The sequence below is a fragment of the Neophocaena asiaeorientalis genome, unplaced genomic scaffold (genome assembly GCF_003031525.2).
Source record: "Neophocaena asiaeorientalis asiaeorientalis breed wild unplaced genomic scaffold, Neophocaena_asiaeorientalis_V1.1 scaffold77, whole genome shotgun sequence".
NCBI classification, from domain to species: Eukaryota; Metazoa; Chordata; class Mammalia; order Artiodactyla; family Phocoenidae; genus Neophocaena; species Neophocaena asiaeorientalis.
The window spans coordinates 7,194,849-7,266,937 of NW_020174645.1; the positions used below are offsets into that span (position 1 = coordinate 7,194,849).

At 40.3% G+C, this 72,089-nt stretch overlaps 2 protein-coding genes, 1 long non-coding RNA gene and 1 pseudogene across 4 annotated transcripts in view; 2 read left to right on the forward strand and 2 right to left on the reverse strand.

Moving 5' to 3' along the window:
• The window catches only part of RAD9B (RAD9 checkpoint clamp component B), a 30,386-nt gene extending 18,916 nt beyond the window's left edge, over positions 1 to 11,470 (forward strand). The window contains exons 7-11 of one of the 2 annotated variants that reach the window (XM_024758457.1): positions 1,051 to 1,157; positions 1,243 to 1,307; positions 1,857 to 1,979; positions 3,148 to 3,385; positions 10,457 to 10,625. In XM_024758457.1, coding sequence (XP_024614225.1) covers positions 1,051 to 1,157; positions 1,243 to 1,307; positions 1,857 to 1,979; positions 3,148 to 3,385; positions 10,457 to 10,585 — 662 coding nt within the window. In that variant the 3' untranslated portion in view covers positions 10,586 to 10,625. Of the gene's footprint in view, positions 1 to 1,050; positions 1,158 to 1,242; positions 1,308 to 1,856; positions 1,980 to 3,147; positions 3,386 to 10,456; positions 10,626 to 11,449 lie in introns of those variants that run through there. The other variant, XM_024758456.1, reaches the window with a different exon arrangement.
• Positions 11,471 to 12,661: 1,191 nt separating this feature from the next.
• PPTC7 (protein phosphatase targeting COQ7) lies at positions 12,662 to 51,695 on the reverse strand. The gene is made up of 6 exons (XM_024758463.1): positions 50,359 to 51,695; positions 27,966 to 28,145; positions 22,730 to 22,928; positions 19,253 to 19,376; positions 17,587 to 17,716; positions 12,662 to 16,491 (listed from the first exon to the last, which is right to left on the reverse strand). The coding sequence occupies exons 1-6, from the start codon at positions 50,579 to 50,581 to the stop codon at positions 16,433 to 16,435; spliced, it is 915 nt and encodes a 304-aa protein (XP_024614231.1). The 5' UTR covers positions 50,582 to 51,695; the 3' UTR covers positions 12,662 to 16,432.
• An 8,066-nt stretch (positions 51,696 to 59,761) lies between these two features.
• Positions 59,762 to 61,192, reverse strand: LOC112408720 (uncharacterized). Its single transcript, XR_003004994.1, has 2 exons — positions 61,044 to 61,192; positions 59,762 to 60,116 (listed from the first exon to the last, which is right to left on the reverse strand). It is a non-coding gene; the product is annotated as an uncharacterized LOC112408720 (long non-coding RNA).
• Positions 61,193 to 69,869: 8,677 nt separating this feature from the next.
• On the forward strand, positions 69,870 to 70,232 carry LOC112408832 (60S acidic ribosomal protein P1 pseudogene; annotated as a pseudogene).
• Positions 70,233 to 72,089: the final 1,857 nt, after the last annotated feature.

The window sequence follows — 72,089 nt, forward strand, 5'->3', positions numbered from 1 at the left end:
ATATACCTTAGATCTGACAACAGGAGATTGGTCTAGTGAAATACTATGAAGCTATTAAAAGTAGTCTTGGGAGTTCCCCGGTGGCCTAATGGTTAGGACCCGGTGCTTTCGCTGCTGTCGCCTGGGTCCAAGCCCTGGTCGGGAAACTGAGATCCTGCAAGCCATGTGGCATGGCCAAAAAAAAAAAAAAGAAGTCTTGTGTGTGTGTATATATACATTTCTTTCTCTCTGGGTGTGTATGTCAAAGATGTTTATTGAAGTTAATTTTGTAGTGGAAAACACAAAACACCAACACACATAAATAATTAGGAAAATGTACTTATTGACATGGAAAAATAGGATACATTATTGAATAGATTATAAAATGGTATGCGTAGTATCATCATATTTTCATTTTAAAAAATGCACATAAAAGTTTAATAAAATATTAGAGAACAAAATTCAACACCTCTGGGGGAAAAAAAATTCAACACCTCTGTTATTGTCTGTCTTTTGGACAATAGCCATCCTAGTGGGTGTGAAGTGTTGTCTTATTGTGGTTTTGATTTTCATTTCTCTAGCAACTAATGATGTTGAGTATCTTTTTTTGTGTTCTTATTGCTTATTTGTATATCTTCTTTGGAGAAATGTCTGTTCACATCCCTTATTTTTCACTTGAGTTATTTGTCTTTTTATTTTTCTCCCCTGTTCATATATATGATTTCAAATATTTTCTCCCATTCTAAGTTGATTTTTACCTTTTTTTTTTGGCTGCCCTGTGTGGCTTGTGGGATTGAAGAAGTGGAGGTTGCCAGTCTCTTAAGGCCTGGGCCCAGACCAGAAACTAGCACCAGGTCACTCCACCATATCCTATTGGTGAGAGCAGACGAAGAGCCCACTCACCCGATTCAAGGGGAGGGGACATAGACATAGACCCCACCTCTCAATGAAGGAATGTCAGAGAATTTGTGGCTATTTTTAACTTATCACTTATGCTTTATTTTCTTATCAAAATTTAACAAATACCACTGGAACTAATTTTATTCTTTACTTTCCTATAACATTGAGCAGATTTGACCAATTCTGTATACAGTGAGATGTTTGTTGGGCCAGATGAGTTTGACTTCTATCAAATTGGAGTCAACACTGAAATAACATTTTGCTTCAAAGAACTGAAGGTAAACCAAAATTTGTGTCCAATTAGAATTATCAATGGCAATTTTTAATAAAGATTTCACATTTTCCCCCTCTTTTTCCTTTCAGGGAATGCTGACATTTTCAGAAGCTACACATGCTCCTATAGCCATTCATTTTGATTTTCCTGGGAAGTAGGTCCTTGGGAAATTTCTGAGTTTGTTTCTTTTTCTTTTGTCATACATTAATAATAAAACCCTTTGGTTCACTTTGAAATTAATTCACACCTCAGGAATTCCTTAACTTTACTAGCAACACTTATCAAACTAAAATTTTGAAAGATGTCATAACCTAGAGTTCTTTTTATTGGTAACTTGATTTAGAAAGATATATTATTCTGAAGAGTAAAAACATTTATAAACTTGACATACTGAATAAATTGCCAAATTAGAAAATTATACATGGCTTAAACAAGTTAAATCTCTATGAAACTATGGTACTTTATATGATATTTCAGAACTAAAATGTCAGAGAGATTGGGCTAGGATGAATGTGTTTTATGAAATTGGATGTGATGATTTCTAAGGACCCTTTTAGTTCTTAGGACTGTCTCGATTTGTGAAAAGACAAGACTTACTGTTTCTTTTTACTCCAAAATTATCATTTTTTAATGTTTTCCCAATGTCCATCAGAAGATGAGTGTGTGATTAGTGTGATGTTTGCTCTGACTTTGCCTTTTTTAGACCCATGGCTTTAAGTATTCACGATATGTTATTGGAAGCCAACTTTATTTTGGCTACATTAGCTGATGAGCCAAGTAGAGCATCTTCTCCACAATCACTGTGTCTTTCACAAAAACGAAAAAGGTAAGGCCATGTTTTAATGTCTTTATTGGTTGGGATAAAGCCATTGCAGTCTTATTCTGAAATAATTAAATGGCATTCATTTAGGAAACAATTGAGGATGAAAACATTAGAAGATCAGAAATTTTAACTGAATCAGGAAAGCTCCAGGAAGACCTAACTGTAACAGAGAAATATCACCCATCTTTCACTAGATATTTGCTTTTTCTCTTATGATCACAGTTTAACAGGACTGCCTGGTTTATCTTTGTCGTTACCTAAAACTCATTTCCATTTTCAGTAGTTGTTTTTTAGGAGTGATATAGTGTTAAGGTTCACAGGAAAGTTTGTATTCACTACCCAGAACTCTCTTTCTTAGAGGGAAAAACAGCCATTGCTTTCTCTTCTTTTTCTTCCCTTTTGTCTCTCTCTTTTTTTTTTTTTTTCTTTTTTAATTTTGGCTGCACTGCGCGGCTTGAGGGATCTCAGTTCCCCGACCAGGGACTGAACCTGGGCCACGGCAGTGAAAGCACCGGATCCTAACTGCTGGACCACCAGGGAGTTCCCCCTTTTGTCTCTTAATAACTTTTTTTTTGGTGGAAGGTGCTTCATTGTAAAAGTAACATAAACTTACTATGGGAAATTTGGAAAATGTAGGAAAGTACAAAGAATAAGTTGTTAACTGACAATTTTACCATCTAGTGATAGCCACTGTTAATATTTGGCACACTGTGTTTTCTTTCAGACTTTTAATTTTGCATACAGTTGCATTTTAAAACAAGATTGGGTCATATAGCATATGTAGTTTTGTATTCTGTTTTTTTCCCACAAAATATTATATTGTGAACATTTTCCAGTATTGTTGATAATAACTTGGAAACATGATTTTTAATGACTCTATACAATTTTATCATACTGTAATTTATTTGACTTTTTTTCTAACTTCGCCCTATTACCGTGTCACAAGATTGTCTCATATACATTGGGTTGTTTTACTGAAAAATCTGAATCTGTCAAGAGACTTTCCAGATAATCATGTATGTAAATCTTAACTTTCAACAATTAGTTCAATGTTATTTCAGTATATTCCCTAAACCAGTGTTATTGTCATCCCATATTTATCCATTAGTTATATAAAAATATATCTTTCAAAGTAAACAGTTCATTCATTTAATCTCTATTAATACCTCAGGTCAGAGCTGATACATTCAAATTCAGAGGCTGGTAAAAATGTAACCAGCAAGGACGCAGAGTATATCTCGAGAAAAGCAGTACCCAAAAGGCTTTATTCTGAGACTCGCATGAAAGTCTCTTCATTGGAAAACCGTGGCAGCCCATTAAAGGAAAGAGCGAACAGAGACATTAGTGAAGTACCAGAAAGCAGTGTCAGTGACACGGAGGAAGTGCCAGGATCTTCACATCTCAGGAAGGTAAAAGAAAAACACTGAGACACAACTGCATCTCAGTCAAGAACTCTCGTCATCCGTCTCCCTTTGCAATCTCCCTGCCTCAGCCCACCCCCAATATCCGGGAAATTAATTTTATTATTTTTTGCTAGGGGAGAGGTGAAACCAGTTTGACATGGAGAAAAGGCTGATTTACAGAATGTCAATACAAAATAGTTAAATTGCTCATTGAGTAATTCTAACAAAGTATATTCAAATAGAAATTTGAGTCACTTGTTTTAAAGAATAAATTATGATTTCTTATAGCATACTTATCTTTGAATACAAATAATATGCTAAAGTCATATACTTTGCTTTCTAAAATACATGTCCTTCTAATTTTATTTTTCAAGTTTGGTTGGGAAATCCTTTATTCATGGTAGTACAAATGTAAACTTCATCACAACAAACATCACAAATTCCTTCATAGTGGTGTCCCAGTTAAGAACATTATTATGTTACCAACATTTTACTAGATGGATGATAAACTTCACAAAATGCTATAGTGTTAAACCTTAAGAAATCCACTGAACTGAAGATAAACATAATTTATTAGAAGTATCAAATAATGATAGTCCCTGTTTTACATGTTTATATTGATGTTTTATTCAAGCTTGTTTTGCTGTTGTTATTATTGGTTTGGAAATATGAGTTTCTTAGAGTTAGAAATAACTCTAAGGAGAAATAATATTACTAAAAGTCACTACTTACACTGTATGAAGACTTTTAGGGTAGTAAAATTGGATAGTAAACTCCACTTATTATTCAGTTTGATGCCACAGTGTTTATTGAATACCTGATATGCCTGGCACTTATGGCAATTTTCTCTTCTCGTGAATTACTAGCTTGGCCATAAAGTGAAAACTGAAATCTGTCTTTTCATTATACAGAAACATTTTCCTCATCCTGTTTTTTGGTCACACATATTGTGCTTACTTTTTTGCAGGCAGCAACAGGAATACATTTTCCTGCTGCTTCACTTCCCTGAAATTCACTAAGATTGCCAATTTCCTCACTAGGGAAAGTGACATTTAGAGCTGTAAGCTCCATGAGTACCATTACAGCACTCTTTTCTTCAAATTTCCTATCATGTCACTTAAATTCTAAAAAGAAAGTTCTATTTTTAAAGGGAATTATTTGCCTTAACTCCTGCAAAAATGATATTACATTATGGGTAAATAATTTAGACCATTATCACCTTCTATATGAACTATGGTGGGCCTTCTGATTGACCTCCATGCCTCCATTCTCCTTCACTCTGGTTTCCTTCACAGTGTACCAGAAGATTCTTTTGAGACCTTATATTTACAATGAGGTATAGGACTCCAGAGCACTGGCTCTAGAGTTTCTGGGTTGGAATCTCTGTCTTGCCACTTATTAGCTGTGTAACTTGGATAAGTTACTTATCTTTGCTTCAGTTTTCTTTCTGTTAGTAAAATGGGAATAATAATGCTGCTACCCAATTGAATTGTTATGAAAATTAATTGGGCTAATACATGGAGCTGGCACATGGTCAGTGCTCATTAAATGTTAGTTATTGTTATACATCACTCTCCTGCTTTTATTGTCTCTTGGATCATTCTGCTTCGCCCATAGGATTTCACCTAAAACCCTTGGAATGGCATTCAGGGACTTTCCCTAGGGTATTTAATAAAATCTTCTCATTTCCTCCCCTGAGGTCCAGTTCCACCCCTTCAGAGTATGTTTTAATGTCTGGTAGAGTTAGTATCCCTTTGTAGATTTAGTCAGTTTTTCCTGGCTATTCTGAATGTGTATTTTTTACTTGAACTTTAATATCAACTTATCTAGCTCCAGAAAAAGTCTGTTGGTATTTTTTTAATTGGGATTTCCTTAAATTTCTGTTAACTTGGGGATGTTAAGAGACACCTTTATGATGCTGAGTCATTCTATCCAAACACAGGCAATATATTTCCACTTGTTAGGTCTACTTTTGTGTCTCTCAGGAGTGTCTTAAAATGTTTCTCATATACATTTACACATTTAAGTTTATTCCTAAGTAATTTAACCGTTTATATTGCTATTGTAAATAGTTTTCTCTACCATTATGTTTTCTGACTGCCTATTGTTTGCGTATATGAAGGCTACTGTTTTTTTGTGTGTTAATTTTATATCCTACTACCCTGCTGAATTATTTTATTGTTTCCATTAGTTTTATCATTGATTCTCTCAGGGTTTCCAGACATGCTATACGTCATTTTTATATAGAGATAGTTTCATTTCTTCTTTAATCTCTCCAACTGACTCTTTTGTTCAGTTGTATTAGCACGTAATCTCTAGTACAACATTAACAGTGGAGAGAGTGGGCATGCTTGCTTAGTTCCTGATCTTAGTGGAAACATTCAGCAAATGCTTTTGTGTCCTACTTTTGTTCATACTATTGCTCCTACAGTCTGGGGTGATAGTATTCCTTTTTTCACCGTTCAAACCCCTACCCACCCTTCAAAGCCCAGCTCAAGTGATATGTCTCTTTTTGAAGTCTTCTCATTCTAATCAAATCATTTTGTTTGTTTTATTCATTTTTAATGTCATGTAATAATTTAATATATATGCTTGTTACTCCACTAGGTAGATTGTGAGCTCATCAAGGGCAGGCCTGAGTCTTACTCATCTCTGTATTCCTAGTGCATAGCCAGTGGTTGGCAAACCTTCAGCCCTGGTTTGGGATAGCCTAAGAAAGTTTTTAAAATCCCTCAAGTAGTATCACAAAATTCCAAAATGAAATCAATTTTAATTCACCTTATTTAAAAAGATAAATAATATGGTAGTATTCTACTTTGGGAAAGGGGATTTTCAAAATTAAACTGTTGTAGAGGAGTATTACTATATTCTAATATTCAAATGACCAATATATTTTTCCATTGTTGATTTTCAGTAAGTTATACACAGCTCTCAGGGGCACCAAAATGGGGGAAATATCTATATTATTATATTTTTAATTGAAGTATTATTGACCTACAACACTATGTTAGTTCTAGATACAGAACATAATGATTTGATATTTCTATACATTACAAAATGATCACAATAAGTCAATAGCAAATTTAGGGCAGTTTTCAAAGACCAAAGTCACCATACAAAGTTATTATAATATTGTTGACTGTATTCCCCATGCTGTACATTTCATCCCCATCACTCATTTATTTTGTAACTGGAAGCTTGTACCTCTTAATCTCCCTCACCTATTTCACTCATCCCCCCACACCCCTCCCCTCTGGCAACCACCTGTTTGCTTTTTGTATCTATGAGTCTGTTTCTGTTTTGTTACGTTCGTTCATTTGTTTTGCTTTTTAGATTCCGTATATAAGTGAAATCACACTGTATTTGTCTTTCTCTGACTTATTTCACTGAACATAATACCTTCTAGGTCCATTGACGTTGTTGCAAATGGCAAGATTTTATTCTTTTTTGTGGCTGAGTGATATTCCACTGTGTACACACACCACATCTTCTTTATCCATTCCTCTGTCGGTGGACACTTAGGTTGCTTCTGTATCTTGGCTATTATAAAGCTGCAATGAACATAGGGGTGCAGATATCTTTTTGAATTAGCATTTTTGTTTTTTTTCTGAAAAATAGCCAGGAGAGGAATTGCTGGATTGTATGATAGTTCTATTTTTAAGAGAATATGAGTATTATTTAAAAATTTTTATAATAATTTATCTTCTTACCCAATTCGTATAGGATTTGGACTAATTCCAAGTTGTATGGCCATTCATAAACTTTCTCCATTAGAAGACTGTTATATACCAGGGAAAGGCTTGATCATCCAGCCATGAAAGATTTAAAGGCCAAAGAGTAGGTAGGGAAAAGAGGGGGTAACAAATGACATTTACCTTAAGTCAGTGGCAAATTCAGGGCAGCTCTCAAAGTCCAAAGTAAACTAGTAGGTTTTTAGTTTAATATAGCACAGTAAGCATCATGAAGAGCTATTTGCACATGATATTATACATTGAACAGACACAGATGCTATCATTAGGTCAATTCCAGCCTTTGGATCTTGACCTTGGTTAACACTAGACTCTTCAGAAGCAACTGAGACTATGCCTCCAATTAAAATCAAAGCCAGTGTATTAGTTTCCTATTGCTGCTATAAAAAATTACCACAAATTCAGTGGCTTAAGACAACACAAATTATCTTAGAGCTAAAATCAAGGTGTTGGCAAGGCTGCGTTCCTTTGCGGAGACTCTAGGGAAGAATCTGCTTTCTTGCCTTTCCTATCTTCTTGAGATCACCTGCATTCTTTGACTGTGGTTTCCTTCCAGCTTTAAAACCAGCAACGGCCAATCAAGTCCTTTTCACATTGCTTCACTCTGATGCTGACTCTTCTCTGCTTTTCACATTTTTTTTTTTTCGGTATGTGGGCCTCTCACTGTTGTGGCCTCTCCCATTGCGGAGCACAGGCTCCGGACGCGCAGGCTCAACGGCCATGGCTCACAGGCCCAGCCGCTCCGCGGCACGTGGGATCCTCCCGGTCCGGGGCACGAACCCGTGTCCCCTGCATCGGCAGGCAGACTCTCAACCACTGTGCCAACCAGGGAAGCCCTGCTTTTCACATTTAAGCATCCTTGTGAGTCCACTGGGCCCACCTGGATAGTCCAGGTCACTGATTAGCAACTTTATTCCATTTGCTACCTTAATTCCCTTTTGCCATGTAATATAACATATTCACAGGCTCCTGGGATTAAGACGTGGACATCTTTGGGGGTGCGGGCAGGCCATCATTCTGCCTACCACAGGCTATATCACAGCTAATTTGGGGTGTTTCATCTGGAGCAAGGGTTCAACAGCTGCTGTCAGAACTGCCCCATGCAGAGGGCATCTTCACCTTCTGATGTGTGAGGATGAGCCAAGAACAGGGATCATTCACTTATTCATTCTTGTTACCTACCATGCAACTCCCACAGGTATTTGTTGAAGGTCTTGTGTTGTAGATGTGGGGTATACAATGGTATGCAAAATAAACAAGAAACGTTCCTAAACTTGCGTATAGACTAGGAGGGAGACAGACATTAAACAAATAGTCACATACTAAATATTTGATAATTTTTAAAAACCTGTGGTAAGTTCAATAAAGGAAAAGTTTAAGGTGCTTTGAGAGGATTTAAGGTATGAACTGACCTAATCTAGGAGGTCAGAACGTCTTCTTTGAAATTGGTGTTTGAGCTGAACTGGAAAGGATAAGGTAGTAGGGGGGAGTTGAGTGGATGTGTGGCATGTGCAAAAGCCCCTGTGATGGAGGGAGTGTGCTGGTTTTAAGGAACTGGAGGATGACCAGTGTGGTTAGCAGGCAGATAGCCAGGGTGAAACAATGGCACAGGGTGAATGAAACTAGAGTAATTGCTGAGTGCCGATTCATGCCAGATGTAAACAGCCATGTAAACAGCCATATAAAGTACTGTGGCATTTAAAGTATTTGAAGGATTTTAACAGGGAGGGCTGCCAGAGTTGAATTTTTGAAAGATAACTTTAGTTGCAGCTATTATGTGCAGAATGGGATGCAGTGAGGCAAGAATGGAAGTTCAGTTGTGGCATCTGAGAGATGGTGATTCAGTAGCAATGGAGAGAAGTGGCCAAAGTAGACAGCTAATTGAGGAGGTAGAAGTAGCAGGACTCTGTGATGGATTGGTTATGGGGCTTAAGGGAAAAGGAGGTATCAAGGTCTGGAGCAACAGGTTCAATGCTCACTAAGATCATGAATTCTATTTTGGACATGTTAAGTGGCAGAAATCAAATAGGTAGTAGGATATACGAAGTTCAAATTCTGTGAGACTCCCTGGCATATACATACGTAGTAATTTCTGCCAGCAGTGTGAAAGAAAGTTCCTAGGGAGAGGGTGCAGGGGAGAGTACTGCCATCATTTAAAGCAGGGGTTCTTAACCAGGGCCAGGGGACGTTGGGCAATGTCTGGAGACAATTCTGGATGTCACAATTCAGGAAGGAGGGTGCTACTGGCATCTAGTGGGCAGAGGCAAGGGATGCTGCTCAACACCCTCCCATGAGCAGGACAGCCCTCACAACAAAGAAGCACCAGGCCTCAAATGTCAGTAGTGTTAAGGCTGAGAAACCCTGATTCAAAGGCTGGGTAGACGAGGGCAAGCCAGCTGAAAAGTCTAAGAGCAACCAGGAGAATGCAGCATGAGGAAGGTTTGAGAAGAAAGTGTCAGAGTGACTATCAAGTGGGGTGGAGACTGAAAATGGTCATTGGCTTAAGGATCTGGCAATTTTTGGTGACCATCTTGAGAAGTGCTTCTGTGTGAGGGTCAGGAGCTTTTTTAGATAGGACGGAAGAATACGAGAATGAGAAAATGGAGAAAGCAAGTGTAGACAACTCTACAGCAGAGGTAAGGATGGAGGGAGGAAGGGAATGAGGCTATTTATATATTTTAATGAGAGACATTTGATTATTTTAAAATGCTGACATTCTTATCCAGTAGAGGAGAGGCATGGGAGGGGCTGGGAGTCAGAGACAGGGAGAGGACTGGCTCTAGTCAGGAGTAGCTGCTTCTGTCGCAGCAGGAGGGAAAGGGGAGAAGATGGATGGAGTCGAGCAGGATGGCCTACAGTGTCTCCCTTTATCTCTGTCTCCCACAGCCTTAGTGTTAGTTTCTTTCTTTCTTTTTAAAATTAATTAATTAATTTGGCTGTGCTGGGTCTTAGTTGCGGGATGCGAGATCTTTAGTTGCATTTGCTGCATGTAGGACCCAGTTCCCCGACCAGGGATTGAACCTGGGCCTCCTACACTGGGAGCGTGGAGTCCTAGCCACTGGACCACCAGGGAAGTCCCTGGTGTTAGTTTCAATGGCTCGGGCAGGGTAGTCAGAAGCAGACCACTGATTCCACACTGTGTGCCTTTGGAGTCCAGGGAAGGGTTTTATTTTAGGATGTTTTGGGCCACTCAAGAAGGTTTTGGGTATTTCATGAACCATCACTATTAAAGTTAGGGAGACCACCTTGGCTGAGCTTCTGAAAAGGGGTATTTGATGAGCGCTAACTTGCTTTGAATAAACAGTACAGTTACTTTTTTCCCCTCCAGTTTTCTTGCATGTTCTTTGGAGCAGTTTCTTCTGACCAACAAGAACACTTCAACCACCCTTTCCACAGTCTGGCACCAGCAAGTGACAGTGAAGAGGACGTGAATAATAGCAGTTTTTCCACATTCTAACACTTAATGATGGCTGAGCTGGCCCCCTACCCATTTACTGGCTCACTTGCACCTCAAACACATTTTCACACTTAAGCCTATGAAGATATTGTCTTGGACTTCCTTGAAATGGATAATGGGCTGCTAGTTTTCTAAACATCTTCTTATACAACAACCATATATAGAAATAGCTGCTTGTCAAGTAAATGTAATTTGCTTTAAATCCATTATGCTTCTTGGGAGGGAGAAGAGTTTTCTGTGCAGGGAAAAAGCTCATTAGAATTCTTCAATTCAGGGACTTCCCTGGTGGTGCAGTGGTTGAGAGTCCGCCTGCCAATGCAGGGGACATGGGTTCAAACCCTGGTCTGGGAAGATCCCACATGCTGTGGAGCAACTAAGCCCGTGTGCCACAACTACTGAGCCTGCACTCTAGAGCCCATGAGTCACAACTACTGAAGCCTGCGTGCCATGCTCCGCAACAAGAGAAGCCACCGCAATGGGAAGCCCGTGCACCACAACGAAGAGTAGCCCCTGCTCACCGCAACTAGAGAAAGCATGCGTGGAGCAATGAAAACCCAACACAGCCAAATAAATAAAATTAAAAAAAATAAATCTTCAATTCAGTACACATTCACACTAGAGTTTTTAGCATTTTCTTTACCAGTTTTATAAAGGTATTTAAACTTTCTTTAGCAGCCATTTTGAGTGCATCAATATGGCTTGTAGAGTTCAGGTATCTTCTGTGTTTGATTGCAAACATTTGAGTTTTGGTGCTTTCAGACATAGTAAAAAGTTATGCATGTAATGCCACAACATTTTTGGTCTATTGCTTGCTATATTTTTTTAATATTTTAAGTAAAAATATGAGACTTTAAAATTTTGCAGTGTGATGCAGAAAAGAAGTGATGCCAAAAAATTATTTCTGTATTATCTGATATAGAACAGCAGCCTCCACTGCCAAGAAAGCCTGGGTTTGGAGGGGAATGAGATGGAAGATGAATGTCTCTGTTCTTTGCCTCTTTAAGAATTAGCTTCTTACCTGCACAGAATAAAAAATCTGGCACAGAAATATTGTTATATAACATCTTATGATGTGTGCCTCTCCCTCTCCCAAACCTGTTTAGAGTCAATTATAACCTGACAAACTAGACTTTTGTAACACCTTAATTGTTAAGCCTGTGAAACCATCAAATCACAAGGAAATGTTAATTGGCAAGCAATTGTGCTTTAGATTTTGTGAGGAATTAATAAGACAAAGGTGGCTGAGTGGATTAGTAAACTTTATAACTGTGAACAGAGTTCAAACTAAAACCAGAATGAGTTTGGCTCTTGTAGCTTGGTAATGAGCCATAGCTACCCACAATAACCTAATAAAAACTCAAGTTCATCCCAAAATGTTCCTCAGTGAATGAAACTGGGCTTTCATCAAGCTTTTTTTGGAAACTGGCAATGCCCACATAATTTCACATCGTAGGCTAAAGATTTATGTATCTTTTGCTTACACTGATGACTAACACTGAATTTCACATATTCCTAATAAATGCAGATGACTACACGGAGAACATTTATACCCAAGAGTAACTGTAGGTCTCCTTGCTGAGGATGAAGTTTCTGGTTCGCTCACTGAAATGGGCCAGGGCAGTTTCGGCTGTGAAGGCATCATGATCATCAGTAGTCACCTAGATGCAGCACTGGTCTGTAAAAGACAGTTACACTGTCAAATTGTATATAGTTTGGATTTTAGAATTTGGATACAGAATGCTAAATTTAAATGACACCAGATTTTTGTTTGACTTCACATATCATTTAGAAGATGCAAAAGGCTTCTCAGCTGGGAAACCATCTATATGTTACATTCAATTATTAATCCAGTTTGATGAATTTTTGAGGAAGCTAAACTGATGTAGTAAATGAGCTGGTGAAAAAGAACCTTAGTGAATAAACTAGTAAAAGACAGAAATGATAGCTACAAAGTATGGAGTCACTGCTAGACTGACTAAGAGGCTTGGAAATGAGGACCTGATAGGGACCAACAAAATCAATGTCAAGGGCCAGTGTCTTATTTTGTTACTACTCAAATTAAAAGGAGTACACAGATTAGTATAAATACTATATTTATTAAATATCTTTACAGTTTATTTAAATGTATTTACAGAACTATTCCTGCATAAGTTATACTTCAGACATCCAATTCAGGTCACTGCCTCTTGGGTAAGACAAATGATAGTCTCAACAGAAAAAAGCAGCTCATTAGTATACACAAATTCAGACTTGCTTCATTATTTAGCCATCTTTGCCACAAACTACCTGCTTACAGTTAAAATTTTGACATGGACACTGTCGATTTTTAGTTGAAATTCAATTTTGCAAATAATTTAATTTTTTTAAACAATAGAATCCAAATGTTTTCTGTTTCACATTTTGTTTTATAAGCAGATTTTGGTTTTTTGATGTTGTAAAATTTGTTAAATGCAAAAATGTGATAGTTTCCAGGAAAATTGGATGCTGTAGCTTCTACCAAAGATAGCTGGTATAAGGTGACAAGGAACCATGAACTTAATCAGAAGTACAAACATTTACAGTTCTAGCCTATCTTGTTTACAATCTCCAAAACGCTCAAAACTGACTCAGTGAATTCCCACAATTACTGCCTTGTTACATGATGTGGTATGTTGGTGGTACTGAAGGCTACTATTCTATCCAGAACGAATGCAACCGATGTGATAAGACACTCGCCCATCATGCAAAGCTCGAAATCTAGTTTCTAATCTAGTTACAGCCCAACTCCCAGACATGCACACCTGGAATGGATTCTTTTGTGATTTAGTACCCATCAACCATGTCAAGCCAGTACAGTAATTCAGGACAAGTAACTTGTTTTCCCCACCTCATTTCTTCTTTCAGTTTTTAGGAGCCTATGGACTCTACTGTGTGTCCATTCGGTGAATTCTTTTTTGTGCGCAGGCAGCTTAAGTTCACAGGAAGAAATAAGGTTCTGATATGTTTAGAGTGCACACTTTAAAACAGAACAAAATAAAAATTTCAAGCATGTGATAAAAATATTGATTTTTATAATACAGTATTGCTTTATAAATATAGATGGAAAAGCTATAAACTTTACTGGTCTTTGGTGCATCCAGAGAGGGATAAATAATTTGCCATTTGTAAATTAGAAATCCAAATTCTCTTTTGTTATAAAAGTCCACTACGTGAGGCAAATGTATCAATATGTGTGTTTATATGCTTGATTTAAAATACAATTAACACATCAAGTTCAGAATTAGACCCACCAAGTGGTATATCTCAGGCACACCCCACAAAGACTTGGGTCCTGTGACATGGAAAATTCCAGTATGGGTACTACACAGCCTCTGACCACTGACAGTGGAAGGAAAGTTACTTGTTAAGCAGCACTCCAACAGACCCCCACAGTCATAAAATTAAGTGCATAACACAAAAAGGGCAGGGGAAAAAAAGAGAAAATATTTTGTGTCCCAAATCTACAGGCCAGGTCCAAAGTCAGTTCCCCTGTGAAACACAATTCTTGTCCCACCATTTTCAACATCCCTGGAACAAACACATTGTCAATTCCTAACGCTCATTTCTCAAAAAAGACTAAGTTGATTAAATGAGTTGTGTAAAACACCATCAATCTACCTTTATGAAGACTGTGTTTGATGGGTTTAGATGAGTGCAGAGAAAGCCAGTGACGTGACCAGCACTGCTCTTACCTGGAATTAAATGTATGCACTGGAAAATTAATACAAAATATATCCAGATCATAAGGCTCCATACCTCTGACCAGAAATGATTAAAAACCCAACAAAAGAACTGAAGTTGTCAGCCCAAGTGTAAATGTATTCCTTCCAACAAAACCCTTCTGGATGCAACTTTCTTTACTTTTTAAATACACAGAGACTGCAAATAGTTTGTGCAAAATAAATACCCCGCCACTTGCCACTCACGCTTCTGTGTTTTATCACAGCACAATGGATTCTCATTATTTAAACAGAGTCTCTCTCCACCCCCCACCCCACCCCCCATCTCCTCTACCAAAGAATTGTTTTGTCAAGTTAGGGTAGTTAAGGCATTCTGACATGTAATTAAAGGTGATTCAAAATAGATATCTAACATTATGCCAATTTAGGAATAGTAGATAAATTACTGAACGGCTTACAAATGAATAACTCATTCTTATTATAAATGAAATGCCTGTTACAAGCATGATGCATTGAAATATAGTAATGACATGTACATGGTACATGTTAAACATTTTTAAATAAAACAAAAGCTTGACAGTTACTCAAATATACAGTACAAATTCACAAAACAAAATCTTTTAAAACAAGTTGAGGTAACCTCAAACATAAGTTTTAATGCAATAAACCAGGGAGTAAGTATCTCCTTTAGAGAAAGAGACTTTCTATATTCTCAAGTAGATTCTCATTAGGTTTAATTGCATTCTCATCTATACACCAATGTTACCTGACATATATAAAACATGGCTTTAATTTAAGGATTTCTAAGTATATATATTTTTCTACCACGAAGTTAATGAAGGAAAAAAACTGACCCAAAAATATATATCTTTACAGCAGTCGACTTGTACACAAACCTTAAAAATAAGTTTGAATTTGCAGATAATGGAAAAACTGAATGTGGGGTAATTTTATAAGGAAACTATACACTGCAAGATGGCTATTCGGAAACTGTAAACATTAAGCTTGATTCAGAAACCCCTAAATTTCTGTGTAGGGCAAATGCAAATGTCATATCATCACTAGGAGTTTTCCTCGTGGACTCTTGTGCCACTGCCCACAGTGTTCTTTCCACATGGACTCCCTGAATTTGGTACATGCTCTATAGAAAGCAAGGCTATTAACAACAGGTCTGAGAGTGAGAAAAGGGGTATAGCGTGACCATCAAAGGCCAACAAAATTCAAAGTTAGAGCTGTTCCATTCTCAACCCATCAGGCCTATGGGCCTAAAGCTCCCACACAGGGGCATCATATCAGACAGCTGGGAGGAATTTCAGCTGTAACATTAAATTTGTAGGCTTTGAGGAATTTATAACCTTGAATAATATTTCCATTAAAAATTTTTGGTAAGGAGTCTCCCCAAACCCCCCTGCAGATCAGGCCACCAGCCTGTGATATGCAGTAACCAATAAACTGCTGAAACTTTCATCACAGGAGCACAATTAATCATCTTTTAAAAACCATGAAACATTTGCATACATAGAACTAAACTGAATTTTTCTTCCAACTTGTAACCAAAAAAAAAGCTCCCCGGATCAAGATTTTGTAATCCAGAACAATGTTTTAGAGCAAGATTATAAGCCCCTGAAAAATAGGAGTTTATAATGAAAACATAAAGCCACACCCAATCATAACAGACTGTATAGTACACGTGTAACATATCTTTTGATAATATATAACGTATGTTTCTAGTAGATGTACCATAACATACAATTTGTGTTAGACTTTTAAAATCCCTTTAACACATTCTAATTTTGAATTCACTTTACCAATATCACTCATTTTCAATACTTCAACTGTTTTTGAAAAGTAATAGACATTTTGGCTTTGAAAACCTCCATCCCATCATGGAAAGGACAATGTGAAGTGAAGACCAATCTTCAAATCTTGATTCTCTTCAAATGTTGCTGGCAGATATGAGCTAGTGAATGACAGTAGTGGTTCTCAACAAAGATCTCAATGGGGTCTCAAAAAGACAGGCAAAAGGCTTACATCACTGGCCACTGAGATCAGTAGCAAAGAAACATGGTCCTGCCAGCAGGATCAGCACACACGGTAGGGGAGAATTTGGGATGATGAAAGGAGAGGCAGGAGTTGACACCTAGGTGAGTCAGTCTGTATACTCAGCCACTATTGAGAGAAGGACAGTGATGTCATCTGGCTTTCCACCTAAAATGAAAATGAAAACATATTTATATATTTTAAAAGGAAAAGTCAATACAAAATGTAAGCCTAAATAAATAAGTACTAGGAAACAAATACTGGTATTTCAGGCAGGTTTGGTTTGTCAATATACTCTGGCAGAAAAAAGGAAACAAACCATTTGATAAATAGTTAAAACGCACCAAGAAATTACATGTAATTTCATTGAAACTTTTAAAAAAAAACCTTCCCTGCTCCTTTACAACAGCTCTGTTAAAATGGCCACCACCACATCCTCTGTTTATAGCAATCATAATAAAGACAAAATGTGGCTAAGATTAATTCTGCCTGACAAGAAAGTTACATGTTATACCCACAATCCTAATTTCGACAAACATATCCAATGTTTTGAAACTAGTAATAGTCTTGTATTCTAATCTGGCAATCAGCTATGGCATGTGCTTTTTTCTATTTGAATATTTCCTGGACAGCTAAGAAATGCTTTACATATCCTAAGATTCTACCAGCAAGAAACTGACCAACTCTGCTAGTTCTGATATGCTAGTACCAACATGTCATCTGAGCTCCAAGACTGAGCTACTTGGCCTGCTCCCAAAGCTACATATCGCTCAGTAGATAGGAGGACTCTTTAGGCAAGGACAGTCTAACATTACTTCCATCTTCAAAACCTGCCATGGCAATTTGGCAGGCAAATACTGTCAATGAGTCCCACAAAGCCAGAGGAAGGGAGAAGTGAAATGTCAGACTCATGAAGGGCAGAATGTTTAAGCTGTTAGGAATGTCCAGGCAGAGCTCGGAGGCTTTTGGGGCTCAGGTCCAAGCAGTGCAGTGGCAGCAATAAAGGGCTTCAGGTTCCACCTGCCTCTGCAGCCAATTAAATTCAGTTCTGAAGGGCACCTCTGTGGGGAACACATGATGACATGCACTTGCTCTGTCCTTCAGTGTTACAGCCTGCTGACCTTGCTCCCACGGGCTCACAGCTGGGAGAGGGCACCTCAGCAGTCTCACCCCAGTGCTGTAGTTTGCCTCACCCACAGCCCAGAATGCTCCCATCCTCTATGTCCCCAGTTAGTCCCTATGACCTTCCTAAAGAATGCTTACCTCTCACATTCAATCCATTGTCACATGCAAACTGTGCAAAAGGTGACATATAATTTGGGTCATAGGCCAGCTCATGAGCTTGCTCAGCAATGCTTCTTGCCGTCTGTTGTATACTCTCATAATTTGAATTCTAATATGAAAACATGAGGGAGTTATTTTTACCATAATGCCTCACATGATTTCTGCACACAGTAAACATCACTTGCAAGCATCGCTTTTTAAGACAGTAACATTTATCTAATCATAGTTTCCACCATTTAAGTTTTATTCCAGTTAGAGAAGACAATGAAACATTATACCTCAACTAAAATGAATGAGATCACCAGTGCTGCCTGCATAAGATGTCAATTAGAAAGTCCTTTGCATGGACTTGGGTCCTGAAGTTTGAATTTTCTTTCTTTTTTTTTTGGCCGCGCCATGCGGCATGTGGGATCTTGGTTCCCTGACTAGGGATCAAACCCACACCCCGTGCAGTGGAAGCGTGGAGTCTTAACCACTGGACCACCAGGGAAGTCCCTTGAATTTTCATATTTGTTTTTTTTTCCCACTTGAAATTCTTAAGGCATTCTTGCTAAAATGGGATGGGGTTGAAAGGGCGGATTTTGATAGCACTTCGGGATGACCTCAAAAGCTTCCTTGCTTGGGAATGCCCCCCTGGCCAAGCACAGTGTGCTCTCCAAGTAAGGGCTGCCAGTTGCCCTACTGAAAATCCCTCCCTATTCTGTATTCCTTCACCTTGCTTTATTTTTCTTCTTCTTATTTACCACCACCATTATAGCTATTCTTTCTTTCTCTGTATTATCTGTCTTCCTCCACTAGAATGTAAGCTCCATAAGGGCAGGGAATGTGTCATTTCTGCTTGTCATTCTGTTACCACACAGAGCACAGTGCCAGCACGTGTAAGCACCTGACCTTTACTAGGCCCCACAGACAAGGTATAGTGCTAAGGGTTTCTAATGCATGGTCTTGGTTTATCCTTACCAAAACCCTACAAAACAGGCCTTTTGTACCACGCCACCATTTTACAGGTGAGGAAAATACTGCTTAAAAAGTTTAGAAACTTACTCAAAGTCATACTGGTTAGTGGTAAAAACATGAGAAAAGACTAATTTTCCCCAGAGTCAGTACTTTACAAAGCCAGGAGAATATGCAGACTGGTTTTCACTTCCTTCCACTCTCTGTATGGGCCAAATCTGAACAGTTTCTTTACTGATGACAGCTCAGATCACATCAAGGCCCCTGGCTGCCTGCTGCCCTTGGCTGCTGCCTTGGCTGGCTCTGGTATGATGATTTCCTATCTTTCCCAGCCTGAACACCTGCTGAGTTTGCTAGGAGAATAAAAAGTGAAAAAGACAACCAGCAACTAACACCATTAAATACCATTAAAATACCATTAAAAACACAAACAAGAAATCGCCCATCTGGACTTTTCCTACCTTTACCACCCTACTAAATAAAGGCTTGGATGAGAAGCCTCTTTTCCCCTCAAGTTCTCCAACTGTGAATATTTCTATCTACAACTGTTTCAAAGATTAGAACCATTTTTATTTTCCTAAATTCACAAAATAGTCCTTTCCAAAACTACAAAAAGAGATAATGCAATTGAATTAATAAAAATCAGCTGCCCAGAGAGGGTCACTGTTTCCAAAGGCCAACCTTTAATTACCTTTAACTTTTTTAGTTCCTGAAGGATCATATAATCAGGCATGTTGTCAAAGAGTCCATCTGTCGCCGTCAGAATAATGTCTCCTAACTGGACATCAAAAGATGTGCTATCAGCGGCATCCGGGCTGTGACAAGGACAGCGTAGGGACAAAGTTAACAGAGCCTTTTAGAGATAACTGTTAAAAGTTTCCAATGGGAATGATGCTACAATGTAATGAGGCTTTAAGGAAAACTAATATATAGTAGCAGTCAATAATAAAAACCACCATTCTGAAATTTCTAACCTTGAAAAAAATTAACTGAAAACTCTGATACAAATATTTCAAAAGCTTAACTAAAACTCTCAAGTAAAACTGAGTTTGATGATTAGTCTCATGTGGTTTAAAAGGCGGAAGGGTTCTTTTCTGAGTCAGACACTAAAATGCCTCTAAAATCCTGGTGGAAGTGAGTCTTTGTTTCCTAATTCTTTAGAGCCAAATTCCATCCTCTCTTATTCACTTTCCACTCATCAGTTTCCCTGCAGGCTTGAATTTGGCTCTCAGGAGGCTGTGTTATAGTGGAATAACTGAGCACTATGGAGGAGAGCATGCAAATCCTATAAGAATTAATTCATATGAAATACCTGCAATGGTATTTCTTACTATAATACTAGTAATTACTAGTATATTACTAGTAATACCAAATTAGTATTACTAAGTCATACTTACTCTGGTAGAGTAAGGACTGTGTGTCTCCCAGGGTTTACAAAGTGCTCATCATGTACAGGTTACTTATTTAGTAGTGTGCCTGGCACACAGTAGGTCTTCAAGTAATATCTAATGAATAGAAGAAACAAAGTAACTGACCCTCCAAATTGGGGAAAAACTCATTACTATATTGTTAATGAAGAGAAGAAGGTACTTTGTGTGTGTGTGTGTGTGTGTGTGTGTGAGAGAGAGAGAGAGAGAGAGAGAGAGAGAGAGAGGAGGGAGAGAGAGAGAGAGACAGAGAGACAGAGAGACAGAGAGACAGAGAGACGCTTCTATATGCAGAGAATAAATCTGGCAGTGGCTGCCTCTGAGGACAGAATGTGTGGATGGGGTAGGGACAGAAGCTTGATTTTTCACTACATCTTTTTGTGTACAACTTTTAAAAAGATATAAGAAAACAGATATAAGAATGGGGGGTGGGGGGAACCACAGGTGGGGAGAAGAGAAAATATATTCAAAGAGTTAATGGTCCCCTCAGAGGCTGGTTCTCAGCCATTTCCAAAGGCCAGCTCCACTGCTTCCAAGCCTCCAAGGTGAGGAAAAGGTGAGATATCTGATAATCTACCTTCACTTGTAATTAGGGAACAAGAGCCAGGAAAAAATTCATACACTGACCCAGAATATGAAGACAGAATCAAAGCACCCTAAGCTTGAGTAAAAAAAAAAAAAAAAAAAAAAAAAAAAAATTGTGGGAAATTTTTAAAAATTTGCAAAAAAAAAAAAAAAAAAAAAAAAACGAAGAAAAAACTTGTGTGACATGTTATAAAATTTGCAAAAAGAAAACATAAAAACAAACAGCCCACCCATGCCTGCTGGGGATTTACGCAAAGCGCATTGAGGAAATTTCTAGTTTGTCTTCTCTTGACTGAGGAAAGCAGCAGCACATCTAGAAGTTCTGTGACAGGCTTTTGGCAAGGAACAAATTAGCTTTCGCTTACACAGTTATACAGTAAACATTTTGTAAGAACAGCTACTAAAGGAAATCTGTAAGTTAAGCTTAAAATAATATTTTATAGATAAGAGGGACTAATAACTAAGGAGATAACATGCAGCTGGGAAACAAAAAAGACCAAAAAATAAGAAAATTTTAAAAAGACTGTAAAACTGGTAGAAACCAGGTCGATTTCTTCCGTGGAATAAAGAGAAACAATACAAGACATTTCACATTTGCTCAGTCTTTGGAAACTAATCAGATTCTAGAAGTTTAGATTAATGACCAGGTTGGCACGGAAGTTCTATTTTATGCTGAGGTTTTTCTTTCCCCAGGAGTGTCCTTTGCTATTCTGTCTGTGAGAGACTCGCTGCCATTGGACAGATCGTCCTCTTCTCCCAACACTCCCACCCATGAGCTTGGTGTTCCGCCAGCTGCAGTTTTGCCCATTTTGATTGAACATACTGTGCTGCTGGAAACTTTTGACTGCACTGAAACACGAGCTGAAATCACATGCTAGCATGCTGCCTCTGGGCTCCAGGGGAAGCAACCTCCACCTCACTGGCAGGCCAGGCCAAGTGCTGTCCTGACCAGACTGTCCCAAAGATAGCGTGTGAGGTACAGCAGGGCCGCTCTAGCACTCAGAAGCCAAAACAACAAGGATCAAGTAAAGGAAAATTAAAGCACTGTTCTCCAAAAACTGTTAGCTGAACTTGACATCTACGAACGCCTTGGGGTTCTGAGTTCTCCCCACTCCAACAGGGCTAATATTGATGTGCATTACAGCCAACTGAAGAAGGGCCTATAATCAAATTTTCTTCCAATTATGGTAATCTGCCTTAATCTGAAAGTAAAAAACTGCTTCCCTCTCTCTAGGAGTCAGCAATAGACTTCAGATGGGTAATACTGTACTTAATTATACAGTATGCTCATTCCAGTTTAAAAGATGGCAGTAATCATCATTTTATCTTAGTTTGGACTTAAGATTTGGCCCAATAAGAACTATTAAGTAGAGACAATAGGCACTTGCTAGAATGCTTCTACTTTTACAAAAGGTTCATTACCCATTTAACCACATTTATGAATTGCCAACAATGTTTGTGTCAAGCCCTGTAAGGCTGTTAAAGGCAGTGAAATCTGAGACTGTTTTAGTGTTACTCTGTACTCTGATCTTAGAAAAGATAAACTGTAAAAGTTGATTCAAAAAAGTCCTGATTTTCCTGGAAAGTTCTTGGCAATTTAAAAATGAACTGAGAGAAGGTATCAGAAGAAAAAAAGAACAGAACACATCAAGAGCACCATCAGACCACCTCTGAGTCCATTTCCTGAAAGTTAACTTTACCTGACAAGTTTTGCAGGGACTGCAAGTTCTATTTGATGCATATTATAGGAGGCCCCGAGAATCAGGAAGTTATTCTGATAAATAAAGCAGATGTCTGTTTGCATTTTTCCCTAATAACGTATGCAAAATCTTGTATAGGCAATGGCACAGACAAACAATGACTCATTTCTCCAGCACAATTTAACAAATACAACTGTATGTACCATGTGGTCTTGGTATGAAAAACTGATATTCTGTAAGCCTGAAATAGTATTTTCATAGTCTTGTCAAATTATCAGGTGTTTATCAGAATTCAACTTGGCTGAAATATCAAGTTCAAGCGCAGTATCTTTCGATGTCAGACTAAAAGGTCCTCAGTGTGCCTTCTTTTCTCACATGAGAATGGAAAATGCCTATCTCCAACACTGTAGTTAAGGGGAATAGGAAGGAACCTGTTGGTGAGAATGGGGAGATTACCTGTCACTCAAGACGACTCCCTCGGCTTCAGGGGGTGCGATTGAGAGCTGGAACGGAGTGTTGAAGTAATGCTGCTGTTCATCTGATCGGTGCACAACTTCACCACCTCTGACAACCAGAAAGCCTGAGTCGCCCAGGTTTGCTGTGTGCAAGCGGTGGCTAGTTCTGTCCAGCACCACGATGCAGGCAGTACTGCTACCTAGAAACAAAAATGATCTCCATTTATTTTCTCTTTCTAGGCTGTCTCTGCATACACATTTTTATCATATCACCCCAAAGAGCAACATGCCATAATTTGAATCTCCTTTGCCTAAATGGGACCTTTCTTAGTTATGGCTCCATATCAATGTCCGTAGTAACCTGATGAGGATCAACGTGACGGGGAAAGAAAACAGGATTTATACTATGCATAGTTACGTGGGCCAGTGATGACTTGGATTCTTCCACTTGCAGAGACAGGAAACAATAAAAATGGCTGGTATTTAACCACATTATTTCAATAGTGCTATAATCTATCTCAAATCTATCTCAAAAGGATGTTGTTGAGATATTTAGTTTTAATACTTAAAATGCCAGAAGGAGCATGTTACGTTTCCATGACATTTCTCATTAGTCATAGGCAGAAAGCCTTCTCTGTGAAATTCACTAACATTTAAGACAAGGCACATAATTACAATTTTAAACAGAATTTCCATCTGCTGACGTCATGAAGAACTTTTACTGAAGACTGACTCACTATGAAGTAACAAGACCAATTTTCCCAGGTAGCTTGTGGAATCAACCTGTTCACTTTACAGAGACTACCTGTTCAGAGAGAAGAGACCACATTCCAAGCAGAAGCTTCTGTGTACCTTTGCAGCACACAGCTCACATGACCTTCCCCACATTGAGGCTGATAGTACAATTAGTGAAAGTGCTTTCAAGTGCTAAAATTTCAACCTATGCCCTGAAATATGTGCATATCCTTTGATCTAGCAATTCTACTGTGAGGATTTATCATAACAAAATAATGTGTTAGCTATTTGATAGCCACTAAAATTGTGTGAGAGAAATATATCTGAAAATGAAAGATAATTTAAGTGAAACAAGTGACTATTTTGCCAGAAAAATGGCAAAATAGAAAAATGAGCAGTTTACCAAGAAATAAATGTAAATGGTCTGTAAATATATTTCTAAAAAATGATCACTGCACTAGTGTAGGAAACATGGTCACTCTCATTTCACAGTTGTAAGAGAGTAGAACTAAATAACCTTTCTAAAGGACAATATTGCCCTGAAATATGTGCATATCCTTTGATCTAGCAATTCTACTGTGAGGATTTATCATAAGAAAATAATTAGAGATGCAAACAAGACTTAAGTACAAAAACACTGCATAAGATCACAAAGAACTGGTAACAACCTCAACATCTAAAATTAAGGGACTGGGGACCTCCCTGGTGGCACGGTGGTTAAGAATCCGCCTGCCAATGCAGGGGACACGGGTTAAAGCCCTGGTCCGGGAAGATCCCACATGCCGCGGAGTAACTAAGCCTGTGCACCACAACTACTGAGCCTGCGCTCTACAGCCCGTGAGCCACAATTACTGAGCCTGCCTGCCACAACTACTGAAACCCACGTGCCTAGAGCCCACGCTCCACAACGAGAAGCCCGCACACCACAATGAAGAGTAGCCCCCGCTCGCTGCAACTAGAGAAAGCCCGTGTGCAGCAACGAAGACCCAATGCAGCCAAAAATAAATTAATTAAATAAATAAATTTAAAATAATAAAATTGGGCTTCCCTGGTGGCGCAGTGGTTGAGAGTCCACTTGCCGATGCAGGGGACATGGGTTCGTGCCCCGGTCTGGGAAGATTCCCACGTGCCGTGGGAATCTCAGCTCAGCGGCCATAGGCCCATGAGCCATGGCCGCTGAGCCTGCACGTCCGGAGCCTGTGCTCTGCAATGGGAGAGGCCACAACAGTGAGAGGCCCGTGTACCGCATAAAAAAAAAAAAAAAAAGGCAAAAAGAAACAAAATAAACAGGTTGTGGAACCAGCTGTGTTAAATCCCAGTGCTCTATGATTTTCTAGCCACATGACATGACCGTGGGCAAACCACTTATTCTCTCTAGGCCTCAGTTTCTTCCTAACAAAATGAGGAACAAAAATGCCTACAAATCTACCTCACTGGAGCTATTGTGAGCACACAGTAGATTCAATTCCTGTTGTTATTATTCTATGGGCAAAGAAAAAAAGTCAGGGAGTATAATCACTAAAAAATTAACAGCTTTCTTAGTGGATTATAGGTAATTTAATTTTTGTTATTAATTTTTCCTTAGTGAAAATGTGTAACTTAATTTAAAAACACTTAAATATAATCATTTGTGTCACTGTAATGTTCAGAAATTGTTTCCTTGTTATCTACAGTATATGCATAAACTTGACACTTTAATGCTAAGCTATCTAGTCCCTACCCATTAATTGTCAAAGAAAAGAAAAACATGGGTAATGTAACTAACTGGCCATGCTGTCAGAGAACCTACTCCATAGCTTATATTAGAGCTAAAATCACCAATTACCCTTCCCTCCTAACTCAATGCACAGAAACTCCAATCATTTACGTCATTAATAGAATCACTACACAAAAGATCTTCTGAAAGCTGATGGAATTAATTTAACTGAGAACAAAAAAATGACAGATGAGTAGCACAGCCTTGAAAACTGTGCTGCAGGAAGGACTCACATTGACTCATTATTACTCACTGACAAATCCAGGCTATCATTTTGCTACCCTTGTGGCAGTAACCCACTGCGTTAGAATCAAAATGGTCTTCATGAGTGATAGACAGAGCTTTAATATACAAAGCAGCACCAACGAAGGGAAGCTCAGCGTTACAGAATCATCTGGGCTCATAGTGTGTAAACTCCTCTGCCTCTTCAAATTACTGATGCGTACAGCGGCTCGGGCCCTGGTAGCCTAATACTGGGAGAAGAGCTCACCATTCTTACGTGTTTGGAGAGGAACAAACTGGCAAAGAAGAAAAGAGTGCTAAGAACAACAGTGTGAATGTTCTGACGACTGAGCAATCCAGACAGGTCCCTGAGCAAATCCCTCACGCTAACATGGAAGTATTTTTATCACCTGGCCCTTATTCTGTAAACTACCACTAAGCCTTTTGTGCAGCAAAGAAAGAAAGGGATAGCCTTACTGGGATTAACCCCTCAAATTCTTAAGATATGTTGGCTTCATAAGACCTAATCCACTTAAGGGTTTCTGAGGAAATAATGTCAACAATTAGCCTGTGATGCCAACCCAGATCTAAAAGCAGCTAGAAATTCTCAAGAAATAAGTGGTTACAGCTATCAGCTTGCCCTTTATATTGGAATTATGTTATAGGCTTTTTAGCAATGGCAGAATTTTTTTTAAAAGGATCACCTAATCTTATAAAATTATTACTTGCGAGTATAGCTGAGGTTCAGTAAAACTCAGCAGCCTGTCTGCCAAAATATGCTTGAGTTTTAGTTACAAATAGCTTAGAGATGTGTAGATAAGGTAAGAGAGAAGTGTATATGTGTCAAACATGGTAATGAAGGATTATTTCACCGTGTTTTTTAGGAGAAAGAGGTAGTCATAATATTCAGTGCAAGAAAAACTCTTATATGTCCTTAAATTTATTTTATTAAGCTCTCCCAGTTACATGAAGGTGAAGGGGGGAAAAAGTAGGAACAAGGAAGAAATACAGCAAAAACCAAAGCTTTCAAAGTACAAAATCAGGATAGGTGTTACAGGTTTTAACAGGTTATTCCAAGTCACAGTAATTTAGTAAATGCACTGTGGGGTGCAGGGTGGGGTGGTGTTGGCAGAAGACTCAGGCCCCTGGTATCCCTGTCTACAGATTCTTTTGTTAGATGGCACCCTGCAATGTTCTCTTTTCCCTCAACATGTTTCTGAGTATTGCAAGAAGCTTTAAGTCATTGTGTTTCATAAAAAAGATTTATCCAGTTAACATATGAAATAAGGGGTCAGAGGTTAAGTGGTTTGCCCAAAGTCATACGGCAAGTTTACAGAGATGAAATAGAATCTAGGATGTTTCACGGTATCAGGCAAGCTCAAGACTGCATGCCCAAAACAGCAAATTAAGACAAACCAGTATATTGAAACTTCTAGACAAGCTTTCTCTTCAGTTAGAAGGAGAACAAGCTAGTTAATCACAGCACAGAGAAGACAGAAGATGGTAGCATGATGAAAAGTACCCCTTCTTACAAAGGTTTTAAATTGAAGGCAAAATTCTACAACATGGAGATCTCTGTTAACATTGAACATTGAGGGCTGATTTTAAATGTGCATGGTGATTGGGAGGGAGGCCTTCTAGTAACCAGAAAGATGCTGGCAGTTAGCAGAAACTTAATAACACCCTTTCTGAGAGCCTGCTTAGAAGGCTTGGGTAAGTTCCCAAGAAACCATTTAACAAACAAATGTAGAAGCTTAGCCAAAGGATGCTCCATTAGCATAACAGAAAACAAACACTGGGTATTAGTAAATTTTCTAATACAAGATTAACAGGGATCTACACAGACTAAATGTTAATTGCTAGTAGCTGGGGAGCCAATCTGCAACCTGAACTCCTCACAGGTAATCAACTGAGTTTTACATGCTGGACCTATCCCCTTTTTTCCTCCCTGGGAGAGAATCACTATCCCAATTATATAACCACATGCTTTTCTTTCTTTTATCATATTTTAGAATCCCTAAACAATACAGTTTTACTTGTTTATGTTTCTGAATTTGAAATATATGGAATCAGACTGTTAGGTGATATTCTGCAATGTCCTCTTTTCCCTCAACAACATGTTCCTGAGTACTGCATGCAACCTTAACTCATTCCTTTTCAAAATGCGTTTTTCTACTATAAATGGGCTTTTAGGTTGTTCCCAGTTTTCTGCTATTATAAATAATGTTACTATGAACATTCTTGTACCTATGTTTTGATACACAGATGTGCAAGAGTTTCTCTAGTCTAGGGTAAAGACCCAGAAGTGGAACTTTATTCTGTAATTCTAAATTGTTTTCCAAAGTGGTTGTATCTATTTCAAGCAGTATTATGTATTCTGGTGTTGTCCACAGCTTCTCCATCAAATTGCTTAATAGGAAGAGCCTCAGAAAAAGAGCTGGGCTGGTAAGTGACTTTCTTGGTTTTGTTGTTAACCATCTCCTGGGCTTCTTTAGAGAGGAAAACGCATAGGATATCTACTTACCAAGCAAAGGTACTTTATTTTGCAGCAACTCACAGTAGCTTGTGGTGAGGATTCCAATGGGATTACTTGGGACGAACCGTCCTTCTTTTACTAACCGTTCACATGTCCGCATTAAAGTCCCTGAGAACTGAGACGGATCAACTCCATAGTCTCTCCATCCTCCTACACCATCTGCGACCCCTAAAAAAAGAAATTTACATTCAAAGGATATTCTTACCAACGTCTCAGGAATTCTTACCCCCGTTTTCCTAATACTAATTTTACTACGTACTAGTACATCTATTTACCCTGAAATTCAGAATAAAAAGTGCTCAGGTTTAATGTATTAAACACTAATACTCCTAAGCCACATTCTCTAGTTAGAATCTGATCTTTCATATATTGATGAATAAACACGTGAGCTACCACAGGGTGGCATTGCCTCCCAGCCAAGAGTTCGATTTCAGCAGGATTTTCATCTTTGTACAGAAGTATTTGTGTTATTAATCTTTGTTGTATTTTATAGGAATGAAAATGGATTTTTTTTAAAAAGTGCTGATGCTAGTGAGAATACAACTGAGCCAGAGCTGTCCATCATTAAGAATACCAAAAGCAGCAAACTTTTAACTTCAAATATTGGTCAATAACTGTGAAAGAGAGAACAAAATTAAGAATATATCCCACCCCCTTTCCTCCTCCCTCTGAGACAACCTCTATCCTGTACAGGGCCGCACTGCCCAGTATAACAGCCACTACCACACGTGGCTAGCAGGCACTAGAAATGAGGCTGATGCAAACTGAGAAGTGCTCTAAGTATAAAACACACACTGGATTTTTGAAAACTTGTTAGTATGAAAAAAAGGGTAAAATAGCTCATTAATTTTTATACTAATTACATGTTGAACTAATATTTTGGATATAATGTGCTAAAGAGAATACATTATTAAAATTAGTGTGACCTGTTTCTTTTTATTTTTAATTAATGTGAATATTAGGAAATTTAAAATGACATGTGTGGCTCACATTATATTTCTATTAAACAGCACTGGTATAGAGATTTTTCACGGGTCCACAGAGCTGCTGATGAGTTCACAGTCTGCCTAAGACTCCTTTATCGAGAGGAAACTAGTGCTCAAGAAAAATTAGACATCAAAGTCAACACCATACCATCTCCTATTCAATCCCTTGCAACACCAAGCTAGTTGTTCAACATTAAAATCAATTTCTAAATTCAACAGTCTACTAAATTCAAAAACTGTGAGGTTGTTTATTTGAAATTCAAACTAAACTAAAATTCAAACTAAAATGTCAGATATATACATTATTAAAATTTTAAGTGACCACAAATGAAGCTTTCTGGAATGACAACTATAGTTGTTTTCAAAATAAAAGATCCGTGAACAAATGGGAGAGTTAAGCTTTTTACTTCATACTGTTTTGTATTATTAAAATTTTATTTTTATAATGAGCATGTATTGATTTTATGACAAAAATATTAATTAGGGAATTTATAATTTTTAAGGCTGAGCATGAAACATCCTCCCCACATACACATTTACATTTTTTCTTCCAGTTTTATTGAGATATAATTGACCTACAGCACTGTAAAAGTTTAAGGTGTACAGCATAATGATTTGACTTACATACACCATGAAGTGATACCACAGTAAGTTTAGTGAACATCTATCATCTCATGTAGACACAAAATTAAATAGAAAAATATTTTTTTCCTTGTGATGAGAACTCTTAGGATTTGCTCTCAACAACTTTCATATATAACGCACAGCAGTGTTAATTACATTTATCATGTTATACATTACATTCCTAGTACTTATTTATCTTATAACTGGAAGTTTGCTCCTTTTGACTGCCTTCATCCAATTCCCTTCCCATATTCCTGCCTCTGGTAACCACAAACCTGATTTCTTTTCCTATGAGTTTGTTTTTAAGTATAATTGACCTATATTTACATTTTTTGTACATTCAACTTTCACACACACTTCAAAGAGCATATTTGGTGCAAAAGTAGGAAAGTGCTTACATGTATCCCTGAAAAACTGGCTTAACATGAAATTAACACATTCAACTATTTTTCTGGTGATGGCACTTATCAAGCAGAAATGGAACACATCCTGAAAAAATAATAAGAAACAGAATTGGAAGACAGCAAAGAGGTTGACAAATAACTTACCACTATTGGAGAAGCAACTTTCCTCACCTTTTGTGACCAACCAATGGGCAAAATTTCCCTTTTTTTTTTTTGGCCATGCTGCGTGCGTGCGGCATGTGGGATCTTAGTTCCCAGACCAGGGACTGAACCCATGCCCCCTGCAGTGGAAGCTCAGAGTCTTAACCACTGGACTGCCAGGGAAGTCCCAAGGCAAAATTTCACTTTAGGGCAATTCCAAATTAGTTGGTTAGATGATATGATGTCTGCGATTTGTTTCAAAATATTGGGGGGGGGTGGTGACAAAAGAGTAGATGAAACAAGACTGGCCATGAATGGATAACTGAAGTTGAATAATGAGAGGTACATTCATCCCTCTACCTTGATGTATATTTGAAATTTTCCATTATATAAAATTTAAATAGTAATAATGATAAGAAAGATCCTTCTGCCTGCTGTGTGGAAAGCAAAAGCAGAAAAGGGAATAAATCAGGAGACTGTCTCAGTAGCCCAGTTGTGAAATGGTGGCAGTGCGGTTAGAGTGCAGGGATTTGGGATCCAGTGAAACAAAAAGACTCACAGGTACACTGAATGCGGTACAGTGAGGGTGGGGGAAAGAGAAGCATCAGGGATGACTGAGGTCTACCCTCCCAGGAAGACTATCATTTTTTGGTGCTTTTCAAGCAGCTGTAAGGATATCTAGAAATTCTTACAAAAATTTAAGGTAGTTTAATAGGAACTTCTTTTGAGGAATTCTTACGTCACCAGGGATAAGATTTTACCATGATTTAAATGCAACAATTTGTGTTAAAACACAGAATGCAATTATAGTCCTTGCAACTCCATCTGATGAATCATTCATTCTTCTCAAACTACTGTTTGCTTGAGGAATGAATTTCTTAGCCAGTTTCTGATCTAAGAGCCACAATTAACTTTAAATACAAACTGGTTTCATCTACAAATATCCTTCATAAGAAAACCATTAAAACCTGAGATAATGCTGAGAGTTGATCCCGGCACTCACTAAATAATCTGTCATTAGGTTATAGAATCTGACCTGGCACAGCCCTTCAACATTAATCAGATTTCTCCCAGAATAGAGGTAACCTTTCAGGCACCTGTTTGCTCTTATATGGGAAAAAGAACACAGGCAAAACTCCATTGGCCAAGACTCTTTAGGGGGAAAAAGAGATTCAAAAAGCATATAAACTTTTCAATAAAGCTGTGTGAAAAAAGTCTTAGTATACATACATAATTTACTTACAAAGAACAAGTTATATAACAGGAAGAGTTATATTTGGGATTAGAACCAGGCTAAAACCAGAATAACCTACATTTGAAACCTAGTTTAATTCATATTAGGCAGTTATTTCTATAAGAAAATGAATATTTCCTCTCTTGCATAAGCAAAAGCTTCAATCCACAGTGGAACAGTGGAACTGATCCAGATATAAAGGGAAATTTCATTCAGAGGTAAAGAAAACAACTGTTAAAGGAGAGATTGCTTCAGATCTCGAAGATATCAAACAACAATGGATAAGAATATCCCTAAGAGCAAATGGAGGCTACAGTGAATACTAGGAAACAGAAGCTGAGGGAGACATATCCTGCCTCCGGGAAGCTCACCTTCTAGTGGGTAGCTAGACTACTCACTCATGGGATCTAGACAAACGGCTCTCACAAATGCTGCTACAGAAGAGTCAAGAGCAAGTGGTTAATGCTTATGGGGCACTGCGAGAATGGAGCAAGCTTTCACTAGGAAGTGGCATTCAGATCTGGCCCTGGAAGGTAAGTCAGATTTCCTCAGGCAGGGAAGAGTAATTAAAGGAAAAGAATGGCAAATTAGGTGTGGGTGGGGCTTGGGTGAGTGGGGAGAAGTTGAAATACACAGGGCAGGGGCTGAAGCTGTGGGGTGCCCAAAATTGCAGTCCAAGAACTTTAAGCTTTATGCTAATAGACCTGTGTTGTCCAATACAGGAGCCACTACCCACATGTGGCTATTCAGTTTGAAATGTGGCTAGCATGGATTGAGATGTGCTGTTAAATGTAAAATACACTCTGGATTCCAAAAACGTAGTACCCCCGAGATTGTAAAATGTCTTAGCTTCATGTTGAACATACATTTTAGATATACTGGGTTAAATAAATATATTAATTGAAATTAACACCATCTGTTTCATTTTACTTTTTTAAATGTGGCTACTAGAAAATTTAAGATTACATATATAGTTTACAGTATATTTTACTGAAGAGCACTGCTCTAGACAATAAAAAGTCACAAGGTTTCTGGGTACAAGTGATATAATCCAATCTATATTTTAGAAAAATAATCCTGACAGCAGTGGACAGAACGGGTTCAGAGAGGTAAGAGGTCAGGCATCAGCTGCAAGATTTTAGGTTAGAGGTAATGAGAAAAGTAGAATAGACAACCACTGGAAATACAAAGGACATAAAGACAAGACGGCTCTCCATCAATACATTTTATATCAATAGGTTTCTGGATTTCAGGAATGAATATTGATGATTCCCCAGTTAGGAGGGGGTGAAAATGCCTTTAGAAGATACTGACTTCTGTCTCAGGTATGCTGAGTTTCAGGCACCGGTAGGGCATTTTTGTGGAAATGTTCTGTATGAAGTCAGGAACTAAGAGTCTGCACTGGGGAAGGCAATCAGGGCCAGTTCTTTGACAAAGGTGGACTGAACTGGAAAGGCTTTGAATGCCAAGATAAAGAGTTTGCACCAATATAGAAGCTATTTCATTTAACTCACTGTAATCACCTTATGTCTCCATTAATAACATTCTGTCAGCGCACGTCTAGCTTAAGTGTTTCCTTTGACCTAAAATCCAATTAAAACCATTATTAGATTAAGATAATGGTTACATATCTGAAATAGCTGAGCAAAAAGCTGAGAAGAGACTATAGGGCACAGAAAATTCCTTTAGTTGTACCATTTACAACTGAAAATGTCAAGTTTTATGAAGTGGGAAATAGCCAACTAGAAAATATTTATATTTATGATTTTTATAAAATATTTTGCTAAGTTTTCTGTAGATTGCTTTTCTAAAGTAAAGAGTTAAGAGAGAAGGAGAAAGAGTAATTCTGGTGTTATCTCCCATCATTTAAATATATTTTTTTATAGGAAGAAAATTCTTAAAAGTAACAATTTTCATTTTTCTGATTAATACTTTTTTGTCTTTGCCTTAGTTATAATCATATAAAAACAAAACTTTGATGTACTTGAAAAAAAATCACTTAGCTTGCTATTAATGCAGAATTTTACTTAATAGCTTTATTCTAACCAGAAAATTCAAGGAAAAAAGATTTGGTAAGTAAGCTGAAATTGTGGAAGCTTAAAAATCCTCCTTCCAACTGCATTCGGCCACCTAACTGTGTAGCTGGCAAAAGGCTCACCTTGAAAAAGATTTTGAACTAAGCGATCATCAGCCTGAGTCTCTCCATCATTATCCATTATCAGCCATCAGCATGAGGCTGCCGTTCTTCTTAAACTCTTCTTACTACACTCATCTTCAGATTGACATGGAATTAGTTACAAGACATTTTCCAGAAGAAAGTGATACCCAAAAAATAAATACTAAATTTCAATTTTAATATAAGCATCAGTGAAGAAAAATAGGTAATTTGATTTTATCCAATAGCTCTGGCAGAATTTCAAATACTAAGTAGTACCCAAAGGTAATATAGAGCTTTATTCCTTGCATCTTTGATGATCTCGAGGCATTTTACATTGAGCCTCATACTCTCTCTAATGAAGTAAGACGGTTCTACAGGGATTGTTTTTCCATCAGTGAAACACATCTCCTATCTACTAGGATGGGTACCTGATAGTGAACTGAAACTCCAGAGGAGAAATTGAGTAAGAATCTGGCTGGATCACAAGAGTTGAATGATAAAAGCAGCAGGAGACCCTCTGTACTCAAGGGATAAGGATATCTGGTTTTACACTTTCTGCAGCGAGCACTCATCTGACAGGGAACTGGTTAGGCAGTATCTATTGCAGTGCTACAGCTGGCTTCTTTTCAGATGCCAAGGCTCTTCTTCAAATACTATAGTCTAGTGGTCTCAAAGCCAACCTTATTTGTCTAGGGGCATCACAACATGAAGCATTATAACTAGAGAAAAATGAGATCAGAGTATAAACTCAATTTCTATCAAATGGAACAGATCACACTTGTATCAACAATTCTGAAGCCTCAACTATTTGGGCATTAAAAACACTCCCCTGTGATTCAGGACTGTGAGATGCTTCTGCAAACAATTATCCCAACGGGAACAAAAAGAAGGATTACTGGAAAAATGTATTCAAAAGTTGATTTATTCAGAAAAGTACAATTTGCTTTGACTAACACTCCTTTCAGTTCTCTAGAGGTGAAATTATATAGATTATCACGTTCTTCCCGCTTTAACAAGTGATATATTCCCTTTGCAAGAAGTTTCCCCAAAATAACCACTACGCATTAGTCCCAATGAAACCTGCATCTTCTAATTCTCCAGATACCAAGTCTACGTCAAGAACTCAAGATCTTGGGCTTCCTTGGTGGTGCAGTGGTTCGGAATCCACCTGCCGATGCGGGGGACATGGGTTCGAGCCCTGGTCCGGGAAGATCCCACATGCCACAGAGCAACAAAGCCCATGCGCCACAACTGCTGAGCCTGCGCTCTAGAGCCTGTGAGCCACAACTACTGAAGCCTGCGTGCCTAGAGCCTGTGCTCTGCAACAAGAGAAGCCACCGCAATGAGAAGCCCACCCACCGCAATGAAGAGTAGTCCCCACTCGCCGCAACTAGAGAAAGCCCGTGCACAGCAACAAAGACACAATGCAGCCAAAAATAAATAAATAAAGTAAACATTAAAAAAAGAACTCAAGATCTCTAAGCAGAACAGCTAACTCAAAGCTGAGGCAATAAAGCTGAAAGGATGGAAGGAAGAAAGGTTCAACCCTATGACAAAATGTATAAAAAGGGACACTTATAAGCAAAACTCAAATCCTGCTCAAGAAATAGTACTGTCCAGGGCTTCCCTGGTGGTGCAGTGGTTAAGAATCAGCCTGCCAATACAGGGGACACGGGTTCAAGCCCTGGCCTGGGAAGATCCCACATGCCGCAGAGCAACTAAGCCTGTGAGCCACAACTACTGAGCCTGCGCTCTAGAGCCCACGCGCTGCAACTACCAAAGCCCATGTGCCTAGAGCCCATGCTCCGCAACAAGAGAAGCCACTGCAATGAGAAGCCCATGAGCCACAACGAAGAGCAGCCCCCGCTCACCGCAACTACAGAAAGCCGGCATGCAGCAACGAAGACTCAACGTATCCAAAAATAAATAAATAAAAGAAATAGTACTGTCCAGGACAGTTAATAAAACTCAAATACGGACTCAAAGCAGGAATAAATGTTCTATTTTATGTTTTAGAATTCTAAACAAAATAACTATTCCTTTCTAGCTTAGTAAACCTGAAACTACTTAATAATTAATCAAATTAAAATGCACACACATACATATATACATTTAAACCCATTGTCCAGAATATTTCATTAATTAGAGACGGTAATCTCCAGACTACTCTGGGTAGTAGAAGACGATTAGGAAATGATAGTGTGAAGGCAAAGAAACTCAGTCAACCTTTTTAAAAGAAAAATGGTCTTCCTCTAACTTCCTCTAGCTCTTCTGTTTAAATACCAAATATTTAATGTGGAATGATATGTTTTGACTTAACTGTGGCTGAGGACCTTGAGTATCTTATAAAGTTGAAGGTTAAGTCACAGATAAAGGTCACTTCACTCCTTTCTGAGCTGCAACAGTATCTTCCTCAAATGCTAAATGCTGTCAGCAATGCTTTCTAGACAGGAGGAAGCAACAGACAAATCATCTGGGGGGCTCACACTTATTTTAAGATATGAACAGTAGAGACAGGGACCTTAGTGTGTTACAGAATTAAGGCCTTCTATTAAAGCTGAGGCTTCTGTTAGTTTTTAGATATTAGAAAATGTTACACAATGCCTAATAATTTAACGTTTAAATAAGAAAGTAACAGCAATTAAAGTCCAGCTATCTGATGTGTGTCTACTTGTACTGGCCCTGTAGGCTAAGAGAAAATTTTTCCTTCTATTTATAAGATTAGATCTAGAATTTCGGTCTTAAAGGTTAACCTAATATTTACAACAATTAAGCCACATACCCTGACCTAACCCTAAAGAGGATACTATTTCACCCCCTGCTTTCTCCACCCCTCTATAAAAATAAGAGCTGCTTTTTACTAAAACACCACCCTCTGGGAGAGGTCAAGTCACATGCAACCCTGGCACAAACGCTTTTTTAAAAAAAGTGAGAACATAATTCTTTTCAATAAGCCTGCCAAGTTAAGGTCTTCCCTGGTGGCACAGTGGTTGAGAATCCGCCTGCCAATGCAGGGGACACAGATTAGAGCCCTGGTCCGGGAAGATCCCACATGCCACGGAGCAACTAAGCCCGTGCGCCACAACTACTGATCCTGTGCTCTAGAGCCTGTGAGCCACACTACTGAGCCCGCGCGCCTAGAGCCTGTGCTCAAAGCTTGCCAAGAACTGACCCTTAATTTCTGAAAATTATATTTCCCCTATATATTGTTCAACTAAGTAATGACCTTTGAGGGGGTAGAACAAGTAATCTTTTTTTTTTTTTTTTTAAGTTTTTTTTTTTTTTTTGGCTGAGAGTGTTCTTAACCACTGCGCCACCAGGGAAGTCCTTTTCTTCTTTTTATTTTCCATACTTCCCCATTTTTCCAGTAATGAGTACATGTTGCCTTTATGGGAGAGATGATAAACTATATGAATTCAGTTAAGAATTGCATTTTACACTTACATTCAATATTAAAATTAGTCAACACATTTTATTGAACATCTCCTATATGCAAGACATGTGGTGAAAGGGAGCCAAAGGGATTTACATACAATAAAAGATTTCCCGCCCAGAGGAACTTAAAATCAAGTGGTAGTGCGGGGGAATTGGAGCAGCTTAAGATAAATGGCTATAATAAAACAAAATAAACATGTACCACTAAAGCCAAAAGCAAGGAAGATCAGATTACATCTAGCTAAAGGAATTAGAAAAGCATTCATGGAGAAGTCTCTGATTTGAGCCTGGAAGGATGAAAATACCGAGTTGTGGGGGAGGAGGAGGCTGAGGAGAGAGGCATTTTGGGCAGTTCCCTGCGATTTCAACTAATATGGATAAAGTACAAGTAATAAAGGCGGAGGTTACAGCTCTAAGAGCAGAGAAACCTCACCTCTAGGTAAATGCCTATCACACCCCTGCCACGAACCTCTCACCAGCAATTAGCCGAAACAATGCACTGCAGGAGTTAAGGTATTTAGGAGGTCCCCCAGAAGCAAAGGGCTGGCCTGAGGCCACCAAAGTTCCTGTGGCCTACTGACTAGTTCAACAGGCTCGCTAAGGCCTTTATCTGCTTTAATTAAGGGGCTTTGCTCAATTATTAGCCTAGGAATAGTTATAACTAAATAGTACTCAGACCCAGTAAAACAAAGTTTTAAATAATCATTTCTGACTTAAAAGGCAGTGTACACACACTGGGCAAGGCTTTGGAGTCAGATCTGGGTTCAAATTCCAGCTCCAGGATTAGGATGAGGTGTACTAAGGGTGTCTTGGGTAGCTCTCTGAGCCTCATTATGTTCACCTGTAAATGGGAATAAAATCATGAACATCACAGAGCTGGTGTGAGGAACACGGATAATGGTGTTAAAGAGTGCCTCGTCACAGTGCTCAGCTCACGGCCAACATGCAATAAATAAGAGTTATGTCTCTCTTAAGGCCAGGGCTTCCCTGGTGGCACAGTGGTTAAGAATCCACCTGCCAATGCAAGGGACACTGGTTAGAGCCCTGGTCTGGGAAGATCCCACATGCCATGGAGCAACTAAGCCTGTGTGCCACAACTACTGAGCCCACGCGCCACAATTACTGAAGCCTGTGTGCCTAGAGCCCATGCTCTGCAACGAGAGAAGCCACCACAATAAGCCCCTGCACTGCAATGAAGAGTAGACCCCGCCTGCCGCAACTAGAGAAAGCCTGCACGCAGCAACGAAGACCCAATGCAGCCAAAGATAAAAAAAAAAAAAAAAAAAGGGCAAAAAACAGTATATAGACCGGTCTGCCCTGTAGCAATCAGAAAAAAAGTCTTTGATCAGTGTTGGCTGCAAGCTCTACAAACACTGGTCTATGGTCACAATCAAAAGACAATTCCCACTCATATATAATGTTTAAAAGATGAGGGCTCCCCTGGTGGCGCAGTGGTTGAGAGTCCGCCTGCCAATGCAGGGGACACGGGTTCGTGCCCCAGTCCGGGAAGATCCCACATGCCGCGGAGCGGCTGGGCATGTGAGCCATGGCCGCTGAGCCTGCGCGTCCAGAGCCTGCGCTCCGCACGGGAGAGGCCGCAACAGTGAGAGGCCCGCGTACCGCAAAAAAAAAAAAGATGAGTGGTCCATTCAGCTTTTCTGGTCACATATCCACCACCATTCAATATTCCATTAAACATTTAAACAGCAACATTTTCAAGCACTAAGGGACAAATCTATATTTGTCTCCAAAAAAATAAACGAAGAAAAAAAAGATTCATCTGCACCTTGAAAAAATAAATTATTTTCCAGAACTGATTCTGAAGTAACCTTATTTAACAAATACCTCTTAAGTGCCTGCTGCCTACTGTGTGCCAGGGTTCAGACTTAGAAATTTCTCATTTTAAATGGGAAATCTTATAATGACAACCAACACATAAATGCTAGTGGGCCTAACCCTCTCCCTAGGTCACTACAATAACAGCAGCGCCTGTATCATGACTTTCCTGTCTCCTTTCTCCCACTCTGTAATGTGATCCCCTTCAGGGCTGAGTCTTTTTCATACTGGTAACGTCTTTCATTCTGGAGTGTTAGCCCAGTTCCTGGCACAACAGTTCTCAATTCTTGCTGCACATTGAGATTACCTGTGGAACCCAAGCCCTACCTCCTGAGCCAGTGTGCCCAGGGTAGGCCTGGGCCTTGTAACAAAGCATAAAAATCCAAACTATACAGGTGATTCTAATGAGACTCACTGTCAGAGCACTAAGGACTCAATAAAGACCAGCTGGATCCAAGCATGCCACGAACCAGATGATTCTACCTCTGAAATGTCTCTGCTACCCTGTTTTCAATTCAATTCCCAAAGTTTTGATTCTTCTCTTGCATTTCCTAACCTGATTAATGGCAGCCCAAACCACCCCACACTTCCAGGCTAGAAACCTTAAGCTTCCAGAAGCAAAACCTCAAAATCAACTCCAATTTCTCTTTCTCCTTCACCCTCTTCGTCCAGTTATCACTAAGTCCTGTTGATTCTTTGTCTGCAATGTGCCTGAAGCCCAATTACTTTCCAGTACCCTAAGTTAAAGCCCATTCTAGCTCAGACTATTTCAGTAGCTTCCTAATTGATCTTTTGCCTCCTGTTCTCCCATTACACCCTCTTTATCTTTTTTTTTAAACAAGATTGCTATGTCCATATTACACTTCTAGTCAAATACCTTCCATGTATATACACTTATTTACTTGCATTTCTAAGAACATTCTCTAGAAGAATATACAAGAAACTGATAACACTGGTTTCTTTTGGGAGAGGAACTTTTGCAGCTAGGAGACATGGGTGAGAGGGAGACTTTATGCACCCTTTTGAATTTTGAATACCTTTTCAATTCTGTACCATCTAAATGTGCTGCTTCTTCAGAAAAAAACAAACTAAACCCAAAACAATAAAAGCAAAACCAACTCCTATAGCTTCTACCAAAACCAAAAAACGAAACAACACCCAATATGGCAACTGTGACCTTTGACAATTTGGTCTTAACCTGTTTTCTAACATCAATTCTCAACCATCTTCCCAATGCCACCCCGCCAGTCCAAACTACTCTCTAGCTACAAAACAGCTGTAGTTTGGGAAGTCTTCTACTGTGCATTTGCTGATCCCTCAATCTGGAGAGCCTTGCCAATCTTCTCCTCACTTGCCTCAGTTTATTGAAAAACCCATCTCTTGGGGCCTGACTCCATGCTTCCACAATATCTAACGTTTCTGTTCCTGTGCATATGTGTACCTTCTCCCCCAGACCGTGAAACTGCAAGGCTAAAGTCTATTTTGTTCCTGGTCTTTTCCCCAGCACCTGTCAAGGACTAACAGGAAACAACCAGTAAACAATGAATTCAGTTGACTGTACTGATAAGTTAGAATACCAACATTCTGATAAAGCAACGTTCATCTGCGAACTACAAAAAGAGAATGAACCCACTGGGGATAAGGGTGGGGGGGCAGGGATAAACTGGGAGATTGGGATTGACATATATACATTACTATATATAAAACAGATTAACTAGTAAGAACCTACTGCATAGCACAGGGAACTCTACTCAACACTCTGTAATGGCCTATGTGGGAAAGGAATCTAAACAAAGAGTGGATATATGTATAACATTCACTTTGCTGTATACCTGAAACTAACATAACATTGTAAATCAACTATACCCCAATAAAAATTAAAAAAAAAAGAAAAAAGAAAGAGAGAGAGAGAGAATGAACCATTATCTCATCCTAGAGTTGCACAAGGTGTTGTGCCCTCTTCTCAAAGACTGTTAAAATAAGGCTGGATGGAAGGAGCCTTGAAAAGGAGTCTTGGAGATGACACAGCTCCCAGCTTTCTTTGCCACTAACTGGCTGTAAGACATTGGCCAAATAACTTCTCTAAACTTTAGTTTTCTCATCTGTGAAAGAAAGGGCAGGAGGACAAATTCTCTCGAGAGTTCCTTTTTCTAAGATATAAGATTCTGGGATTCTAAGTCACATTGCAAGAAAAGGGAGCCTGTTTTAGAAACTCTTTATAAAATAAAAGCTAACAGATACAGCTACATTTTACTTTTCATATACAATAGTGCATTTACTGCATGAACTAGTTTTGAAACAAAGGCTCCATTTCAGGCTTCTCAATTTATTCTTTCCCCTTAGTACACCACCTTATGTATGTTTTCAGAGAAGTTTTGATAATGATCCAGAGGGTAAAAACACTGCCCCATGCCCTTTTACTTCAGTTTTAACCACCAGACTAGAATGTTGGAAAAGTTTTTTTCTCCTTTAGGCCACTGACAAAAAGGCAGGCCAACCATTTCTCAATTTGAAATTCTGATGAAAGAATAAAAGATAGTTATAGATTAATTGGCTTCACTGAATTCAGACGATCTGTAAATTATTTAATATGTATGTATAGAATGTATTCACAAAACACACCAAAGACCATTGACTGTTCAGTGAATTCAGGGTACATGAACAAGAAAATAAGATCAACATTGCAGCTCAAGAACCAAGAGAAGTGAATTTTTAAAAACAATACATGCATAAGTGACACCTCTGTTTAGACTTTCTCATTTCATAGAAACAATGATGACCATATTACCAATTACTATTCAAACTAGAGGCCAGGAACAGTTTTCCAGCTCTAATGTAAATAGCTCAAATCTATTTTCTTATTCAAAACTGCTATCCAAACATTGATGTGAAAACAGAAGCATTTTTTGTTGGCTTCATTCAGCACAGCTAACCTTTTGCATCTACCTCAAATGACAGCACAGACAAATTTTGATAAGTCAAAAAACCTACTGGAGATGGCATCCTTGAAAGATCAAAATGTACAGTCACAGTAGTGCAAAAAGAAAGAAGTTTCCTCTTCATGAGGGAATGAGTAAAAAGAAATGAGTAAAAGAAAAATCAGTGCAAAAATGTGTTGGAACTGGCTTGAGTCAAAATAGTACTCGGTCCCTCAACAGAAAGCACTCTTTGTAGTAAGTCACTTTTGCAGTCTCTGGCAAAGTTTTTGCAGTCATTTTGTAACCCTTGGGATTCATACCAACAATTCAATCCGTCCTAGAACTATTCACCAGCTACAAACTTACTCACCTCAAAAACAACTGTTTAAGAACCTAGTAAACTTATAAATTGTTAAATGTGACAGACTCAAGATCAACAATAAGCTTACTGATGAGAGTAATTTCATAGCAAATGGAAACATATAAATTAGTATAACCTTTCTGGAGGGAGCTACACTAATATTTAAATCAGAAACCTTTCAAAAGTTCACAGCCTTTGACTCAGGAACTCCTCTTCAAGCAATTTATCCTAAGGAAATACTTACATGTAGAGGTATTCACTCTAGTGTTACTTGTAACAGAAAATTGGAAATAATCTAAATAACTAAAAATAGAGGGCTTCATGGACTATATACACAGTAAAATATGATAGCTATGCTTATTATGGAAGTATGCTCAAGCTACATTACATAACAATAACATTACAGAGCAGAATACACACTAACCCAATCTTATTTACTAATATGTATACATACAATTGTATATACACAAAGGCTAGAGGAAACCATACTGACTATAATTGAGTTATGAGTTACAGGTATTTTACACCGTGCTTTTGTGAACATGTATTACTTTTTTTTTTTAATTTAATTAATTAATTAATTTATTTTTGGCTCCGTTGGGGCTTCGTTGCTGCGCGTGGGCTTTCTGTAGTTGTGTTGAGCGGGGGTTGCTCTTTGTTCTGGTGCGTGGGCTTCTCATTGCAGTGGCTTCTCTTGTTGCGGAGCACGGGCTCTAAGCGCGCAGGCTTCAGTAGTTGTGGCACACGGGCTCAGCAGTTGTGGCTCGTGGGCTCTAGAGCACAGGCTCATTAGTAGTGGCGCACAGGCTTAGTTGCTCCGCGGCATGTGGGATCTTCCCGGACCAGGTCTCGAACCCGTGTCCCCTGCATTGGCAGGCGGATTCTTAACCACTGCGCCACCAGGGAAGCCCCACGTATTACTTTTATAAGCGCAAAACCATTTATTTAAAAGCACTCGATGCGCAAGAGAAAACTTAGGTTCAAGTCCCAGCTTTGATACTAACCTTACTGATGAGTCAGCCTCATAGATGAGGAAATAGATGCAGATTAAGCAGAAATAAGAGCAACTATTTCATAGTTAAAAGATTAAATAAGGTAAAATATAAAAATACACTGTAAAATCTAGGGACTTCACTGGTGGTGCAGTGGTTAAGAATCCACCTGCCAACGCAGGGGACACAGGTTCGAGCCCTGATCCTGGAAGATTCCACATGCCGCAGAGCAACTAAGCCCAAGAGCCACAACTACTAAAGCCCGCACGCCTAGCCGCAACAAGAGAAGCCACCGCAATGAGAAGCCCGCCCACAGCAACGAAGAGTAGCCCCGCTCTCTGCAACTAGAGAAAAGTCCTCGCGCAGCAACGAAGACCCAACGCAGCCAAAAAAAATAAAATCTAAAGCACTGTATATGTATAAAACACTGGTAAGTTGAACCATATTTTGTGTCAGATATTGAATAAATGTTTAGGAGAAAACAGAGTGAAGTATTTTCCACTCTTTAAAGAAAAGGTTCTGCTCCCTCACCCCCACCCCATCCACCGAAATCCTGTTTCGGATCCCATTCAAAAGTATTTAGCATCTTTTCTTCTTTAAAATTTTAAACTGAAAGATCCGTGCCACTTGTCAACTCAAGTTTAAATGAGTAAGTGTGTGTTATCAGCCCAATGCCTCCTGCAGTTGGTCAGCTTTTGCAAAAAAGTTTTGATTTATGATGCAATTCTGTAAACTGTGAATTGTTTAATAACAGGAAACAAATGATTTTAGACCTCAGAGAGATAGAAAACTATCAGATTTTTAAAATATTTGACAACTCTCAAACAAGATAGATCACTGAATTTTATTACTAATGATAAAAATTAGCATCTAGGTAACCAGTTCTTAAAATGAGACCAAAAGTTATCACTAATTTTGAAAGGCAAACCCACAAGGCACGCCACTTTTCAACTGACTAGAAAAGTAAAATTTCTTTAGAAAACAACTGTCAACTTACCTTTCCAAAGCATTTCCCTAAAAATTCTGAACCTAAAGCCCCAGGTAAGGCCTCTCTAAAAGGCACGGGGACCTATATAAAATGAATTTGCCATTTAGTTTGAAGTTGACATAAACGTTTATTCAAACCTGACATAGGCGTTTATTCAAAGGACATGGTTGTAGGTCAAATACTCTGACCTGGTGTAGTACTTCTTGAGTCACACACAAGTACAAACTCCATTTGGATACTGTTGCAACCATTCAGATTATGTATTGCCCAGTTCCAGAAAGCAGTGCTAAAGTTCAGGAACAGCCTCCTCCAATCCAGGTTCCCCCAACTCCCTCAACACCCTGCCCCCCCCAAAAAAAACCCACAGCACAACCAGTTAACATCTACATCTTATCTTCTGCTACAATTTAAAATCTTTTAACAAAAGTATATTTTCTAAAAAAGTATAAACAGTCATGCTTTTAAAATGCAATTACTTGCTCTATAAAAAAAAGATTTATCCAGATTCCTTTAAGGAGATTATTAACAAATTGAGAGAGAAGCTGGAAGTTAGGAAAATTTAAAACTAAGCTCAAGAATTTCTAGATTAAAGACTGAACAAAGGAAAAGTAGTTCTGACAGTATAACAAATGAGGAAATGACTTTAAAAATAATGTGCCTTATAAGAACCTTATGAAAAGTACAATATATAGCAAAATGAGAAAAATATTGGGGAGCAGGAGTTTAAGAAACAAACAGCAAAATTCCTCTATCCATCAACCCTATAATCTATTTATTACAGAATGACAGAATACTCAGAAGAGTCAGAGGACTAGTCAGTGGCTATTTTTCTGTCAGTAGCTTCTTAAACCCTGACGTTTCTGAGTCCTAGAAGGCTCTTTTACTGAACCCACAACTCTCACACTTGCTTAACATTCCACAATTTTCTCTTGAAAGCACACAGATTATTATGAAATCCAGCATATTTAAAGTACTGATTGATCTCAGAACTTACATATCTGATCACTGACATTTAAAAAAGATTTCCCCCTCTATTAAATAATTATATTAATGATATATAAACATTATATATTAATGATATAAAATATATAAAAAACAACTATATTGCTCATAAAGTTGCAAAGTTACAATATGACCCAACGATTCCATTTCTAGGTATATACCCAAGAGAATACATATGTTCACAAAAAAGCCTATACATAAATGTGTCACAGCAGCACTATTCACAACAGCCAAAAAAGTGGAAACAACCCAATGTCCATTAATAGATCAATTTTTTTAACGTGGTATATCCACACAATGGAATATTATTCAGCCATAAAAAGGAATGAAGTACTGATACATGGTACAATGTGGGTAAATCTTGAAAATGTTATGCTAAGTGAAAAAAGCCAGACACAAAAGACAGCATATTATATGATTCCATTTATATGAAATGTCCAGAATAGGCAATCTGTAGAGTCAGAATCTACTTTCTGTTGCCAGGGATTGAGGGAGGGGAGTTGGGAAGTGACTGCTAATAGGTAGGAGTTTTCTTTTGGGGTGATGAATACATTCTGGAACTAGTTAGTGGTGGTGGCTGCACAACCTTGTGAATGTTGTGTTACTGAATTTTTCACTTGAAAAGGTAAATGTTATGGCAGGTGAAAAAAGTTCAGTCAGGGTTATGTCTGCTGTCAACAGGTGGATCAGACTGAATTTTGACTTTCAGAAAATTATGACTATATAATGAGACTAGTTTCCTGACACAGCTTGAAATCTAGATGAGGAAAATTCGAAAGAGGGCTTCCTGAAAGGTTGAAATTAGCACACACACACACTCTCCCAAGGTGACTAGTACTTTGTTAAAAGGACAACTCACTTTCAGATATAGAGGTTCTACCAAATACATTAAAATTACCATGACTGTTGGAAAACATCAAATTCTGCCTAATCAATTCACTTCCTAAATAAAATTTTTATCTTTATATTGTTTGTGTAATCCTCATACCTTAAGACAACTACTTTTTTCTTTTCTTTTGGCCATGCCTCGTGGCTTGCAGGATCTTAGTTCCCCGACCAGGGATTGAACCTGTATCCCTAGCAGTGGAAGCACGGAGTCTTAAACACTAGACCGCCAGGGAATTCCCAAGACAACTACTTTTAAGACTGTATTACTCACAAATACACTTCAAATTCCCGGCCACAATCAAAATTATATCTAAAGGCTAGAATTTTTCATTTCTTTTTAAGGTTTCAAGTTAATCAAGCTTAAATAAACATTGTGCAGTTTTAAAAGAATTACTTTACAAGTCAGTATTCAGAAGTCAGAACTTACATGGCATACACCATGCTGTCTTTTTTCCAATAAACTGTTGTTTAGTATGCAGAGGAGTTTTTTTGCACTGTAGTGAGTCATAGAGTGAATAAAGAAGTTGTACACACACACACATCCCCATACCCTTGAGCAAGAAAAGCATTAACAGTACCAGAACAGTACCAGAACGCTTTAACAGTACCAGAAGACAGATGGGTTTTGAATTCACCTATCTTGTCAAGAAAACTTAACCAGTGGTGTAACGGAAAGAGGACTGGAATGGGGAATCTTGGTGCTAGTCCTAATTCTGCCCTTAACTAGTGGAGTAACCTTAGCAGAGTGATTTGACCCTCTGTTGTGTCTTCAGTAAAATGAAAGAATTGGATCGCAAGGTTCCTAAGTCTTACAACTCTCAACAGTCTTTGATTCTATTGTTAATTGGCTTAGGGCTGTGGGAGGCCCAGCAGTTACACGCTAGGCAGTTCTCATATTTTTACGTACTTAGGCAACCATGCCATATAGAGTAATAAGAGAACACAGTATTAGTCACAGGGAAGAAGGAAAAAGAAAAGTGCGCATAGCTCCTGCTGGTACTGGTTTACTCCTGTTGGACCTAATAAAGAGAAAGCACCTTTGCCAATTTTCCAGGGGATAGGAGTAATTCTTATGTCTCACCACACCCACCATAGTTGGTTTTTCCTAAAAGAAATCCAGTGGGACTCTACAAAAATGTTGTGAAGCACCAAGTACTTTTAGTCACTGCATGACTAATACAACAGATCAATTCTAAATTAAAGAAATAAATCAGCTTTTTCTTTCTAATACAAAAGAAATAAACAGCTTTCATTCCAAAGAGTCCTAGATGACCACAGTGAGTTGCACAGATAACTTAGCAATAAACACAGTGTCAACCCAAAGAAAATGAATTATCTACAGAACTAGAAGGTTCAAAGCACTGAGGTTCAACATAACATTATTATTCGACATAGCCTTTTTTTTTTTGGCCCCTCCGCACAGCTTGTGGGATCGCAGTTCCCCGACCAGTGATGGAACACAGGTCACGGCACTGACAGCACCAAATCCTAACCACTAGGCCACCAGGGAACTCCCTCCACATAGCCCTTTAATGAAATTCATTTTACAACTCCAACTTCCAGAGTAAAAAGCAGGATTAAAAACTCACTGAGGGCTTCCCTGGTGGCACAGTGGTTGAGAGTCCGCCTGCCGATGCAGGCAACACGGGTTCGTGTCCTGGTCCGGGAAGATCCCACATGCCGCGGAGCGACTGGACCCATGAGCCATGGCCGCTGAGCCTGCGCGTCCGGAGCCTGTGCTCCGGAACGGGAGAGGCCCGCATACCGCAAAAAAAAAAAAAACTCACTGAGACTCATCACCTCTTTCACAGCAAGAGATAATCAGACCTGCCTGGGATGGGATGGTGTCAATAAAACAGAAGTCACCATCATACGGACTGGATTGTGGAAACCAAAGATCAAATGAGGCCAACTCAGAAGTTGTATCAGGTGGCTCCCAAGAAGGCTTTCTGGAAGAACTCCTCCAAAACAGTCCTAGCTAGAGAACCTGTGTTCCCTGATTTGCATGCAACTCTCTCTCTTAAAACGGCTCTTTGTCAAATATGGCCACAGACCACATAAGCAATCATCTGTCTGGTTATGCCTAGCAACATTCCTTTCAAGAGGGGTACAGAGCTGTAGTTCTTAATCTAGTACCCCTTCATGGACCTCTAGGTGGCACATGGATGGACTTCACGGGGTCAGTGAAGTCCCCAAGGACCTATGCAAACTTTTGTCTCTCTGCACATTTTGGGGGCAAAAGAGCCCTTGGGCAGTAAACCAAGAGGCTGTGAACCAAGGAAAGTTAAGAACCACTGGTGGTTTAGAGACAGATGTAAAACAGAACAAATCTCCTGACGGTGCCCATGTAAATAAGACAGGAAGTAATGCCCATTATTTGAGATGCAAAATAACAAAGGGTGCTGTCTTTTCAAAACAAAAAGAAAATATGATATGATGGTCGGAAGTTCTTGAGGGTCAGGTATTCCACTCCCTTCATCCTCTAGTCTAGATGAGGAAAATGAGCTGAGAGGCTCTTATCCAAAACCACAGATCACAGAGTGGCAAAGCTGAGCACCAAACCAGGCCAGGTTTCTGCCAGGATGGTATGTTTATACTTTTTTCAGAATGGTTTTGACCAAAATTTTCCTTATGAATACCCCACTCCATTAAGCAGGTAGCCTTCAAAAAATTTTAAATCAAGCTTCAACCTAGAAATTTGACACATTAAAATATCCCCCAAATCATAAATCAAATCACAAATCTTTCAAATAAGCCAGCACATAGCAGATTTATAAGGCAGAACCTTAATGGCTCAATATCCCCTATCCTGCTGCACTATAAGTGTGACTTGAAAAAGCAGCACAGGTCACAAGCTTCTAATTGTGAAGTGCCTCAACTGTAATGAAAAACGACAGCCACTGACAGACCTTTTAAAAAGATACCGAGTCAGGGTCAAGCTGACTTTAGAGTGGGTTTGTAGGGCTTCAATTTGCAAGTTCCCACAGGGAACTTTACTCAATACTCTGTAATGACCTATATGGGAAAAGAATCTAAAAAAGAATGGGTATATGTGTAACTGATTCACTTTGCTGTAGAGCAGACACTAACGCAACACTGTCAATCAACTATACTCCAATAAAAATTAAAAAAAAAAATTTGCAAGTTCCTTTCTGAGGAGTCTTAAGTGTTGCCTAAACAGTAACTGATTTTTTTCAACCCAGGTAATGGAGACTTTCATGAATTAAACTGATAACCACTTTTCTAGTTCTATGTTCACAAACAGTACATGAGTAGAAGCAAAGATAATAGGCAGTTATTCTAAGACCAAATTAAAAAATAATTATGGTCATAAAGTTACAGGTCCATTTGTTCCAATGCCTAACTTTGCCTCAGAATATGAAATTTAAAGTAATCAAAATAATCTCACCTGAGAAGTGAAACCAAAGCGACATTTGAACCTAAGTTCAATGACAACATGTCCTTCAATTACAAAGGAAGTGCTTTATTTATTAAAAGAGATTTAACGGCATAGGATTCTATGGCATACGCACTGCCTCCAAAGACATACAATATGGTAAAGTTTCTGATCGCTTGTGAATTATATTTAGCCATTTCTGCCAGCTCTAACTCTAGACTCCCAAACCCTAAGGTGTAACTGGAATGGGCCATTGGAAGCACCTGTGGCCTTTAAAGGCTTTAACCAATTCTCAAGGCTTTCTTGGCCGCTGTCTAGAAGAGGGTTTGACCATTCTATTTTGGGTCAAGGAGACTCTCTTACACCCCAAGTGACCTCAAGTGGGCAAGATCTGTTTGGAAGAATGCACTGCGAGTGATTTTTCACCAGGCCAGCGGCCTCCGCTGCGAGACTTCCAAAAGGATGTAGATCTGGTCTCGATCGAGACGACGAAAGAATGCGGCTGGGCTGTGTGGGGCTCACGACAGCCAGTCGGCTCGTGATCCCGCTGCCCGCGGCCGGACTGTGGCGTCAGGAGCGTGAAGAAGCAGGGATCCCCGGGGCACGCAGAGGGAGGAGAGAGGAGAGAGGGCGGGAGCCAGAGAGAGGTTCGGAGACTGCAGGTGTCGCCGGGGGAGGGGACGAGATCGTCCGGGGCTGGCACTACCAAGTGACTAACAGTGCGGTTCCGGACTCGGGCAAACTGGTCACATTCTCAGGCTGTGTGACCTTGAGCGTGTGGCTCGCCCGCTTTGCGCCTCAATTTCCTCATCTCTAAAATGGGGGTTGTTCAAGCGGAAAACGCACCTTGGATCGCTTGGCAAGGCGCCTGGCACATAGTAAGCGCTCCGTACAAATGAGCTACTACTGGCTCTCGGGCTCCTCTTACCGCCCGGAGGAGCGAGGAAAGCCCCGAGCAGGGGAGTCCCCAGGAGGCGGATCCCGGGCTGGGAAGGGGGGACCTGGCCGGGCACTCACCGAGCACGTCTGCCGAGCGGTGCCGGGCTACGAAGCACGCATCGTCTCCGTAGCACGCGCCCTTCTTAAGGAGGCCCTTACGGAAGTCCTTGCCGAAGCCGCAGCCGGCCGTCACGAGCCCGTAGTCGCCGCCGCCGCTGCCGCCGGCCCTGGGGTCGGTCTGCGAAAGGCCGCCGAGCACGGCGCGGGCCACCAGTCGCCCGTACGAGAGGACCGAGAACATCGCCGCCGACCCCCCGAGGAGGCGGGGGGCCCGGGGAGCAGAAGGACGCGGAGGCCCGGAGCCGGCTCTCTCCTCAGCCGCAGCCGCGCCGCCGCCGGGACGCTCCTCAAGGCGGCGCGCAGTCGCCGCCGCCCCTTCCCGACGCGCGGGGCCTCGCACACGCTCCGCCGCGCGCACTGGAGCCAGAGCGAGGTCAGAACCGGCGGCTCCTCCGCCTCAGCCCGACTGGGGTCCCGGCTGCAGCCACCGCTGCCGCCGCCATCTTCCACTCCGCTAGCGTGTTCCGGGCCTCGCCGGCAGCACCGCCCCCTTTGTGGCCACGCCTCTAGCCCCGCCCACGGCCCGCTGCTTAGGCCCAAGCCCCGCCTCCTCGGCTCTGTGCCCTACGCAGCCACAGAGGTCGAGCGTGCGCAGAGGATGTGGACACCATGTCTCTTGGGAGTTGTAGTCCAAGAGTTGTAGTCGCTTTTTTACTTCACTGCCTAGCTTCAAGGACCTAGGAGGATTCCCCAGACGCGGGACCTAAGTTAAAATACCGAGAATTACAGGTGGGCTGTTTTCTCCCCTGCTTTAACCATATCTGTTAAAAGCTATTGTTTTAAATAACGCCACTATTCCTTTAAAGAAAAACCTGGAAGAAAGTATCGGGTCACATATCATTATTCTGTCGTATATATATTAAGAAACTGAAGTACACTAATCTAGTGACACCTCCAGAACTTATATATTGGAAGGGTTTAGGGGAGGCAATCTGTTTGGAAAGAAGAGCCGTTTTGCATAATGTTTAGGAAAATTTGAGAAAATACTATATGTTCCTATTAGACGGTTGGGTGAGGATGGAGGGTTAGTGATGGAGATTCAGGCACGGCCACTGCAGCCATGTCATACAGAAGTGTTTCAGACTTTCAGACGGTTCTGCCAAGTGGGGAATAAAAAATTCTAGGCCCCAAATTTCTTTGCCTCAAATCTTAATTTTCCTGAAGGTCCACCTAGCTAAACAGGTCTTCTCCCCACCTCTGACTTGGGTGCTCAGAGAGGTCATGCAGTGCCAAAGACTTGCAAAGATGAGGGCCCTGCCTCTCTCCTCCCACAGCTGCCATCTCTTCTCATCAGAAGGACAACTCTTAGCAAGAAAGGCAAAAAAAAAAAAAAAAGAGAGGCAGCTCCCCTACTTTTTTTTTTTAAGCTCTCAGCCCACCCTTAACAAAGATATCACAGTAGCCTTCTCCAGATTTTGACTAAGCAACCTTCTTTTGAAAATATTTAGGTTGAAAAACAACTAAATTTAATGGGAGTTTGTAATGTAATGTGAAGATTAGCTCACCAAATGTGTGTAATATGTTTGTATGTGTGTATGAATGTACATTCAAATTACATACCATGCTGGTGGGACTGTACATAATCTAGCCCCTGCATACCTCTCCACCGCATTTGGTCCTGTGCCGCCTTCATTAACTGGGCTCTAGTCATGCTTACAGCTGCCTCAGGGCCTTTGCTTTTGCTCTTCCTTCCACCCACTAGAATGTAATTCCATTACATGAGGGTCCTGTCCTCTTTCTTACTGTATCCCCAGAACATATGGGCACACAGTAAATACTTTAGTAAATAAATGAAAGAATGGGGCTTCCCTGGTGGCGCAGTGGTTGAGAGTCCGCCTGCCGATACAAGGGACGCGGGTTCGTGCCCCGCTCCGGGAAGATCCCACATGCCGCGGAGCGGCTGGGCCCGTGAGCCATGGCCGCTGAGCCATGGCCGCTGAGCCTGCGCATCCGGAGCCTGTGCTCCGCAACGGGAGAGGCCACAGCAGTGAGAGGCCCGCGTACCGCAAAAATAAATAAATAAATAAATAAATGAAAGAATGAATGAATATTTCACTATATCCTAAGCACCCAAAAGGCAAGGATCATTTGCCATTGTATTATTACAACTAACGGGCAATGTGTAAATGTTGAATAAAAGAAGGGATAATTGAATAGGAAGCATAAATAATATAAAAATAGTATTTGTTGAATAAAGGAATGACTGAATGAATGGATTCAGGAATAAAAGAAAACTGAGATTTGAGGCAAGTGATCTAATTTGGAATACTTTTTGGTTTTATTGAAACATAAATGTATATCACCGAGAAGCACTGGTCCTTTTCTAGTTCACTTTTGACAGAACTGTAGTTCCTCTGGGAAGTCCCATCTCATTCTATAAATGAATCTCTTTTATACCTTTTTAAATTCATCTAAAGACCTGTAAACCATCCACTCAAAGCACATTCCGTTATCCCAGTTACTGTCATCATTAAACACTTTTGTGATTCACAATGTGCTAAGTACTCTATATGTTTCTGTCCTTAAGGGTTTTCATCAAAATTGGACTGAACACACCACTTCACATAATGAGTGGCATTTTGTCAAAGGTGTAGACAAAAAAAAGTTCATTTACTGGTTAAAAGATATAGCGATCCTAGGAATGCAGTTACACCTTGCTATTTTTTATGGCCCACAAGAACTGGAGAGCGCCCAGAATGAGGGGGTGGAGCTTTGTGGATCCTCTGCTTGGCATTTATGTCTGTGCCAGCTGTGCTAAAGGTTGTTCTTTTAAGCACACACCACTACCAAATCCCAGCCAGGATGTCAGGTAATTCTACCCCAAGGACAAACTTTTTAAAATCGCACGTCAACCCCTGTTCCTTGCCTCAATTAGACTGCTCCTACCTTTCATTTTCAGGGCATATATTACCTGATTTCCATGTCACTCACAAGAACCGGTTGGATGAGATGAGCAGCAACATAAGATGTGACTCTGACGCTGGTAACCTCTGCTCTGTTGGGGTGACTGTTTTCACAGTTAAATGATACGAGTGCCTTGAGTTTCCTGCAAATGAGTTTTCTGCAAATGAGTTGCTCTTCGGAGCACAACGTGAACAGAATCCTTTCTCAAAGATCCTTTGCACCTTTTCGGAAAGGAGATGAGACAGGGCCTCATGTTCCCTTGAATCATTTATTCCAGAGCCAGTTCTAAAAAGTTTCACTATGTGGGGAAGCCAGGAGAGGGTACTTTGAAAAGAAAAAGAAAACCATCTTCCCCTGCCCTCCCCCAGGAGCACAATTCACTTGTGACATTTTGCTAGACTTAAAAAGCCCTAAGAGTTTTCTTCCTTAACAGAGTTACATTCCTAGCACTTCAAGGATTCCTGGGAGGTCACTTGTCACTCTCAGAAGCGAGCAAGTGGTGAAAATACTATCTGTGTTCCCAGAGCACCTCTATGGCATTAGGAAAGAGCTTTGCACTGGACTCACCCCCAGCACCTAAAAAAAGAAAAAAAAAAAAGGCATGAATTCCCTAATGAGATTTTCTGCCACACTAGTACACTGATCTTGTCTGATTTCTTTCTGGCTAACCTATTCAAAATGAGAATTAATTAGTTTCTCATCCTTGGTACTATTGACATTTGGGGCCAGATAATTCTTTATTGTAGGGGGCTGTCCTACACATTGAAGGGGGTTTAGCAGCATCCCTGACTTGTACCTACTAGATGCCAATAGAACACCTCACCCCCTACTTGGGACAACCAAAAATGTTTCCAGAGTCTCCAGATATTGCCAAATGCCCCTGGGGGTGGGGGGCAGGCAAAATCACCCCCAATTTAGAACCACTGGGTTATACTGATGCCTTGCAAGTGAACAAATATTTGGGGAGCACTTGTTAAGCCTGAGGCTCTGGGCTAAGGATAAAAAACGTTGGTGCCTTCATGGCAGTCACAGTATTGACACACAGGGTTAAAATTAAGTAAATTTAGAGAGAAAATAAACACCACTGGTTGAAATAAAGGAGTGTGAGGAGGAGAAAGAGGACCCATTGGGGTGGGAGAATACTCAGGGCACCTCACAGAGGGTGACATTTGTGAGAGACCTACATGGACAGAGGTCTGAGGAGGGGGTATAACCAATCCAAGTGAAAGAAATGGAAACTCAGCAAATGCAGAATGATTGGAGAACAACAAGTAGTCTAGTGCAGCTCAGCCTTAGGGTTTGAATGAGGAATAATGAGAAATGGAGCTAGGAAAATAGTTTAGGAACTATTTAGCCATAAAAAGGAATGAAGTGCTGATACATGCCTCAACATAGAGGAACCTTGAAAACATTATACTTTTTTATTTTTAATATTTATTTACTTATTTATTTGGCTGCGTCGGGTCTTAGTTGTGGCACACAGGATCTTTTAGTTGCAGCATGTGAACTCTCAGTTGTGGCATGCAGGATCTAGACCACACATTGTATGATGCTATTTATATGAAATGTCCAGAATAGGCAAACCCATAGAGACAGAAAGCAGATTAATAATTGCCAGAGGCTGGGAGGAGGGAGAATGGGAAATGATTGCTAATGGGTTTGGGGTTCCTCTTTGGGGTAATGAAAATGTTCTGGAATTAGTAGTAACGGTTGCATAATCTTATATATATACTAAAAAACAATGAACTGTACACTTTAAAAGAGTGAATGTTATGATATGTGAATACCTCAATTAAAAAAAATAGGACCTACTGCAGAGGGCCTTATATGTTAAGCTGAAGGTACTTAATGCTGGAGACACCAAGGAGTCACCAAATGCTTTTAATATGCTAGTAATAATAATAAAATAATAAATAATATTATAATAAAATAATAAAACAAGAATAGTAATGAAAGTGAGAGCAATAGATACCATGGATTGAGCAATTCCTATGTGCATTACCTGTATGGTCTGCACTGACCACCTATTTACACATGAAAACACCCAACCGTCCCATCTGCATTTCACACAGGACTTTTGTTTATTGTTTGTTTCCTTCCTGATTAAAATGTACGTTCCATAGGAGCAGGGGATTTTGTGTATTTTATTCACTACTTTATCTCAAGGGTCCAGAACACTGACTAGCATACAATAAGTACTGAATAAATACGTAAGAAGTGAATGTTGTTGATTAAGAGAACCTTAGAGGTCACATAGAACAAGCAACTTGTTTTACAGCTGAGGAAAGGGGGGCAAATAACATGTTCCTCCCATAGGAATTTAATGGGTGGAGCTGGGCCAACTGGAGAGGTATCCAGGAGACTCTTGGTGCCTGCCCTGCAAAGCCCCTTTGAAGGCACTAGCCACAAGCTGTTCTCTCCATTGAACTTACCTTTCTTTGCATTGTGTGTGATGGTCATGTTTCTCCCACCTAGTATCCATTCCCCCCATTCTCTGAAAATAGTATTTTGATTCCTTGGAGGAATAATCCATGTTGGTTCATGTGGTTTGTGTGGAACTAGATGGCAGAGAGACACATGACCCAGGTCTGACCAATCAGTGCACTGCATTCTCTTGGTCACGATTGGTCCAGTAGGAGGGCACATGACTCAAGCTAGGTGAGTGAAACTCCATTATGGGATTTTGCTGAAAGCATTAAGGAGAAATTCTCACAGGGTTTCTAAGCTGGTAGAGTGAAAGCTTGGAGCTGCTGATAGCCATTTTTGCCACTGCTTGGGAAGAGCTAGCCTGAGAATGAAGAGAATTCAGAGAGAAGCAGAGTCTAGAGATGGTAGGAAACAGGCTTCGTGATAACGATTAAACCCCTGAATCCAACTTTGCCTGAAGAAAGATCAATCCCTCTACTCATATTAATTCTCTGATTTGCTTAAGCCACTTTGAGTTTGGCTTGCAAGGAAGTGAATCCTGACAAACACATCATATGATCCTCATAGCATGACTATAATTACTGAATCAAGAAAAAGTCACCAGGGGCTTCCCTGGTGGCACAGTGGTTAAGAACCCACCTGCCAGTGCAGGGGACACGGGTTCGAGCCCTGGTCCAGGAAGATCCCAGGTACCGTGGAGCAACTAAGCCTGTGTGCCACAACTACTGAGCCTGCGCTCTAGAGCCCATGAGCCACAGCTACTGAGCCCACGTGCTACAACTACTGAAGTCCACGTACTTAGAGCCCATGCTCTGCAACAAGAGAAGCCACCACAATGAGAAGACTGTGCACCACAACGAAGAGCAGCCCCCGCTTGCCGCAACTAGAGAAAGCCCGTGCACAGCAACAAAGACCCAATGCAACCAAAAATAAATAACAAATAAATTAATTTTAAAAAAAAGAATAAGTCACCAAACCAAAGGCAGCTTTTAGAAGGAAACTTATCCTCCGCCAGTTTACATAGAGGAGAGGGAACTGCCACTTCTCAGTAGAAAAACTGCTGAAGCAAAACTTCTGCTCTTTCTTTACTACCTCCATGAGATGAGGATAGGGTCTGATTGGTGGATTCAGAAAAAGATGCTGACGTTACTGAACTGAACTCGGGTCCACTTGCCTGATGCTCAGCAAAGCCAATCTACTGAAGCCAGGTTGTGGTAAAGAAAAGTACAGCATTTATTTGCAGGGCACCAAGCAAGGAGAACAGGCAGCTAGTGCTCAAAAGACCAAAACTCCCCAATGGCTTTCAGGCAAGTGTTTTCTGTTTTTTGTTTTTTGTCTCTATTTGTGGCTTATTTTTTTCATCTCTTAACATTGTGTCCTTTGATGAACCAAAGAATTTTTTTTTTTTTTTTGGCTGCGTCGGGTCTCTGTCGCTGCATGCAGGCTTTCCCTATTTGTGGAGAGCGGGGGCTACTCTTTATTGCGGTGCACAGGCTTCTCATTGCGGTGGCTTCTCTTGTTGAGGAGCATGGGCTGTAGGCACGCGGGCTTAAGTAATAGCACGCAGGCTCAGTAGTTGTGGCTTGCAGGCTCTAGAGTGCAGGCTCAGTAGTTGTGGCGCACAGGCTTAGTTGCTCTGCAGCATGTGGGATCTTCCTGGACCAGGGCTGGAACCCATGTCCCCTGCATTGGCAGGCGGATTCTTAACCACTGCACCACCAGGGAAGCCCCCAGGCAAGGGTTTTTAAAGGCAACATTGGGAGTGAGGGTTGCAGGGTGCATGATCAGCTCGTGAACATTTTTCTGATTGGTTGGTTGTGAGGTAACAGGGTGATGTTTCGGGAATATTCATCAGCCTTCTGGTTCCAACCAGTCTGGGGTCTTCGTGTTTGTGGTCAGCATGTTGTCACCATCCTCCACCTGGGGGGGGAGGGTCTTAATTTCTGCAGAACAGTTCAAAGGTATGTGTCAGATTGTTGTCTATATCCCTTTGGGAGGAACTGGGAATCTTGTGACTCTACTGTTCTAGTCATTAACTGCTTTAGTCTGCTTTTTGAAACTTGGGGAAGGCCAAATAGGAAGTGGGGTACACGGAGGAGCTTGTACTTGGGAAGGCCCTGCAGGGTCCTGCTCAGTTTCAGTCCCACCTTTTCTTTGATACTGCTCAATCCTGGGGTGGAGCAAGAAAGGGTATAAAGTGTAGGATAGAGAGGTTAATCATAAAGGTGGCAGGGGAACTCAGTTTTAGGGGGACTGGGTTTCAGTGAGCATGTTGCCCAGTCCTTTCTCTTTATTCTTTCTTGCTGTGGTCTGTCCTTTGGATACTCGTTTCCTCCTCTGCCATGAGGAGCCTGTCCCTCTGGAGGAGGCCTGCAGTCTGTGACCAGGTAACTCAGTGTAATCCAGATGTAGATTGTGTGCACAACAAAGCCATGTTCTCCAATCAGGCTCATCAATAAAGCTGATACTTGGAGCCCCAGCTGCCTGATTCATGCATCTACATCTCAGTGGGTTTAGAATTTGGAAGGGTCAAGAAGGGTTAATTAATTATCACTCCATGAACCCCAAACATGTTAATTTTCTCTTCAGAAAACCTCAGAGATGGGCACGAAGGCTGACATTTGGGGGCTAAAATAACACATGGGATCAGGTTTCTGGTGTAGTCAGGGCTCTAGGCTGAAAGGTAATTGTGGGTTAAGTGGATTCTTGACCTGAGCAGTTTGTGACAGCTACAGTTGTTCGGTAAGATTTTAACTGGCAAGGGCCTGAGTACGAGGGCCTCTGGGGCAGGCCTTGACCTAACCCATGAGAGTACAGCTTTGACCTCAGCAGGCAGCTGGGACAGGGATTACGTTATTGGGAAAAAAGCCTTTCTGTCCCAGGGAAGGCTTACCTTAAAGAGGGCAAAGCTTTAGCTTACAAACATTTAGGCTCTGATGGGTAGATTTTTGCTTCTTGTATTAGGTATTTCAGCAAAGCTTCAGGATGGATTTTAAACAGCAAAGACAACTAAATTCTGGAGTCAACAGAGATCTTGTCTGTGAGAGTGTAGCCTTTTTACAGCATGAGCACAGGGAATAGTAGGTGGATGCGGCAAATCTGTTCTTCTGTAGGTCATTCTGAGCTTCATTCAGGGTCATGAGCAGAACCTGTGAAGAGGCTGATCTCTTGACTCCATTTGGCTTGTCACATGCTGGTAAGGTTCACCCCACTACTGGGATTGAGGTTTGCTCTGATTTGTTAATTGCATAAGCCTTGATTATGACTTTGGATCTGGGGAGCCAAGACCCTGAGTTTACCTGCAGAATGGGGGCATATTTTGTTAGTGAAAACAAATGAATAGAACAGGACCCTTATATAGGAGATATGCTTCTTCTGGGGTTGAGGTAGAGAAAGCTAATGAAAATCCAAAAGCTAAGAAGGCAGTTAATGAAGCTTATGCCTAAAAGACTTTGTCTCTGGGAAACAGGTTTATTCAGGCAATCAAGGAAGAACTAGGTTGTTTTAAAAAATATGATTCTGGGGCTTCCCTGGTGGCGCAGTGGTTGAGGGTCTGCCTGCCGATGCAGGGGATGTGGGTTTGTGCCCCGGTCCGGGAAGATCCCACATGCTGCGGAGCTGCTGGGCCCGTGAGCTAGGGCCGCTGAGCCTGTGCGTCCGGAGCCTGTGCTCCGCAACGGGAGAGGCCACAACAGTGAGAGGCCCGCGTACCGCAAAAAAAATAAAAAAGATTCTGTCATGCATATTTGAAAGTTGCTGAGAGTGGATCTAAAAAGTCTTCATCACAAGAAAAAACATTTTTTTTTGTAACCATGTATGGTGATGGATGTTAACTAGAATTACTGTAGTGATCATTTTGCAATATATACAAATATCAAATTATTTTTAAACTAGTATAATGTTATATGTCAAATATACCTCAAATATAACAGTTTTTAAAAACAGCTTCTGTCATGCTACCAGAACAGAACCAGTGGAAGAGTGAAAGGCAAATAGAAGACTGACTGAGTAAACTGGAGGAAGGCAGGGATTTTTTTTTTTTTTACAATATTTTTAATCATGCTAAAGAGAAACAGACACATAGATCTGGAAGTGAGACTGGTAGAGGTAACAGCAGATTTCTGTCTTCTCCCATCTGTTGCCCCCTGTGGGGCATGAATCCTTGGTTCCGGGAGGAGAATGGGGGGATGTTTGCACTCCTTAGACTGCTCTTTCTTGCTTGGAATTTTCTTTCAATGTGGGTATAATTGACTTCACTCAGGTTTTCTGTGCCCTGTGGGATGCTTTTCCTCTGTGGTCTCAAAAGTCTTTGCTTCCAGCTTGCTCCCGTCTTCACAATGATTAGTCTCAGCAGGGCAGAGATTTTTTAAAGCTAAAACTGTGATCTTAGTAGACAGACCAGACAGATATGAAAAGGAAATGAGTTTGGTTTTTTTTAATTATACTTTAAAAAATTTTTTTTCTTTCCCTTTGGCCACGCCCCGAGGCTTGCGGGATCTTAGTTCCCCGACCATGTATCGAACCCGGCCCCAGAAGTGGAAGCGTGGAGTCCTAACCATTGGACTGCCAGGGAATTCCCGGGAAATGAGTTTTTGAAGGCTCAGCTAGGTAGATATTAAGAGGGTGAATAGACTCATACCTACGTGGAATGAGAGGAAATAGAGGTAAAATTACAGATTTGTGGGAAGATATTATTTTAAAAGTGGTGGGAGGACATTGGTAATCGCTCTGGGGGGAAAAGAAATTAAATTGGATCCCTAACTCACAACATATACAAGAGTAAATTCCAGAGGTCAAAAGCAAAAGCAGGGGGCTTCCCTGGTGGCGCAGTGCTTAAGAACCTGCCTGCCAATGCAGGGGACCTGGGCTCAAGCCCTGGTCTGGGAAGATCCCACATGCCGCGGGGCAACTAAGCCTGTGTAAGCCCGCGCTCGCTGCAAGTAGAGAAAGCCCGCATGCAGCAACGAAGACCCAACACAGCCAAAAAAAAAGAGAAAGGACTTGAATAGACATTTCTCCAAAGAAGGTAAACAAATGGCCAATAAGCATAGGAAAAGATGCTTAACATCACTAATTGCCAGGGAAATGCAAATCAAAATCACAAAGAGATACCCCCTCACACACATTAAGATGGTTACTATTTAAAAAACACAAAACCCAGATAATAAAGAAATGTTATCAAGGTTGTAGGAAAAATGGAGCTCTTGTGCACTGTTGGTGGAGCTCTTGTGTGTAAAATGGTGCAGACTCTGTTCCTCAAAATTGAAACAGAATTACCATATGATAGAGCAATTCCACTTTTGGGTATATACCTGAAAGAATTGAAAGCTGGGACTCAAGCAGATTTTTTTTTTTTTTTTTTTGGTTGCATTGGGTCTTCGTTGCTGCACCCTGGCTTTCTCTAGTTGCGGTGAGCAGAGGCTACTCTTCGTTGCGGTGGGCGGGCTTCTCATTGCCGTGGCTTCTCTTGTTGCGGAGCACAGGCTCTAGGCTCGAGGGCTCTAGAGCACAGGCTCAGTAGTTGTGGCGCATGGGTTTAGCTGCTCCGCAGCATGTGGGATCTTCCCGGGCCAGGGCTCGAACCTGTGTCCCCTGTGTTGGCAGGCAGATTCTTTTTTTTTTTTTTTTTTTGGCAGGCAGATTCTTAACCACTGCACCACCAGGGAAGTCTCTCAAGCAGATATTTGTATACCCATGTTCCTAACAGCATAATTCACAATAGTCAAAAGGTGGAAGCAACCCAAGTGTCCATTGACAGGTGACCTGATAAACAAAATGTGATATATACATATGATGGAATATTATTCTTTCTTAAGAAGGAAGGAAATCCTGATACATGTTACCACATGGATGAATTTTGAGGGCATTATGGTAAGTGAAATGAGCCAGACACAAAAAAGACAAACACTATATGTTTCTGCTTTTATGAGGTAGCTAGAGGAATCAAATTCATAGAGACAGAAAGTAGAATGGTGATTGCCAGGAGCTGGAGGGCAGAGAGAACAGGGAGTTATTGTTTAATGTGTACAGAGTTTCAGTTTTGCAAGATGAAAACAGTTCTGGAGATGGATGGTTGTGATGATTGCAGAACAATGTGAATGTACTTAATGCCACTGAACCATACATTTTAAAATACTGTCTTATTTCTCCAAAGAAGATATACAGAATGCCAACAAACACATGAAAGAATGCTCAACATCATTAATCATTAGAGAAATGCAAATCAAAACTACAATGAGATATCATCTCACACCAGTCAGAATGGCCATCATCAAAAAATCTAGAAACAATAGAAATGCTGTCTTAAATTTCATGTCATGCATGTTTTACCATAGTTAACATTTTTTAAAAGGTTAGAGCTTCTGCATAACAAAAGTCACCATTAAAAAAATACTTAAAGAAAAATGATAGGGCTTCCCTGGTGGCGCAGTTGTTGAGAGTCCGCCTGCCGATGCAGGGGACACGGGTTCGTGCCCCGGTCCGGGAAGATCCCACATGCCGCGGAGCGGCTGGGCCCGTGAGCCATGGCCACTGAGCCTGCGCGTCCGGAGCCTGTGCTCCGCAACGGGAGGGGCCACAACAGTGAGAGGCCCGCGTACCGCAAAAAAAAAAAAAAAAAAAAAAAAAATGATAAGCCACAGCCTGAGAGAAAGTATTTGTGATGCATAAAACCAAAAAAGGATTAGTATCCAAAGTACATCAAGACTCCTTCACATTAGTAAAGAAAAAGAAATAACTCAATAGAAAAGTAGAAAAATATAAAAAATGCCCAACAGTATGTTAAATTAATTAAACAAGGAGGCCATTAGATTGAGGTGGTTCTAAGGCCTTAGCAGCCTGCATAAGCCAGCCGAAAAGTAAATGCCTCAAGGTTAAGAAATCGAAACCTAAAGACAACCAATCACAAACAGCCAAATAGTCTTTCCCAAATAAGGCAACGGCTTAAGTACAGCCAATCAAATAATTTCCTTGCTTTGCTTCTGCATCTTCTCAATAAAAGTCTTGCCCCTAGCTCCTGTCAGTGAAGCACTCCCAACCACTTCTGGTTTGGCATTGCCCTATTCAAATTGAGTTTTGCTCAAGTAAACTCTTAAAATTTTTTTCTTTTTAAAAATTGAAGTATAGTTAATTTACAATATTGTGTTAGTTTTATTAAAATTTTTGATTTGCCTCAGTTTATCTTTTAACAAGAGGCATTTCAGAAGAGAAAACCCAATAGACATATGAAGAGAGACCCAATTTCATTAGTAATCAGGGAGATGACTGGAATGGGGAGGCTAAATTACAGTGGGCAGAGAAAGCCTCTCTGAATAGGTGTCATTTGAACTGAGATCTAAGTGAAAATTTGAGCAAAACAGCCATCCGTACAGAGTTCTGGAGGGGGACTTCCCTGGCTGTCCAGCGGTGAAGACTCTGAACTCACAATGCAGGGGGCCCGGGTTTGATCCCCGGTTGGGGAACTAGATCCCACATGCCACAACTAAGAGCCTGCATGCCGCAACTAAAGAATCCCACATGCTGCAAGGAAGATCCTGCACGCGGCAACAAAGATGCCGTGTGCTGCAACTAAGACCTGGTGCAGCCAAATAAATAAATAAATAAATAAAGTTCTGGAGGAAGGGCATTCCAGGCAGAGGGAAGAGCAAATGCAAATGTCCTGGGCTGGAATAAGTTTGGCGATGTCTCAGTCAGCCCAGGTTGCCATAACAAAATACCACAGACTTGATGGCTTAAAGAACAGAAATTATTTTCTCACAGTTCTGGAAGCTGGAAGTCTGAGAACAGGGTGCCAGCATACTTGGGTTCTGATGAGAGTTCTCTTCCTGGCTTGCAGATGGCCACCTTCTCATAGTGCCTTCACATGGCTTCCTCTTCTTATAAGGCCACAGTCCTATCGGATTAGAGCCCCACCCTTATGACTTCATTTAATTTCAGTTACTTCCCCAAAGCCTTATCACTAATTTCAGTCCCACTGGGGGTTAGGGCTTCAACATATGAATTTTGAGGGACACAGCATTCAGTCCATAATACCTCAGTGTGGGGCTTGCTTTAAAAAGTCAATTTGAGGGAATTCTCTGGTGGTCCAGTTGTTAGGACTGTGTGCTTCCATTGCAGCGGGCAAAGGTTTGATCCCTGGTTGGGGAACTAAGATCCCACAAGCCTCGTGGCTAAGTAAAAAAAAACTCCTCAATTTGAGGAGGCCAGGACTTCTGTACTGAATGTGGAAGTGAAAACCTACAGATCAACTCCGAGACTAGATAAGATAGAATGACTCCTCCCACAGTCCATTTTTAGAAGTATAAAGAAGTAAAGCTTATGCAGGCTGAGGGGAGGGGAATTTAGGGGGAAGTTATATTGGCTTTTAATTCCTTGCCAAAGGCACAAAAACTCTGTTCCCCTTCACAGGGGGTTTCCCTCCTCTGTCCTCTGAGTTTGACAACAGAATGAGATGCAGTTCCTAAGTTCCTTCTTTCTTTGCTACCCTCCATGGTAACACAGGGCTCTTAGTTAATAGGTTTTACTGCTAATTACCAGGGAACAACAAAAGTATAACAAACAACAATGTCTAAACATGACTCATTCAAATAGAGAATAATCACATGTCAAAAATTTCTTCACCTTGTTAAAGAGGAAACAGTAAGATGGTGAAGCTGGTTCAGAGAGCATTTTGAGGAAGTAGATATTTGAGGAGGGGTTCTTAGATACTAAACTGGTTAATCTCTGCAGGGTAATAAAAAATGATAAGCTTTGGGATTCTTTTTTATACTGGAAAGGAATACTTTGGAACTCAAAACAGACAAAAATCTGAGCCTTTAATAAATAGTAAATAGCTAAGCAAACCAAAATACTTTCCTTGGCCTACATATATGGCCAGTGGGCCAAATCTGGCTCTGCTGCTTGCATTTATAATAAGGTTTTATTGGACCACAGACACATCCATTTGTTTACATATTGTGTAAGGCTGCTTTTGCTCTAAACAACAGAGTATTATGATGACAGAGTTGAGTAGTTGACAGAGAGCAGATAGCCCAAAAGCCTAAAATATATACTATCTTGGACCTTTACAGAAAAAGTTTGCCAACCTCTGCTAGAGAATTAATCCTTGGGTGGGCTTGTTAATCAACGTCCTAGATGACATGGCAAGAGCTACACTGCCCTCTCTTGGTCTTATTTGCAAAATTTGGCTAATTTTTCTTAAAAAGGAGACGTTTGGCTTAAAAGTTGAGGGACATTTGGAGAGTTGTCATCTCTGGCCTATAATTCATAAATCCTCCTGTCCACCAACTTCAACACCCCAACACCCGCTTTGTGCATTGGTGACTGTCTCAATGCACCTCCTTTTAAGGGCAAGGAGGCCTGAAAAATAATTGGTGTTAAGTAATGTCCTTTACAACGTCATTTTGCTCAACAGGGCATTCTGTCTTGGAAGTAGGACTCCAGTTAGGGCTTGTGCCTCATAGTAATAGTACATTCACATGAAAGGGTTTCTTGGGATGTTCTCTGAGCTTCTTTGAATTAAGTTCTACAGCTGTTGCAAACTGCAAGTTTTGAGAAGGCAGCAATAGTGTGTGCTTGACCACTGCTGCTTCCCTGGTTCCTGGCACATAGTAGGTGCTCAGTAAAATATTTGTTGATTGAATGATAGATCCAATGAAAGACTAAAGACAGAGGGTTTGTTTTCTCCTCACGGTCAGCCCTGTGTGAGGAACAAAGTTTTGGTGACAAAGGCTGCCACCTGCAGGAAGAAAACTGAAACTGCAAGATTCAGAACTGCTAGGCCCTGAGGAAAATACAGTCAACTGCAAGGCAAGATTACCAGAGAATCAGTTTTTTCTCCTTTAGTTTAAGACAGAATTAATCAACATCATTTTGTCCTTTACAATTAAGGAAACCTGCACCCTTTCTTTAATAACATTTAAAGCCTTTGGAGTGCTTAATAAGTGCCCAGCACCATCCCACGCACACACAATTTTGCGGTAGGTACCACTAGTCATCTCCATTTTATAAATGAGGAATCTGAGCAGAGAAAGCATGACCAAGTTACACAGCTAGAAGGTGGCAAAACTAGGAGTTTGAACCCAAACATCGTGGCTTCAGAATGTGTGTGTTTAACCATTTCACTATACTACCTCACTATGCCTGATATGGAAAATGTTTATAGGAAACATAGAAACATGGCGAATGGAACCCATGCAGATATCTCTGCTCTCTCCTGAACACTACTAAAATGATAGAAAAGGGATCCAAAAGTTCTAAACTCACAGAGAACAGGAGAGAAGATGACTGCTCATGAGAGATGCAAATCCTTTGCAGAAGGTAGGAAGTAGATGGATGATTTAACTGAGTGGAGAAACCCTAGGAAGGGGATGCCAGTGAGGAGTAAGCCTGAGCCCTTGGCAGTGAAAGCACAGTGTTCTAACCACTGGACAGCCAGGAAATTCCCCTGAAAACAGACCATTAACTGTACATCTATACTAGGAGCTGTTAACCCCAGATTCCCTCCTGTGACTCCTTACCCCAATCCCTGCAAAGATTATTCTTTGGAGAACTGGCAACGTGACAGCTCTAGGTTCAGAGATCACAGTCAGAGAAAAGGATGGAGCTGAGGCAACATGCTAAAAACAGAGGGGTTAAATGAAAGTGTGCAGCTAAAAAAAAAATTGGAACTTTTTTTTTAATAATCATGTGTTTGGTGGTAGTATTGGTATTGCTATTCTGAGACTTAGCACTATGCTAAGTGTATTCTGGGACAAATAATAAATTATGTTGGAGTTTTTGAGAACCAAGCTTTATGGTGTGGAAGAAAGGAAATATGTATGGTCAACATGGTTAAGTAAAACCCCTCTAGTCTTAATTTTAATTGGAAACGTCAGTATGATGGACTTTGTCAGAGAGGTTAAATAACTTTCTCAAGGTCACCCAGCTGGTAAGGGATGGAACAAGAGTAACAGCCTGGTCTTGCTCCAAAATTTGTGAGGGCCTCCTGGAGGAGGTGAAATTTGAAGGATAAGTAGGATCAATAATAGACTTCTCTCAATCTATGGAAGATGTGTTTACCATGACCCAGGAATCCTGGGCTGACCTGGAAAGAGTTTGTTTCTGAAATGTCAAAACCCAAGGCCAGCCTCCAAGTCATAGTGACCAGATGACCAACAGAAGTTACCTGGGTCTCCCCCTGTGCCATCTCTTTAAAAAATTTCAAGAACAGTGAGATGTATTTTCACTAAGTCCTCAAAGTAAACACTTCTTACAGTACAGCCATAGAAGACTACACAATTTGTTTGAGTCTAATTTTTTTTAGACTTGAAAAATGTTCACAAGATTTAAAATTTGCTTTCATGTCTAGTTTGAGCAGTAGATGTTGGGCAAGGCTGGCAGGAGGAAAGGATTTGTGCCCTAGTTTCCAAATGCTCCCCCTAATGGAACATAGGGATGATGTGATTATGAGAGGGAACATATGTTTTTTTATTTGTTTTATCGTTGTGGTTATTTAATTTAATAATTAGTTATTGGGAGTTCCCTGGTGGTCCCGTGGTTAGGACTCGGCGCTTTCACTGCTGTGGCCTTGGGTTCAATCCCTTGTCGGGGACTTAAGATCCTGCAAGCGAGGAGGCATGGCCAAAACAAAAAATTAGTTATTAAGTGAAAAGTAACACATGCAAAATAGATTGAAGATCGATTCTCCTTCCTTCCTCCTCCCCAGAAACTGTTACAACTACCAGCTTCTTATGTCTTGCAGAGAACATTTTAAGAGGAAACTTTTAGGCTGATTCATCTCAGAAGATGACAGAAGTTAAAATATGACTGATCTTTTATTATCCCACTATAGTAAGCAGTTGCCCTCTGAGGGAGAAACTACAGCTAGATTTAGATTGGACGGACTTTCATTATTCGTCTTAAGGAATACACAAATGATCCCTATTAAAAAGAGGTACCAATTTAAGTCTTTGTCCAAACAGACCTAGTTAAACTTCTTCTTTTCTTATCAGGCCATCTTTTTTTTCCCCCCCTAATAAGTGGACAATAATGTAGAGGTGGGGATTCTGGGGTTTGGATTTAGGGTTAATTCCATCCAGATTTTTCATAACTATGACTATAATAATTCTGATGTTTCCAGGACATTCTAATTTTTAAATTGTCTTCTTAACTACCTGCACGCTTGTCAGACCATGGATTCTGATTTGGGGCATGGAGAACATGCTTTGACAGTGTGAGGTTGGTGCTTTTGACATAGGCTTATGCAGTCTTGTATTTGCTTTTCTTTGGTCTCCATGTTCTTTCCAACAAATTTGGGTTAACAAAAGGTAAAGGCTTTAAACAAGCTGTAGCAGAAATGCCTGACCCCATGACCAGGTAAAATGAAGCAGGTTCAGGCCTCAAGAAGTACTCACTCACAGGCTGCCAGTAAGGGGTGGATGAAAACGGGGCTACCTGCAGATCCTGAGAACAAAACGATGAAAACATGTTTACAACATGGAAACAGAAATTGAAGTGCGGGAGGAGTGAGCAGTGCCCTTCAGTGGTACCAAGAGGTCAGCTCACTTCCTTTTTTTTTTTTTTTTTTTGCGGTACGCGGGCCTCTCACTGTTGTGGCCTCTCCCGTTGAGGAGCACAGGCTCCGGATGCGCAGGCTCAGTGGCCATGGCTCACGGGCCCAGCCGCTCTGCGGTACGTGGGATCCTCCCGGACCGGGGCACGAACCCGTGTCCCCTGCATTGGCAGGCGGACTCTCAACCACTCCGCCACCAGGGAAGCCCACTTTCATTTTTTGAGGCTCTTTGTTTACAGAAAAATGAAGAGTTAAGTTCTTCATTTAATATTTAACAAATTCATTTTAACCCCAAGGTTAAAATGCCAAGTAAATGTGCCATTACAAGATGATTGGATTTATTAAAAGCCAACTAATAAAACTGCAGTGAGATACCACCACACAATTATTAGAATAGCTAAAAATGAAATTGCAAACAAAACTGAACATACCAAGTTTTCATGAGCACGAGAAGCAACTGGAGTCTCATACACTGTTGGTGGGCATGCAGAAGGTACGTCGCTTTGGGAAAAGGTTGGGAATTTTCTTATAAAATTAAACAGCCACTCACTATACAACCCAGAAATCTCATTCCTAGGTATTCACCCAAGAGAAATGAAAATCACACAAAATCTGTATGTGAATGTTTATAGTGGCTTTATTTGTAATTGCCAAAAACTGGAAAAACTTAAATTCCTTCAACTTGTGAATGAATGAAGAAATGGTGGTATATCCCTTATGGAATACTTGTCAGCAACAGAAAGGAGTGGATTGAAAGAAGCTCTTGCATATATGGCCAAATTATTTTTTAACAGTGGTGCTAGGACTATATAAGGGGGAAAGGACCGTCTCTTCAACAAATGGTGTTGGGAAAACTGGATATCCACATGCAAAAGAATGAAATTAGACCCTTACCTTATGCCAAATACAAATATTAACTCAAAATAGATTGAAACTATTAAATTCCTAGCAGAAAACATAGGAGAAAAGTTTCAGGACATTGGATTTGGCAATGATTTCTTGGATATAACACCAAAAGCACAGGCAAGAGTGGGACTACATCAAACTTAAAAACTTCTGTGTGTCAAAAGAAACAATCAACAGGGTGAAAAGGCAACCTATGGAATGGGAGAAAAATAATTGCAAATCACATATTTGATGAGGGGTTAATATCTAGAATATATAAGGAACTTCTACATCTCAAAAACAATAACAAAAACCCAATTAAAAATTGGGCAAAAAACCTGACTAGACATTTCTCCAATGAAGATATACAAATCGCCAATGGGCACAGGAAAAGATACTTGATATCACTAATTATTAGAGAAATGCAAATCAAAACCACAATGAAACATCACCCCACACTCCTCTGGATGTATGTTCTAGAGATCTGTTGCACAACAATGTGAAAACACTTAACACTGCTGACCTGTACACTTAAAAATGATTACGATGGTGTTTAACGGTATGTGGGGTTTTTTACGATAATAATAATAAAAGTAATAAAAGAAACACCCCTTTCCTCAGCTGCCGCTAAGGTGCTCGGTCCTTCCAAGGAAGCTAAGGCCGCCTTGGGGTGAGGCCCTCACTTCATCCGGTGACGAGCCCCCGCCTAGCACTGGCCCGTACCATGGCCTCCGTCTCAGGGCTCACGTGCATCTACTCGGCCTCATCCTGCACGACAATAAGGTGATGGTCACCCAGGATAAGATCAATGCCTTCATTAAAGCACTGGTGTAAATGTTGAACCTTTCTGGCCAGGCTTGTTTGCAAAGGCTTTGGCCAATGTCACATTGGGAGCCTCATCTGCAGCGTGGGGGCTGGTGGACCTGCCCCAGCAGCTGGTGCTGCCCCAGCATGAGATCTTACCCCCTCCACCACTGCTGCCGCAGCTGAGGAGAAGAAAGTAGAAGCAAAGAAAGAAGAATCTGAAGAGTCCGATGATGACATGGGCTTTGGTCTTTTTGACTAAACATCTTTAGTAACACGGTCAATAAAAAGCTGAGCTCTTAAAAATAAATAATAATAATAAAAGAAACAGACTGTTGATACATGCAATGTGGATAAATCTCAAAGGCATTAGGTTAAGTGAAAGAAGCCAGGCTCAAAAGGCTACATACTGTATGATTCCATGCATGTGACATTCTGGAAAAGGGAAAATCACAGGGACAGAAAATAAGCAGGTCAATGTCTTACAGGGCTGGGACGGTAGGAGGGGCTGACTATAAAGGAGCATGAGGGGAATTTTCTGCATGGCAAAATTGTTCTGTATCTTGATTATGGTTGTGGTTACATGACTGTATGTGTTAGTTAAAATCATAAAACTGTATACCAAAAAAACTGTACATTGGTGCATGAGAAAACCTGTATATAAAAAACTGTATGCAAAAATTTATACTGTATATAAATTATCCCTCAATAAAACTGACTAAAAAGAAATGTGGAGTAAATGTGGAAAAATGTGAAATCTGAATGATCTCGGTGCAGTGTACAGTGGTCTTTTTTGTACCTTTTATTGTGATTGAAATGTTTCAATCTGAAAATAATTTTTTTTTTTTTTTGCGGTATGCGGGCCTCTCACCGCTGTGGCCTTTCCCGTTGCAGAGCACAGGCTCTGGACACGCAGGCTCAGCGGCCATAGCTCGCGGGCCCAGCTGCTCCGCGGCATGTGGGATCCTCCTGCACTGGGGCACGAACCCGTGTCCCCTGATCGGCATGCGGACTCTCAACCACTGTGCCACCAGGGAAGCCCCTTAAAGTTGTTCTTAAGAAGCCAATTATTTGGGACTTCCCTGGTGGCACAGTGGTTAAGAATCTGCCTGCCGATGCAGGGGACATGGGTTTGAGCCCTGGTCCGGGAGGATCCCAGATGCCGCGGAGCAACCAAGCCCGTGCGCCACAACTACTGAGCCTGTGCTCTAGAGCCTGCGAGCCACAACTACAGAGCCTGCGTGCCACAACTACTGAAGCCCGCGTGCTTAGATCCAGTGTTCCGCAACAAGGGAAGCCACCGCAACGAGAAGCCGGTGCACCACCGCAATGAAGAGTAGCCCCCGCTCGCCACAACTAGAGAAAGCCCACAGCAGCAACGAAGACCCTAACGCAGCCAAAAATAAAAGTAAATAAATACATTAATTAATTAATTTTTAAAAAGCTGATTAGTTTATTCAAACTTCAGTATGGTCCAATAATAGGATGCAACTTTAAAGTTGTCTGGTAAACAAAGAATTGTTTCATTCTTGTCAATGCATGTCTGTGACTGTATTTATTACTTCACTTTCAGAAAAGGTCAAACTTGTAAATTTGAGACCTTTCAAGAATGTGAAGTCTGCTCAAATAGCCCTTCTGCCCCCATAATGTTTAAGAAAACATTTGAAGAACAAGAATAGTATCTGGTGGTTGACTAGGCATGTGGGAAATGCAAGGAGGAGAGAAGCTGGGGATTATTTTCTTCTGGGTGTTGATTTAGAAATGAATTACTCGACAGTTCACTTCAGTCAAAACAATAGAGTCAGTCCTTTCTCCTTACACAGGCTTCATCTCCTGTCGTTCTAAGAAATCCCTTTATAAAGCCTAATGATTCTGCCTCCCTCTTTGTAAAATATTTGGCTCAGATGAATAAAGATGGGTGTATATACTTAATCATAGGCAAAACTGCATACTTAATTTTAGACAGATTAGAAGCCACGACTTTAGCAATAATAATAACAACAATAACAGTCAACTCACCCCAAACCACACCAAAGACCAAGACAGAGGGGTTATCACTGTTACATGAAGTCAGACTCAGCTATTTTTCCACCCAGCTGCTACTCCTGTCTTTGGTTTT

Coding starts and splice junctions, on each gene's coding strand:
- PPTC7 (XM_024758463.1), bottom strand. CDS start 50,581: ATGTTCTCGGTCCTCTCGTACGGGCGACTGGTGGCCCGCGCCGTGCTC. Junction 22,929..27,965: donor AAATAAAGTACCTTTGCTTG/GTAAGTAGATAT, acceptor TTTTGTTTCTAG/GTAGCAGTACTGCCTGCATC. Junction 16,492..17,586: donor CAATGGATTGAATGTGAGAG/GTAAGCATTCTT, acceptor TTTTCATTTTAG/GTGGAAAGCCAGATGACATC.